This window comes from Anolis sagrei, chromosome 1 (assembly GCF_037176765.1).
Source record: "Anolis sagrei isolate rAnoSag1 chromosome 1, rAnoSag1.mat, whole genome shotgun sequence".
NCBI classification, from domain to species: Eukaryota; Metazoa; Chordata; class Lepidosauria; order Squamata; family Dactyloidae; genus Anolis; species Anolis sagrei.
Genome location: NC_090021.1, coordinates 259,495,373 through 259,567,461, shown reverse-complemented (window position 1 = coordinate 259,567,461; position 72,089 = coordinate 259,495,373).

Here is a 72,089-nt window from a genome sequence, read left to right as displayed (position 1 = left end):
TGAAGTTCAAGCCTCACATGGTAAGGTCAATGAAAGATGGACTCCCAAGGGCAATAAAGTGCAGAAGCAAGCAAAGATAACAAAAATGCTAAGCACAATCTATGTCGCGTCTCCATAGTTAAGAAAACTCTAGAAACAGGTCAGTAACAATGGAAAATTTACCCACAGCCTAAATATCTTTTCCCTGCATTAAACTATCAAGCTGATCCAGAAAAAGCATTTAACAATGTCGCTAACACACATTAACCCTGTGTATAACATTGGATAGGTATTAATGTTTGTCCATTATGCCAACAAGGAATCATCTGCCCAATGACAAAGGTACAATTCACTACACTTCCCCTGAACAAGAAGCAGCATTTCTAGATATCCTGTCAAAACAATGTCAACAGTTACAATATTTTAGCCCTGTACAAAAGTTAAGAGGGGTTTTTTTTCATAATAAGCAACAACTACCTCTATTGTATTTTTGTGCTACAAAAGTCTTTGCACAAAAATGTTTTGTGAAATTTTAATAAGTCCCAACATGGGAAATCATAGAAAAATCCACTCAAACTCCCACTCTTTGCTCTAGAAAACAAATGGTATCTTCTTTAAAAAGACAGTAGAATTTTTTAAGAATTTATTTATACAACATTTTCATTGGAAGCATAAATGATTGGATCTTAGTATTTAACTGTCATTCAGGTTTAGCAAGCTCCTGGATTAAATTAAATCAAAAAGATTTGCAAGATGTCAGAACTAAAATGGTACTATTCTAAAGTGAACTAAATCTTAAACCCTCCCTTCTGTCTATTCAAATTCTATTTCAGCCATTAAAGGCTGTAGCACCCCATGCCCTAGTGCAGTTTTAGTGGCTTTGCTATTAACTTAGCAGAAAAAGAGCATATTAAATAATGTATTAAATTCCTTAGTTGTAGCACCCATTTCTCTGATACGTTCCAGGCATCTTGCTTGTCAACACCTCTACAGAATCATAGCTTGTTTAGCTTGGAGAATAAAGACTGCAAGGGCTGAAGTAATTGCAAGGTCCATCTATTTCAACTCCATGGAGGCACACCATCAAAATACTCCCAAAAGATAGCCATCCAATCTCTGTTTAAAAATATCCAAAGAAGGAGAACCCACCATTTTCTGAGAGTGTCTGTTCATCTGTGGAACAACCTCTTAGTGTTAGGAAGTTCTTTGTAATTTTGGATGGAATCTCTTTTGCTTCAGTTTGAATCCATGTGGGGATTTTTTGTTCTAGTCTCCAGTGCAGCTAAAGTCCAACTTCCTCCATCCTCAACATGGCATCCCTTAAATATTTAGAAAAATGACTAGCATATTGCTTCCCAGCCTTCTCTTCTTTAAACTAAATATTTCCAGTTCCCCGAGTCATTCCGTATAGGACATGGTTTCTAGTTCCCACTTTTTCATATGCCATCTTCAAATAAAATAATCCCAAGTCAATGAAGTTTGCAACATTCTTCATCCACTAAAATGCATTATATTCAGCCTACTGAAATTTTGCATATTTCCTTAACTGGGGGACCTCTGTACAGTATATCATTTTGACATTAATTGCACACATAAAACAGCAGAATACATGGATTATTTCAAAAATCTTATATTCTCAAACAATAGAGGTTTCTCTTGTACAAAATATCTTGTATCTATTCCTCTTAAACCTGTCAGGTTCAAACCCATTTGATGCAGCAACTAGTGCTATAACATCAACCAGGAAACAAGGCCAACAATATCAGCATTATTGGCAATTCTCCTTTCTGTTTAAAAAATCTAGAACCTTCACCAGAAAAAAGAATTACAACTGAAGAAGTGTGAACTGTCTCTCTCTAACAAACATATATACATCTTCTAAGAGGCTACCTTTCAGCATGAAAATTTAGGCCACTTTTAGCAAATAACAAAGCAGTTATAACAAGACAATGATGTTCAATGAGAGCCATTATAGTTTGGCTTTCCAAGCCAAGGTTTCAATTTAGTCCTCATTCATGTCAAATGGCTTCTGAATGAGCCCAACATGAGTCATACTGTTTTTCAAATTATCAAATCAGGGTTTAAACCAAATATTTGATGAATATTTAGCATAGCTAAACCAATCTATAAAAAAATGTATCGTGTTATGTTACATTCAAAATACCTCAGATGGTTCAAAAGAAGTAAATTTTTGCCTGCTATCTTTGTGCTGACACTACATTTGCACACAACTACACTTTCAAGGCAACCACACATTCAGTTTCAAGTAAAAAGATCACACAAACATGAACAAACACGGATTTCTATAAGGCTTCTTTAGTGGACGAAGAGGAGAAAGGTTGCCCCTCAATTCACCCATGGGTAGAAGGGCCTTATGCCCATTCATCTTTTCACACCAGCAGAAACAGGCAGGGATCTTCTTAGAGATGGGTGCCAGTATAAGAACTTGATGCTACAATAGTGAACGTAATCTTTTCAACATTGGGCAAGAAATTGCAGTACCTCCTTGCACAGTGGGCTTCCTCATGTTGCTCAATAACTGCAAGAAGACATTGGGTTCAGTTTAACCCTTCCCCTACTGTGTCTATTTTATGGGGTGCACAAAAATAGGTCAGTATGTTGTCACTAGCAGGGCCATATTTTCACAGGTTCAAGGAACTCTTATATCCAGTTCCAAGCCTTGCCCTAGTGTATCACTAGGGACAGACAGACATCATTCAAAATGTCCTGTCAAGCTCTATGGGCCTCAAAATGTGCATGTCCATTAAAAAAATCATATGTCAGGAATATCTTTATTTTGAATTTTTTGCATTTCTTCCCAATTCCTGTAATTATGTTTGTTAATCTTATTTTTGTAGACCTTAAAAATGTCATAGGCCCTAGGCAGTGTGTCTAAAATGTCTAATGCAGTGGTTCTCAACCTTTCTAATGCCGTGACCCCTAAATGAAGTTCCTCATGTTGTGGTGACCCCCAACCATATTTTCGTTGCTATTTCATAACGGTAATTTTGCTACTCTTATGAATCGTAACGGAAACATGTGATATGCCGGATGCATTTTCATTGTTAGAAATTGAACATAATTAAAGCATAGTGATTGATTACAAAAACAATATGCTCGGGGAGTATGGATGACGGATGATGGGATTTGCAGTACCTTCAACCGATTCAGCACTGACTTCCACAGACCACTAAGACCCCCACAAATTATAGACCTGGAACAAACTTGGCACACAGAACCCCAATGATCAACAGAAAATACTGGAGGGGCTGGGAGGAATTGACAATGATTTACAGGAGATGTAGTTCACCTACAAATGGAGACCACTGTGAAAGACTGTGCATTTGGACCCAACTTGGCACAAATACTCAATATACCCAAAATTGAACACTGGTGGAATTTGAGGGAAACAGATTTTGACATTTAGGAGTTGCAGTTACTGGGATGTATAGTTCCCCTGCCATCAAAGAGCATTCTGAACTCCAACAACAATCGAATAGAACCAAACTTGGCATACATAACTCCCAAAATCAATAGAAAACACTGGAGAAGTTTGGGGAAAATATGTTCAGACATGTAGAAGTTACAGTTCCTCCTGTAATTAGTAAAGCTCCAACAAACATGGTATTGGACTTAACTTGGCACACAGAACCCCATGGCCAGCAAAAAATACTGAAGGTCTTTAGGGGAAATTTACCTTGATTTGAAGTTGTAGTTGACCTCCATCCAGAGAGCACTGTGAACCCAAACACAAATGGATCTGGACTGAGCTCGGCAGGGGGTGAGGGCTCGGTGGCAAAGGCTCCCCAGACTGCCAGGCCATGTGGAGCCTTCCTCCCGGTTCTGCAGGGGGTGAGTGCCAGGCCATGCGGGGAGCCATCCGCCCAGGGGACGAGGCTCCCCAATGGCAAGGCTGTGCGGGCAGGCCTCCGCCCGGCCCACACTCCCCTCCGAGTTCGGAGAGGCGCCTGGGCCGGGCGGAAACACTGCCCGCATGGCGAGGCCTTGCGGGCAGGCCTCTGCCCGGCCCAAGCACCCCTCCGAGTTCGGAGAGGCACCTGGGCCGGGCGGAAACACTGCCCGCATGGCGAGGCATACTTCTAATATAGGAGTACTTGAATGCCCTTGACTGAAATCTGGATGGATGCATACTAATGTGGTCACTTATCTTACCGGCCTCAATCTGTGGTCACTGATCTTGGTCAAGTGTTTTGTTCCAAGATTGGCCACAGATAGAAAGACATTCCTTGGTTTCAGTAGGACCTGGATAAGCATTTCCACTGCAGGAATTCACCTTCATCTGGATACAGATCAGTGTTTTTATGAGCTGCACAAGAAATAACATTGCTGGTTCCCAGAGAAAAAAGATTTAAATCTTCTGAAAAATAGTTTCAAATTACCTCAGACACAATGAAAGTAACATTTCATGTCCTCCTGGATGTTAAGAAAATATAAGCCTAATAAAAAGCCAAACACTGACTGTAAGAATTTAAAATTTTGCAAAGATGAAGAATAAACTTCTCTTTTGACTGTCAATGTAGCCCTGAAATCGTGTGTGTGTGTGTGTGTGTGTGTGCGTGTGCATGCGCACATGTGTGTGTGTGTGTGTGTGTGTAAAGCCACTTCACACCCAGCTGTTCTGCCTGAGGTGAATTGGCTTTCTTTTACATTCACTGCAGTAATTTGAATGCCACCCACTAGTCTGTACAAAGGCAAGGCATGGCCACATGTTGTTTCTCTCCATTGCTGCTTTCAGCCTGAAGATTGGAGGAGGGAACATACATACACAAAACTGACTGAAAAAGCAAATAACAAATATCTTCAGGCCCTGCTGACAGGCAATAGTAGGAATTTAAGGATTTGAAAGGTGTGGGTCTCAGTCCCATAGGATTTTTTTTGTCGTGTCAGGAGAGACTTGAGAAACTGCAAGTCACTTCTGGTGTGAGAGAATTGGCCGTCTGCAAGGACGTTGCCCAGGGGACGTCCGGATGATTTGATGTTTTTATCATCCTTGTGGGAGGCTTCTCTCATGTCCCCGCATGAGGAGCTGGAGCTGGTAGAGGGAGCTCATCCGCCTCTCTCCGGATTCGAACCTGTAACCTGTCAGTCTTCAGTACTGCCGGCACAGGGGTTTAACCCACTGTGCCACAGGGGGCTCCAGTCCCATAGGATGCAAATGCTAAGATGCATCTACTGATAAAAGTATAAGAAACACATTGGTTTTTGGCAACACAAAGCTAGCATCCCCTTATTATCCAGAAACAAGTGGTAATTTTTGGCTGTAAGACCTGCCCAAATTTGACTCTGATACCAGCTATGAACTGCCCATGCACATTGTACCTATATTGATTTTTTTTCATGGCTGGATAAAAGAAAACTGCATAGAACTTCTGCTTAAAGCTCCTTAATGGATAGAGATAATCTGAACCAACAAATGACTTGGTTGATGAGCCAGAATGGCTGATGGAGACTTGTTCAATGGCCAGAAAATATTTGACGACAAAGATGAGACCGGTTTTGGCTAAGAGATATCTTTCTTTCCTCCCCCTCCCCTCCCCAAAGACAAGATGAGAAAATTCTAGGTGGAAGATATACTGTATCAAGCACCATCTAGTCCAAGTCCCTGCGTATAGAAATACATAACTACATGACTCCTGAAAGATGCTGAGTGAAAGAACAGCCCAATATGCTCTTGGGCAGTCTATTCCTGTGTTGACTGACTTCCACTATGAGTGTATCTACACTTGAATTAATGCAGTTTGACACCACTTTAACTGCCATCCCTCAATGCTGTAGTTTTACAAGGTTTTTAATCTTCTCTGCTAAAGTGTGCTAGTGCCTTACCAAATTACAAAACCCTGGATTCCATAGCACTGAACAGTGGCAGTTAAAGTGGTATCAGACTGCATTAATTCTAATATATAGAGAGGGAGAGGGAATCTCTCTATATGTGCAAGAATAAAAAGTCACAACATTTTTAGTCTGAGTGAGCCTAGGAACAGTAGCTGGGAAGTCTAGAAGAGGCTGGGGTTTTGTTTTTTTTTTTTTTAAAAAAGTTTCTGATGTAGAGCTTTTGCTTCTATGGAATGGTTAACCCATATCTCTGAATATGTTCAGCCTGTATTTTGGTTTAAAAACAACAACCCAAAATGTAATAGAAACTCCAGTGCTACAGTATTTATGATATCATGTGTACAAGAAGCTAAAACCCCAATACATTTGGCCATGAATTTTCTTATTGTTTAGGAAGTTGGTGAGCAAATAACAATGGTTTTAGAAGCAGGATTGTTTCTCCTTAGACTGAACTGAGCCAGAACAGAGGACAAGCAACAATGCTCCTTAAGCAACTCAACCTTTATGCAAGCAACGAATGAAAGACAACGCACAACAACTTAAAACAAAGTAGCAACAGCAAATCAAGGCCACCCAAGAGCAAACCAACAATGTGATGAGGGCTTTAACAAGGATAAGCCTGATCACTGGAAATTTTCCAAACACAGCCGAGACTCTGAAGTATGAATGTGAGCAGGTGAAAGTTTGTGAAAAGGCACTGAAAATAGAGGCATCCTTGAAACATTTTACCAGCCATAAAATGGATGTCCTCTTACTAACAGCAGAGAAGAGTCTGATGCAGAAATGGGGACATCAAAAGGTTTGCAGAGAGAGGAGCCATAATGAAGAATAGGGAACATCAAAAGAATAGAAGGTCAAGTCTTTGCACATACCATAATATAAAATAGATGAAACTGTAGTACATAAAAATAGGCCCAGTTCAGATCCTATGGTTATTACAAAATGTTAGAATTTCTTTTCTTTTCTTTCTCTCTCATCCCCCACAAGAAACAGTAGCATTTCTTTCTTGTCTGTCTCTATTTGTTTACCTTGTCTAGAAACGGTTTACCCTTGTCTGTCTCTGTTTATTTACGTTTACCTAGAGATTGCTATTGTATGCACATAGCTTTCTTGGAGCCTACTTCAGGAAAAAGAAAAGACATGGTTAATTAATTAATTAATTCAATCAATTATATTGTTTTTGGCCAAGATTTTGTCTTTTTGAATGTAGTATATTTATCCAGTGCTTCCTCAGTCACTCACAACACCTCCCTACTCAAGTGATATGTGCGGGCATCTACCAACTTCTGGTTTCTAAACTGTATACACTATGTGTAGTATGATGTATAGTAGATTGCATACTATTGTCCATGCTTACCACCTTCTTTCCCTTTGCATGATGATACTAATTAAATGTAATTGTCTCTTCTTTTTACTCGGGAAAATAATACCTTTTCTCTGTAAACATAATGTCTCTGTGTGCCAACTTATGGTGAGCCCCTGATTTCCATAAGGTTTTCTTAGACAAGGAATACATATGGATGGTTTTGACAGTTACTTCCTCTGACATATCACTTACAGCATCAGGTATTCATTGGTAGTATCCTACTTCAAACTAGGGCTGGTCCTTTTTCTCTTCCAAGATCAGATGGGATCTGCTGCTTTTAGAGTTTTTAGGCCCTTTTAAACATGGTAAACAGTGTTTTTGTCTAGTTTCCTTCCTCTAAGTCTTCCATGACAATCATCCCATGAAACAATATAAATATTTTTAGGCACTGACTGGACTTAATTAAGAAATCAGCCAAAAATACCTCTCTTTCCTTTTTTTAACAAATATTGGAAGACAACATAATTTGTTTTACTTGATAGAAAGAGCTGGAGGTATTTTCAGCTAGATTTTTATGTAAATTGGGTCAGACAAAGGCATGAGAGCATATATCTATAAAATGCCCAAGACTGTGTGAGGATTAATATCAGATGTCTAAAAGTACAGTAAGAGTAAGATATCCAGGTCAGTAAGACAAATAAACAGCAAAAGGGCCTGAGAAGTGCAAGACCTATGCAGACAAGGATATTGTGGATTTTTTTTAAAGAGCCAAGTATAAAAGACTTTGCAGCTTATTCTTCTATTTCCTTATCTGGAAACTAAGTAATAAATGTGCTTTACCTCTATAAATACTCTTGTCCTATGATTGCACATGCATGATAAGTAAGCAAGGGTTGGGGTTTTGTTTTTTTGGTTTTTTTTGTTATTCACATGACTGACAGATGTTTTCCAAAAGCAAAATGTTATTAACCACAAGAAGTACCACATCTTTTCACATGATGGAATTGATCCCATTGTCTACAAGGATGATGCATGCTGTTTTGCTAGTCCACCATGAGCCATCTCCCCAGGGCTGCAAAAATCTGTCAGTCATCTTTTACCCCCAGCTCTTAGAAACCAATGACATCTTTGTCATGTTCCAATGCTGCTCTACTGACTTGTAAGACTTGAGCCCTCACTCCAATATAGAAATCATTTTTGTTTGTGTATATGTATTGTTTACAATATGAACGTATTTTATATGCTCTTTTCTGACACACATGTTTGGATATACCATCATCATCACGATCATCATCATTATTTCCTGTATTTTGTCCTCCTACTTCCCAGAATTCAGGTGAAAGTCAGCATACAAGTGAAGCCAAACACAATATAGATAAAAAGATATCCAATAGGTTATCATTTTTGCCACTAAGGTATTTTTTTAAAAAAGAACATATTATTGATTATGCACATTATTCAAATGCACACATGGTTTTGTGGAGGCTTCCTTTCATGCAATGCAATCTTCAGGAATGTATAGATTTATTTTGAAGAATAATTATGAAGCAAAATGGAAAGAGACTTTAAAAGACTTAGAAAATTGGAAATATCTAAATCTTTCATACATGGGAAGAATTGCCACAATAAAAATTAATGTTCTTCCAAAGGTGCTGTACGTATTCCAGACAATACCAATCCTAAAGAATATGCAGATTTTTAAACCATGGAGCAAAGATTTAAGAAAACGTATTTGGCATGGGAAGAAACCAAGAATAAAGTTTACAAATCTCACAGATAAAAAAAGGCGGCTTCTGCCAGCCAGATCTTCAATTATACCATGAGGCATAGTATACTTGTCTAAGTTGGATCAAAGAATGGTCGACCCTAAATAATATGGAAATTTTGACACTTGAGGGATTTGATTTAAGAATGGAATGGCATTTCTATCTTTGGTATGCAAAAAAAGAAAGTAGAAAAGAACTTTGGAAACCATTTCATTAGGTCAGCTTTTATATAAAAAAAATATAGGGGGAAAATACAAAAATAGACTATACACAAAGACTCCTCTAATTGATTTCTCTATTAGAAGCAGGATATAGAAGGGAAATGGGTCAAGATAAATGGCTGGTTGACAATGACATACTGAAAAAACAGAATGGATATATGTTAAAAACACAAGAAGAAATTAACCAAATGGACAAGAATATATCTTGGTTCTAATATAGACAAGTAAGAGATAAGAAAATGTGATAAAACATACAGATGCGGAGTTGTTTGTTTTGCTCCACAGTCACACAAGGTGGAGGATTCTTCTAGTAATGCCATTTAGCCAGGCTGTCTGCCAACTCCATTTCTGAGTCTGTTCAGGAATTTTCAAGTTGCCCATTCTTGGTTTGTGCCTGGAGGCAGACTCTGATGGGGGCCTTCCAGTTGGGATTTCCTGGTTTAGCTGCCCACACGAATACTCTTGCTTTTGCTGGGAAAACATTGAGGAGTGAAACTTTTCCTTGATTTGAGTCTACTGGGAGGAAGCTGATAGCTATTCAGAAAATTTCAAGAGAATCCATACAATGATGAGACTATAGCAGCTGGCCAAAACATTTCTACAGCCATGGCTAATGCTAAAAAATACCACTGGATAGAGCTGCTTGAGAATTTTGATATATCCAAGAGTAGCCGAAGGACCTGGTAATTGCTGAGACATCTGGATAGTGACCCTCTGGTCAACACTGAGCATGCAAATGTAACACCAGACCAGATAGCACACCAGCTAATTCAGAATGTGTAAATCAACTGCAGCAGAGTAAAGGTGAAAATCAACAGGACACCAGATCTTGAAACCTACCAGTTGTCATTTTCCCTAAACCTGAAAAAACTCAGAGAACCTATTAAGAGATATAAAACTGGTAAATCACATGGCCTAGATGACTTAATGATAGAGCAAATCAAACACTTGGGCCCCAAAGCTGAAAACTGGCATTTGAAATTTTACAATCCACCTAGGTGAGCATATGTGCCATTAGAGACCGGGTCCACAGCCCAGAAGGATGAAGAGAATCCCAGTGCTGCTCTCCAGTAGCATAGCTTTGCTCAATAAGAAGGGGAGCACTGAGAATAGTTCCCAGTGCATTGAGATGGCAGCTCCCCATTAGCCAGTTTCACTTGGAAACCACTACACCCCCCTCCCCCGGTAACTTCTATGTCCTGCTTGTGGAATTTCTCTTGAGAAATGTGATTGATAGTAGTGGCTCTCTCAAGCAAAATAGTCAATTGGCAAGGGAGAAGCTGAACAGCAACCAGTCCCACACTTATCCATGTAGTCTAGCAGAAAAAAAGACAACATAAATCTTTCTTGCAAAACAAAAAATAGTTGTACTTACCAAACTCCATTGCCAGGAGGAGGAGGAGGAGGAGGAGGAGGAGGAGGAGGAGGAGGAGGAGGAGGAGGAGGAAGAGGAGGAAGGAGAAAATAGAACTTATAGCTACAGTTGCAGGAAGAAAGTAGGTGTGGAAAAGCAAACAAACAGAAAGCTGGCAAACATGCAAACTTGCAATTAATATAAGCATATAGGCATACAGATGGCTAAATCTGTCATTTCCTAGATGACCAAAGTGGAACATAGGATGGGCATTTGGTGGCCTTTTTGTTAGTGTAGTGAGCCACCCTATCTGTAGTTGTCACTGTTATTTTTTTAAGCAGAGATTTTTCTGTGACTACCCATCAGCCTCTTGAGAACCTCTCTCCAGCACCTGAAGAATTATTATTGCACTATACATAAGTAAAAAACAAACAGAACTTGAAGTGCCCATCACCGTCACTTTTACACATTGGTAAAACTACTGCTCTGAAACCCCTTAATCAAGAGAAATGGACTCCCATCTGTATCAGAGAGAGCACATTGTTCAGATTAGATACTGTTTAATCACAGAGTGGCTTTCTTCATCTCTCCCTGGACAAAGATAATGATTCCAAAAGGAAGGAAAAGGACAATGGGTGTATAGACATGTTGTGAGGTGGAGTGCAAAAGTATTTATATGAGCTAATTGATATTTGCTTCCATTTTCCTTTGAAAGCTGAACATTTGATTAGTATTTGCTTAAATTCTTCTCCTTTATCAAATCCTTGGGCTTGTGGTCTCTCTATTCAGTATATTATAGCCTCCAAAATCAACTTTCTTATTTCAAGATAGATTAAAGGTTTGATCAGAAAGATTGATGGCATTTAATACTAAAAGGCAGATCCTGCATAATGGGAAGATAAGACCAGATCATATGTAAATGCCATTACTTTAGAGTAAATGGATCTGGCAGGGGTGGAAGAAGTGGGAACTGAAAATTAGATTAGAAAAACAGGAATTCTGTCTCCTCCCCATCACCTCCCTCCACCCCAATATATGTGTTGCATTAAAATGGGAGAATAGTTGAATTGGTTTATCTGTTTGTTTTGTTGTTGCAGCTGTTTGCTTTTGTTGTTTCTTGTTTTCCTGTATTATTTTCTTTTAATTTTGGATGACTCTTTCACTCATTCACGTCTCTTTTGTTGTACGCAGTGCTGGGAATCTACGCCACTGAATATATATATATATATATATATATATGAACATTCAATGTTCTTGGTAGAGAGCTGTTTCCACAGAAGGCTGACACTACAAGGATATTTCTTTTTCATTCATTATTAATGTGGATACAATCTCTTTGTGGAAGAAATAAATATACTCCTTGGCCAACTTCTGATCTCCATACACATTGTGTTTGTTACAACTTGCAAATCAAAACTTTGATGCTAGATATCTACCGTTATGATCAAGAGCAGGTACATAAGTTCAATCCTGATTTGTTCTCCTATATTGATTGCAACCATAAGACAAAGAACTGAATAAGGTTTATGATTAAGGTTTATGAAACTTTGCACACAGCATACTAGGGCATAGTGCAAGAGTCCTTTTACATAGCATAATTCTAACACTATATTCCATTTTAACAGCCACTGCAAAATCCTATGGAATCCTGTAATTTAGTGAGGCCATAGAGTTATCTGGCTGAGAATGACATAAGCTTCCCTAAGATGCAAATCCTAGGATACTATAGGATGGAACCATGGCAATTGAAGTGAAATCTAGTACTATAATCATCTCATTTACTATGGCTCATCTATACTACCATATAATACAGACTGAAACTGTATTGTATGGTCAGTATAGACTCATGGATTTAACTGCATTGAACTACATTATGAGGAAAAAGGAGGTGACTATTCAAACTGCGTTATATGCTAGTGTAGATAGATGGGGCTTTTCTCTCAATATTCTTCAACAAATAGATTGAAACTCTATACCAGAGAGAGGAGTCTCCACCAAACTATCTCCTAGGCTTAGCATTTCTCTCCTATCCAAAAAAACTAAGACACTGTTTTCCAGTCAACATATCTGACCCACACACATACATTTTCAGTGTTAGCCCCCCTCCCATAGTGGGATCCCTGTATATTATTTCAGAATAATACCAACTGCAAAATACCGGAACTTTCTTCCTCAAGAATGTGGCCCAAGAAACAACCCGAAGGCACATGACATTCCTTATTTATTTATTTATTTATTTATTCCTGAAATTGTGGAGCTACCAGTGGGCAATGGGTTAAAGCCTTGTGAAGACTGACAGGTCAGAGGTTTGAGCCAGGGAGAGCGTGGATGAGCTCCCTCTGTCAGCTCCAACTCCCCATGAGGAGACATATGAGAAGCCTCCCAAAAGGATGATAAGACATCAAAACATCCAGGCGTCAGCTGGGCACCGTCCTTGCAGACAACCACTACTCTCACATCAGAAGCGACTTGCAGTTTCTCAAGTCACTCCTGACACAAAAGAACTACAAAATGGTAACCATGACATAGTATCTATAGCAGTGGTTCTCAACCTTCTTAATGCCGTGACCCCTTAATACAGTCCCTCGTGTTGTGGTGACCCCCAACCATAAGATTGTTTTCATTGCTACTTCATAACAGTCATTTTACTACTGTTATAAATCATAATGTAAATATCAGATATGCAGGATGTATTTTCATTCACTGGACCAAACTGGGCACAAATACCCAATACACCCAAATGTGAATGTTAGTGGGGTTGGGGGAGGACTGATTTTGTAATTTGGGAGTTGTAGTTGCTGCGATTTATAGTTCACTTATAATCAAAGAGCATTCTGAACTCCACCAGCGATGGATTTGAACCAAACTTGGCTCCCATGACCAATGGAAAACACTGGAAGGGTTTGATGGGCATTGACCTTGAGTTTAGGAGTTATAGTTCACCTACATCCAGAGAGCACCGTGGACTCATGCGATGGTGGATCTGGACCAAACTTGGCACAAATACTCAATATGCCCAAATGTGAACACTGGTGGAGTCTGGGGAAAATAGATCTTGACATTTGGGAGTTGTAGTTGCTGGGATTTATAGTTCATTACAATCAAAGAACATTCTGAACTCCACCAATGATAGAATTAGCTCAAACTTGTCACAAGGAATCCCCATGACCATCAGAAAATACTGTGTTTTCTTATGGTCTTTGGTGACCCCTCTGATACCCCCTCGCGACCCCCTCAGGGGTCCCGACCCCCAGGTTGAGAAACACTGATCTATAGCTTTCTAAAGCTTCAGAGGATCTGAAAATTCGGCAGTTCACCCCCTCCTAGGCTCTTAAGCACATCCGCCCTTCTCAGTATGATTCTCTACATCTGTATACAGATATCTAGATTGAAGGCAAAGCAATCTGTAAACACATTTAGGTCACCAGGCTTGGGATACAGCTATCACAACGTATCTACCCAATTGCTCATTTTACAGTGGAAACAAATATTGCAAGTTGTTTATCTTCTTTTGTCATGTGGTCAGTAATTATTAGGGCTGGGCGGTTTCATTCGTTAATTTCGTAATTCATTAATAATTCGTTATTTTTCTTGATAACGAAGCGATAACAAACCATTCAGGAGTAACTAAAAAACGAAACGAATTTTTAAAGCTATTTCGTAATTGTTTTGTAATTGTTTCGTTATTATTTCCGTATGTCTGGTGCAAGTTTTATAGTTGTTTCCCTCCCCTCTCCCTGGTTGCAAACGGTCGGCATTTACCCCACTTCCGGGTCCCTGGCCTCTGCTTAAGTGGATCAAATTCTCCTCTCCTCCTGTCATCACCTCACCTCCTTCCTCACTCTGGCCTGCGTGCATTGGGCAAAGAGACACAGCAGTGCAGCACTCAGAGACCTGCCTGTTGCCTGCCTAACCTCTTTCCTTCTCCAGGTTAAAACTATTATATTTATTATTATTATTATTAAGAATGGATTGCCATCTTTCAGTAGTGCTTTGACTGTGCCTTACAAGCACGAAGGCAGAAAGTGGTTTGTTATTATTATTATTATTATTATTGAGAAGCATTGTCAAACCAGAATAGAGATCTCACCCCTCCTCTCTCTCTCTTTCCCCCCTCTTTCCTTCTCCAGGTTAAAACTATTATATTTATTATATTTATTATTATTATTATTATTGTTATTAAGAATGGATGGCCATCTTTCAGTAGTGCTTTGACTGTGCCTTACATGCAGGAAGGTAGAAAGTGGTTTGTTATTATTATTATTATTATTATTATTATTATTATTATTGAGAAGCGTGGTCAAACCAGAATAGAGATCTCACCCCTCCTCTCTTTCCCCCTCTTTCCTTCTCCGAGGTTAAAACTATTATATTTATTATATTTATTATTATTATTATTAAGAATGGATGGCCATCTTTCAGTAGTGCTTTGACTGTGCCTTACATGCAGGAAGGCAGAAAGTGGTTTGTTATAATTATAATTATAATTATTATTATTATTATTGGGAAGTGTTGTCAAACCAGAATAGAGATCTCACCCCTCCTCTCTTTCCCCCCTCTTTCCTTCTCCAGGTTAAAACTATTATATTTATTATATTTATTATTATTATTATAATAATTATTAAGAATGGATGACCATCTTTCAGTAGTGCTTTGACTGTGCCTTACATGCAGGAAGGCAGAAAGTGGTTTGTTATAATTATTATTAGTATTATTTTTATTATTGGGAAGCGTTGTCAAACCAGAATAGAGATCTCACCCCTATTATTTTCAGTTGCGCAACCGCTTCCGCCATTTTAATGAATTGATTCGTTAATATTAACGAAATTTCGTAAATATCGAACTTTTTAAAAGGAAAATTTTGTAATTATTTTAAATAACGAAACGCAAAAACCCCCAAAAAACGAATCGATTTTAGAAACAAATTTTTCCGTTGTTACCCAGGCCTAGTAATTATCTGTTTGTCCAATGCAAGTAGTTAACACTGATCAATGTCACCCACATTATATCAGAAATCTCTGTTTCTTTCAACACCAGTGCTCTGTTGTCTGCTGCAATCATATCCATGTTAGTTGATCAATTTGTATGAGAAATCTAATGTATACATACATTGACATTATAATTCATTATAATGCAAGACCATAACAGTTTGACACTACACTAACTTCCATAACTCAATTCTATGGAATACTGGGATTTTTAATTTTGTGAGATAATTACCCTTTTCTGTCAGAGGTCTCTAATTCCATAACTAATTATAAATTCCAGAATTTTATAGGATGGATCCATGTCAGTTGATGCAATGTCAAACTGTTATAATGCTGCAGTGTGGATGGTCTCAAAGGGATTCAAAAGCTGAAGAATAGAATCAGGTGACTAAGATGTTACTTGCCATTCCTACTAGTCTTTGAACAGAGCTCAGAAAGTTACTTTGGAAGTGGCATGCTGAAGTCACACGATCACTGAATATGCTAGGTTGATCCATGGCATTCTCCTGCCATTGTCAGTTATGTGGATTCAGAATTGCATTACATCAATTCTTCAAAATGGATTTCCATCTTCTGTCCCAAGAATAGGGCTCAAATGAGGAGAAGTTGTAGCAACAGAAAAAAGAGATGTTCATGTTTATATTACACACTGCATATTTTGGCTTGACAGCCAATCCCATTCCCAAAGGCTTGAAGTGAGGCTATGAGTAGAACTCTTATATGGACAAAATGTCCTAGAGTAATCAATAAATTCTTGGATGTATTGCAGAAAGATTCATTTGAAACAGTGTCTATAATGAATAATAGATTGAGCTGAATGAAACCCAACCGACCTATTTCTACTTCGACCAAAGAAGTATTTTTTTTAGTTTTGCCTGTTTTTCTTGTGGAGCACTATTGCAGAAACCTTTCATTTTGTATGCAAAGAGATCTCGTAGCACCTTTGACATTGAGAGAGAGAAAGAAATTTGTAGCATACGCTTAGTCTTCATAAACAGACGTACTTCACTCCAGTCATCTGATGAAGTAGACCAAGGGCCCTTCCACACCGCCCTATATCCCAGAATATCAAGGCGGGAAATCCCACAATGTCTGCTTTGAGCTGGGTTATCTGAGTCTACACTCAGATAATGTTGGCTTTTCTGCCTTGATATTCTGGGATATTGGGCTGTGTGGAAGGGCCCCCAGAATACATCTACACTGTAGAATTAATACAGTTTGACATCACTTTATCTTCCATGGCTTAATGCTATGGAATCATGGGAGATGCAGTTTTACAAAGATCTTTAGTTTTCTCTGCCAAAGAGTGCTGGAGCCTCATCAAACTAGAACTCCTGTGAATCCATATAATTGAACCATGGTAGTTGAAGTGGTGTCAAACTGCATTACTTCTCCAGTGTAGGTGCACCCCAGGTCAAAGCAAGCTTAAATTTCCTTGGAGTTAGCCCCAAAACCACTATAAAATCTTGCACATACCGCTATAAACACAGCTGTGCCTTTGAATACTACTTCCAAATAGTTGTTTTCTGAGTTACCATAATTTATTCTTATTTCCTTACCAAGCATTGCTGTGGCCCAATCTGGTTCAATGGGAAAGAAAGGATAGAGAAAGAGGTTTCAGATATATCTGTGATTTCACAGTGGTTGCAGGTAGGTAATATTTATGGTAGTTCCATTGTCTGTGCAGGCATGGAGATTATCTGTTTTGGCAACTCTGGAAAAGGGAACATATTACTGTCCATGTGATAAGTTATCCATGTCCTGATGTAAACCGTAGAATTCTAAAGATTGTCTCTGAGTGTAAACATAGATAGTTAGATGAATGGATGGATGGATAAAGAACACTTTCTTTGTCTTCACACCCTTTGGGGAGAATAACAGTGGCGTGGCTTCCTCGTTGGCCATGCCCCCATGATATTTTCCTGCTGGGAGAGGCCATAGGACCCTCCCAGGGAGTGACCCCAGTGCCTCCTCCTCCCTATTATTGAAAATCTGGCTAACACCTCCCAACAAAGGATTCCCCCAGGCAGGAAGAACCCAGGCTTTGTCTCATTAATTTGTCTCATAGGACCATCCCAGGCAGTATAATTGGTGTTTCTACACATTTAAGAAATGGCAACCCACAGTGCTCTTCACACGATGCAAGCTTCAACTGTGGGATTGAGGTGTTTTGCCTTTTCTAAAGTGCTGGTTCCCCAACTATTCCTAGGCTGGTTGGCAATTGATTTACTTTTAAAATGGTCATGTTAATCCCTGTTGCCCACTTGTAAATTAAACAATGACACTGTGTATGGCAGGAGCCGAAATGCCCATTTTCCCTATTTTAAACCTCTTCTTACCATAGCCAATGCAGAAGCTTGGGGAAAGATCAGGGTTAATTTACAACCACTTTCTATGATTATAAATAGTGTAATGGTAGGAAAATCATCCTTTTAATTTCCAAAGTTTAATTTTCATTGTGAAACTTAAGAGAAAATCAACAATCCCAAATGCTTTACTTATCCCATGGGATGAAGTCCCAAGAAAAGACAAAAGATGGATCATAATATTTTACTGCTTATTTCTCTTGTTATTAATTTATAAAATTGTCACATTTTATAATGGATATATATATATAAAGAGAGAGAGAGAGAGAGAGAGATTGAACTATAATTGCTTTTGTAGAACTCTTCACTTAAGCATAACTTGGGACAATTTTTTAAAATGTAATTCACTGTACTCATACAGAAATATATACATATATATATATATATATATATATATATATATATATAGGTAATTGCACTGCAATTACTCTTGTATTTCTGTCTCTTTCTTTCTTTTTGAATTAGCCAGAAATGCAGACAGTCCTCAAGTTGCAAACAAAATAGGTTCTGTAGGTCTTAAGTTGAATTTGTTTGTAAGTCAGAACAGGTACTTTTTAAAGTGTAACATCAACCAAAATATATCTTTTTAAGTTTTGAACAGCAAAGGAAAGGGTTAACACCCCTGTTGTATTTGTTTATCTCTCTGTGTCCCTGTTCAGAACATTTCACCTTACATTCTGTCCCTGTGATAATTGGATTTTGAAAAATGTGGCTTGTTGTGGAAACAAGGCTTGGTGATAAAGATTCAGTTGAGACACCTTTTCCCCATGATAGCTCTTTCAGAAATGAATTTCCATTCCAAGGGGTAGATTTTCTCTAACTTCTGGTTGTTTCACCCCCATTCCTAACTAGGAGTCATTTGTAAGTTGAATGTTTGTAACTCGGGGATTGCCTGTACAAGTCCAACACTATAGCTGTGCATTTTTTAAAAAAAATGAATGAAGCAGTTTATTCAATAAGGCATATATGCTTGGAAAATAGGTACTTGAGGGAAATGTTCATAAAATGCACATTGTGTTCAATGGAAAAATCATAGAATTGGGATCACAAGGGCCATCTAGTCCAATACTTGGCATGCAAGAATATATTCATTCATTTATTTAAAGCATTTATAGTCTGTCCTTCTCACCCTGAAGAGGATTCAGGGCAGAGCACAACATACAAATGGTAAACATTCAATGCCGAAACATAAATAGACTATAAACCTACATAAACATTAAAATCATTTATCTCAACATTAAAATCCACTGTTAAAACCGTCTCAATCATCTACGTCAAATTCGGTTGGCATAGTAAGGCTTCCTATTGCTGCCTTATTGCACTCTCTCAATGGATTGGTCCCACAGCCAAGTTTTTGCCATCCTTCTGAAGGACAAGTTTCCTTCATCTTCCACAATACAACCCTTCATATATATTTAAAAATGGTTCATGTCTCCTCTCAATATTCTCTTTCCCAAGCTAAATTTACCCAGTTCCTTAAGCCATTCTTTATAGGGCTTGGCTTCCAGAACATTGACCATTTTCATTATCTTCCTCTGAACATATCCCAGCTTACCATATCCTTTTTGAACGGTGGTGCCCAGAATTGGACACAAGGTGGATCTATAACTAGAGGAGAAAACTGGTAGGATTCTGAGAAATGCAGCAAACATTAATTTGGCTGGTTTTCACATATATTCATTCATGTTACCATCACAGAAAGATTTCCATTACACTGGTCCAAATGTGGAACTAATTAGAAATGCATGTATGTTCTTGGTGCTCATCTTGCTCTCATCATCATTTATTTTCTTACACAAAATTGCATTCCTGAAAAGCAGCACTTATTGTGTTTCTGGAAGCTTTCCATGCAAAACATGTTCCATAAGTAGAGGGGAATACTACATGTTTAATTAGGGCATTCAGTTTGCCATTTTGGATTACCATAAAGATATTGAATTTAAGGAATGTCAAACACTCTGAAATGATAGTTCTTAATAGTAGGGGGAGGGAAGATCAATTAACTTCAAAAAATCTTTTACATGCTTTTTATGCTACATATGACCTAGACCTGACATTCTCCAGAAATATCACTGGTCAGTACTAGTCATGCTAAATTTTCAAGAGTTTTTAAGGCATTCTTACATGCTCTGCCACTATTACAAAGTAGGATATGAATGAATATAACTTTGACACAAATTATGATAAAACTGGCCAATTTAACTAAAGGGTGCAAAGCAGCTTAAAGTAAAGATAGAAATCACTGTTAGGGTTAATGTGACTCCAGCTGACAGGATTTAAGGATAGTCCCTTGAGATTATGAGAGACACATGCCTATAGCGAGCCCTGCAGGGAATTCACATAACACTAAACAGCAAGTACAGAATTTTCAGTTGGCAGCTTTATCTGTGCAATTCTGTGCTGTGCTCATTTTTAGATTATAGTAAGAAAATTCTTGAGAAATCACATGGAAGTCAATGTGACTCTTAAGGAGTATGGCTGGCCTTATAGGCCCATGGGTTTGTACAGGCTAACAGAGGTAACAAACACAAATGAAGGAGGATATTTCTGAGCTGTATGTAATCTAAGATCACACTTCTATATATTTGAATGGATGAGGATCTGTATACTTCTGTTACTTTCCATGTTGGTATCAGCAGTTTCCAGAGTAGGACTGAATATGGGACAGGACTCCTGTTATTATAATTTTTAACAGATGCTGAATGAGGAAAAGGTGGACATAGGTTTTTGTCAAATGGAACTAAAGTACATCATTGCCTTCATCTCCCAAACCTAAATTTTTAGCAGCTCTAGCCTATTTAGTAATCAGTAAGGGGTGGGGAAAATGGGCATAGAGAAGTGTCTGACTTTTTTCTGTAGCTGGATGCACAGCAATGACATCACTTTCAGAGCTATGTTTCCAGTTACAGGAACAGAAGTTGATACTTCTCCATACACTCACACACATCACTGTCATTTAGTACTAGGAGTGATGAGGGATAGGAGTGGCTGTAGAACCTAAAAAGTAAGTATGGGGGAAAGTGAAGTGGAGAGGTAAGGAAGATGTGCAGCAGTTTCACCTGTTGGAACCCACATTCAACAAGGATAGAGACATGTTGGTGTAATACATTAGTGCAATGCTTCATTTGCTAATATCTGGTACTTTTTTGCATGGTGCTGTCATTTAGAGGGGAAGAATGAAAAAGCCTTTTCCAACACAGTATAGAGATGAAAAATATGACTGCTCCAGAGCAATCTATGAGAATCATAGAATCATAGAGTTGGGAGAGACCACAAAGGCTATCTAGTCAATTCCTTGTCCTGCAGAAATATTCCATCAAAGCACTCCCAATAGAAGGACATCCAACATCTGTTTAAAAATCTCCGAAGCAGTGAGTTCCATTGCTGAACAGCTCTTACTATCAGGAATGTCTTTGTAATGTTTAGATTGAATCTCTTTTCCAGCAGTTTGAATCCATTGGTCCATGTCCTTATCTCAAGAGCAGCAGAAAATGTTTGCCCCCTCATCAGTGGGGCAGCCTTTCAAATATGTAAACATAACTAACATGTCTCTTCTCAACCTTCTCTTCTGCAAGCTAAACATAACCAGCTCCCTTGGGTGTTTCTCACAGGGCTTGGCTTCCAAAGCTTTGATCATTTTTGTCGCACTTCTCTAGACATGTTTGAGTTTGTCAATATCCTTCTTAAATCATGGTGAGCAGAACAGAACACAGTATTTCATGTAAGATCTGACCAAAGAACAATAAAGTGGGAATATGATTTCCCTTGTTCTCAGCACTAAACCTCTATTGATGCAACCTAGAATCGCATAGGCTTTTTTATCTGCCACATCGCACTATTGGCTCTTGTTCAGCTTGTGGTATATTCAGACACCTTGGTCTCATTCACATGTGCTATTTTCAAGCCAGGTGTCACCTATCTTATTCCTGCACATTTCATTTTTTTTTCCAAAGTGAAGCATCATGCATTTCTCCTTCATTGTATTAGTTTTGATCCAGCTCTTTAATCTGTTATCTCTCCCAATTTGGTGCCATCTGCAATTTGATAAGTGTGCCTTCTGTTCAATTGTCCAAGTCATTGCTAAAGACGTTGAATAGCACTGGACCCAGAATAGACACCTGTTGCATTCCATTGGTCACTTCTCTCCAAGATAAGAAGGAGCACCCTTTGAGTTTAGTCAATCAATTAGTTCCCAATCAACCTAACAGTAGCATTCCCTATTTCCGGTTCGATTAGCTTCTTTGTGACAATGTCATCATGAGGAACCTCTTCAAAGGCCTAACAGAAATTGAGATATGCTATACCCACAGCATTCCGTTAATCTACCACGCATGTAACTTTATGAAAAAAGCGATAAGGTTCATCGAGCATGACTTGTTTTTGACAAACCTGTGAATTTGTGAGTCTTGTGAGCATGGCAAGATGTTTTAGTACTTATAGATTGATTATTTAATGATCTACTCTAGAATCTTTCCTGATATTATATCAGGCTGGCTGGACAGTAATTGTTTGGGTTCTCTTTTCCCCCTTTTCGAAGATATGAATTTTACCTCAATGACAAACTTGCTAGTGTGTTCTTGAAGCAAATGGATGGATGTCTTGGATACATGCCTATGCAGAACAGATGATTTTCCACAGCAGACTTTCCAGCATGTCTTTAACATTGACAGCCCCCTTAGAAGACAGACATTGAGAGACAGATTGCTCAGGAGCCAGAAGTTTTCTCTCCAGATGGAGATGGTTGTGCTCATTGCAGCTGCTTGTGTGCTGTGGGGCATTGTGTATGTATGTTTGTTTTTAAATATCTTCCTTATTTTAAAAAGTATTCAACTGTGCACAGAAATAGACCAATGAATATGTAAAAGCTCATTGGATTCATTTATTTGTATGTATCTATTTATCTCATCATTCCCATCCCAGCTTTCAGCCCAAATGGGCCCCAAGGCAATCATGACTATATGAAGGTATAAAACACATGACAACCATAGCATAACAAAATAACTATGAACACTAAGAGACAAGAGCCAAGATCAGACAGACAAGAGTGCTGAACATTCTAAAATTCTCCAATAGCTTTACAGAACAGTACAAAGAAAATGTGTTAGAAATCTGTATATCTCCAGCAGGGAACCGAGCAAAAGTGTGTTGTATTTAAAAATGGCTACAGCCCAGGGGACAGGTTGTGTTCTCAAGTTTCATAATTTCCACAGGGACATCTTACACCTGTCTTCTTGCAGCTTTATTCAGCAAATTAACAAGATACCCTCTAGCCCTCTGGGATATTGTTGTGGGACAGCCAGTCTTATTGGCAGTACAAACAGTTCAACCTGTCTGAAGTGAAATGGGAGTTGGGATATTGTCCCTTGATGATAGTGTTAAGTTACAATAATACAAAAGGAAGCCTATTCATGGAGGCAAAGTCAAAGGTAAGCCAAGTAGGCTAATGTGTATATATAATCACTCTACAATTTCATGACACATAAAAAGAGAGCCCGGCAGTGCATTTATGATTCATTCATGTTGCCACATTTTGCTGGTTGTCTCTGTCATTTTCATCAGAGATTTTTGAAGGCATTTTGATTCTAAGGGGAGCTCAAATTATACATAAATTTAAACTTGTTAAAATGTATTTTTAGGACCTGGTTGTTGCTGCAACACTACACTTTTCCTGTGTATGTTATTCTAGAACTGCAACACTACACTTTTCCAGTGTATGTTATTCTTGACTTTTAAACTAATTCCCATGAGAAATCCAAGTGATGAACTGGACTTGACATTATGTTCAAAACAATTTGAAGAGATGGCATTTTGACAGGGATGCTGGTCATTGTCTTAGCTGGTGCATCCCTTATCATTGGGCAGAGGGGAGAAGAGTTGTAGTATTGATTAATTCAGTCAGTTAATTAGATATTTATTCAGTCAGTTACATTTGATGAGCTGAGGATTGTATTCATGGTCTTCAACTTCCTGCTTAATCATCTTGTGGTTAAGTCAGAATGATAAAAAAGCAAGACAGACAAAAAAAAACCCCGTCATCATGCTGAAATATCAATGGTATAACTAGCTCAATTTGCTCCAGCAGCTTCCACAAATAAGGTGCCAGTGCTGCTGTTGGCTCTGCATGTGACTGAAGAGATTTTCTCGCAAATCCTGCAAAAACAAACTAGGAATGAACTTGCAGCACTGCCTAGTCAGTAAAGCTACTAACCAATTAAAAATTAGCAAAGTTAGCAGACCAAATGGGATCCCTGTTGAATATTTTAAAGAAGGCGGGTCTGAGTTAAGACAACAAGTCCACAAGCTTATTGAAAAAGTTTGGATGACTGAGAAGATCCCAGCAGACTTCAAGGATACCATTATCATCACTCTTTTTAAATGGAGAGAAAGAACAGACTGTGGAAACAATCAAGCTATCTTTTGTTTAACCTCCACCAGAAAAAAAAATGCAAAAATCTTTGCAAACCACCTTCTACCTATTTCAAAAGACATCTTCCCTGAATCCCAAAATGGCTTCCGGCCCTCTATAGACAGTGGATATGATTTTCACTGTATGATAGCTCCAAGAAAAATGCAGGGAACAAAATTAACCTTTGTACATAGCATTCATCAACGTTGTAAATTCCTTCAACACCATGAATTGGAATGCTCGCTAGACAATTTTCTTGAAAATCAGATGCTCTGATAAATTTGCTATGACTCCTCAACAATGACATGATGGCAACAGTCTTGGACAGCATTGGCTTCCATAGTGACCCATTTAAAGTGGAATCAGGTGTCAAACAGGAATGCATTATTGCCCCAACCTTATTTTCTATCTTCATTGTTATGATCTTATACCTTGTTAATGGGAAGCTTCCCACTGGTGTAGAAATCATATATCAGACAGATGCAAATTCTTCAACCTCAGAAGGCTGAAAACCAAAAGTAAGATCATAACAACTTCTGCTATGAAGCTCCAATATGCTGATGATAATGAAGGAAAACCTACAAGTAATTTAAAAAAAAAACCTTCCCAGAAGCATATGAAAATCTGAGCTTTCCACTTAATGTTAAAAAAACAAATGTGCTTTACCAGCAGACACAAACCAACCTGTCTGCAATGCCAGCAAGACAGCTTAATGATGCTAGAAAATGTTGACCATTTTGTCTACCTTGGCAGCCACCTCTCCACAAAAGTTGACATTGATGCTGAAATGCAACACCTTCTGAGCTCTTTGGGTGCAGCATTTTCTGAATGAGGCATACAGTGTTTGAGGATGCTTGTTTAGAAAGCTATTGTCCTTCAAACTCTAGTGTACATCTATGAAACATGGATCATCTACAAACACCAATCTTAAATTCTAGAAATATTCCATCAGCTTTGTCTTCAATTACTCCTGCAAACCTCTTGGGAAGACAGGTGAACAAATGTCAGTGTTCTTGAATAAGCAAAGGCCACCAGCACTGAAGTGATGATTCTCCACCATCAACTTCGCTAGACTGGCCACATTGTCCAAATGTCTGATCACAGTCTCCCAAAGCAGTTACTTTACTTTCAGTTCAAGAACAGAAAATGGAATATGTATTGTCGAAGGCTTTCATGGCTGGAATCACTGGGTTGGAATCACTGAGGATGCTTGCCATAGAGGCAGGCAAAACTTCAGGAGAGAATGCCTCTAGAACATGGTGATACAGCCCAAAAAAACCTACAACAACCCAGAAAATGGAATGTCAGCAGACAACAAAAGAGATTTAAAGATGGGCTTAAAGCAAACCTTTAAAAGGTGATATAAACACCAAGAACTAGGATCCCTGGCACTCGAGCATTGTGACTGGTGGTCAGCTGTTACCAACAATGCTATGAATTTTGAAGAGGCACAAATAGAGGGTAAAAGGAAGAAAAATTCCAAGAGGAAGGCGTGTTAAGCAAACCCTTGTTGTGTCCACCTTCCATCTGGAAATCTGTGTCCTCAATGTGAAAGATCATGTGGATTCCAAATAAGTCTCCACAGTCCTTTACTGAGCTACATCCAAGACTCTACCTCTGGAAGACAATCATACTCAGCCACTAGTAATAATCCTTGACTTACACCGGTCTTTCTACTCCAGTCTAAGAAAGACTAATTTTTCCCTAGGGAAGGTGTTCCTAGATGCAAGACCACTGACAAGCCTGATCTGCCTTATCAGGAAACTAACACTATGAATACAAAGCTCACATCCCCATAGAAAGGGGGGGGGGGATATTGTTTTCAGAATTGCCTCAATCACCTTGATCCAGCTGTTACCAAGGTCACTATTAACTTTCAGATACAAATAGCATTTAAATACATTTCATTTGATATATTTACACAAAAGGTTGCTCTTATCCACAATGACATGTTGTCAAATGATCATAAAATACCTTATTATGATAAATACAAACCTCTGAGTACTTAATGCCCCTTTGCTTGACCTCAATTAATCACATTATAGTGTACCAAAATCAGAAACTAGGAAAATACCCATGAGAAGTATGTGTTGGAAATTTATCCCACTGTGCCATGTGCCTTGAAAAGGAACCCAGTAGTGAGACTGTGTCGTCCTTTCCTTTCATTCCTTTCCTTTCATTCAACCTTCCTTCCTTCATAAAAGTTCCTTTTATGAAGACAGCAGGACCAGCACAAATTAAAAACAGTGTGAACTAGAAATGTTGCAAATGGTCAAAACCAGGAGAGAAATGATATGCATAGACCAGTGATTCTCAACCTGTGGGTCCCCAGGTGTTTTCGCCTCCAAGTCCCAGAAATCCCAGCCAGTTTACCAGCTGTTAGGATTTCTTGGAGTTGAAAGCCAAAACATTTGGAGACCCACAGGTTGAGAACCACTGGCATAGACAAACCAAAGGGAGAGCAGTTAGTGCAGCACTCTGGTGTGTTCTGCTGACCAAGAACAGTTCTGTCTTAACTATGTCATAAACCAGTTGTGGAAATAATTCAACCTCAAGATTATATGAAGCCCCCAAAACTATGTTTGTGGTTCCTTATCCATATGCACTTCTATTTACTTTTTTAAAAAAAATGAAATGTTGTTTCTGGAAGTTTTCAGAAGGAGAAATTTTCCTCTCAGTCTGGAGCACCAAATACCCCATGGCATACCTTGTTCTGACAAAACAACTCTGGATATTGTTGTTTTTAAAGCCCTGTTGTAGAACAAGCTAGAAAGGCTATTTTAAGGGGCATCCAAGTTTTATGCATGGAAAAGTGTTTCATTTTCAGGAAAATTGTTATCTGCACACACACAAACACATCCTTTTCTTTGCAGAAAAATTCCTTCACAACACTTTGGGACATTCCCATACAGAGAGAATGAAGACTTGTTCCGTCTCCCAGGAGACTGGGTTTATTGTCTTTTTGGGTTGCTTAAATTGGTTGCCCCTTGCCTTTCTCCTAGGCCTCTGCAGCCTCTGCAAAGGCCTAAAAAGTTAGCAGCCAGAGGCAGGAAAGCCAGTTTTCAGGCCCTCTGCAATACTTGGCCAAAGAGTAGCTCTTTGGGCCCGCCCCTGTTTCCAGGATAGAAGCAGCCATTTTGAAGGTCTCCCTGCCCCTTCAGTTTTTAGGAAGAATCCATGATGTGCTGTTGGCAGGCAGGTACCTCAGAAAATATCATTGCAAAAACAATTTAGTTATAGATAGAAAGTAATTTAGTATAATAGATTAATTGAGTTTAATTGAGACCGATAGATAGATAGATAGATAGATAGATAGATAGATAGATAGATAGAGTTATTGAGCTATAGGGAATAATTGAATACAGATAGAGTTTATTATGCTATAGAGAAATTATATATAGATCAATAGAAGAGCTATTGAGTATTTAGATAGATAGTATTGGGCATTTGCCTCCAAAGCTGATTTTGAGTTACAGATAGGAGAAAAACCTGCTTTTTCTTACCATAGGGGCTCAAGATTAGGGTAGAAGAATTCCACAATTCATTATACCTTTTGGAGGAAAGGTGCCTCGATATCTGTATATAAGAAAACTTGTCTCTATACTTTACTCATTGATTGTTGGTAACATTAATAAGCTGAGCCAAGTCTACAAGGACTTTGTTAATAAATACCCTGTTTAATGTTTAAATTGAAGTGGACTCGGTTATTCAAGAAAGCTCAATCTGCCTAAAGAAAGACCCCAGCAGTTTCGCCCAGACATAGATAGCAGCACGTCAAAGTTTTATTTTAAAGCGTCTGGGCGTAACGGCACAAGACTCATTTGAAGACTTGTTTTCTGTTATGTCAGAAGAAAACTATCATAATCATTCATGTTCAAATGTAAGGATCTAATGGCCATGGATTCACAGCCTTTGTTGAAATTACTGGACAAGAGAATCCTGGGTTTGCTCACCCCTGCCATAAATAGTCAATGCTACTTATAGTAGAAAAAAATGAAATTTAGTGTGCCAAAATACTGAGGAGATATGGTTCAGCCTCTTGGATTGCTTTTTTTAAAAAAAGCAATCCAATATCCTGTCTCACCAACATGGAAACCAAGCGCTGCTGTGGTGTTGTATAAGGCTAAGCTACATAAGAACATCAGTAGCTTTGGGAAAATGACACTCTCTCACCCACAGAGATGGGTAAACTGTATCTGGAAACAAACTTACTAAAAATACCCCATGATAGGCTATCATAAGTCAGAAACAACTTGAATTGTTTCCAGAAATAAAATGATAGCCAACAAAGCTCTTGTGGCAAAAAAAATCATACGTTCACTATAACCAATCACTAGCAAAAACAGTTTTGCTGCTGAATCCTGTCAGCATCTTGGTAACTAACTGCATCTAAAATAATGACAGCAATGTCTGCAATATAACAGCAACAGCAGCAAAAATCACAAATCTAATGCATTTTTATCTTTCTGGTTTCTAATAATGTAAGAAATAATTTGCAAATAAACTAGCTTTACTTTTGTGTTTCTAATAGTTGACGCTGAGTGATAAGTCTGGCTTTAAATTGCATATGCAGTACAAAAATACATGTTAAGATAGCAACAGCGCTTCTTTTAAAAAAACATAACCTTGAGATAGTGGCACAGATTGCATCATGTCACACATTAAAAATGGAAGATTACTAATTGTTGACCTTGATACACACACGCGCACATACACAGTTTTATACATGCTACATCTCTAGTTTATAGTCAGTAACACTGTTTTTAGTATCTGCCACCTCTTCTATGCCAAACTGAGAAAGCACTATTGTTAGAAGTAACAAACTGGATGTTCCCCCATTTTAATCTGCAATGAGGTAACAATTTTAGCAACACAATTTTAGATACACCGGGCTTCCAATCCTCCCTCCTTGAAACCTTGAAAGGGAATTGGTAATATGCCTCAAATTATATACTGGAAAAGTATATAATAAGTACATATTCCATAATATAGCCACTTCTAAAATAACTACAAAGTAATACATACAATTTTTAATCCTCAAAGCAGACTTCATGACATTAGTGAAACACTGATTGTGAATACATGTTACAAGTTCCCTTGGAGAATTACTGCTTCACGTCATCATTATATGAAGTCCAAATATGTTGAGCAATTATTTCTTCCTTCATAATGGCTTTTCTGAGCTCTCAGGAGCCACCTTTGTGATAGGGATATGTTTGTTCAGGAGCAGGCAACGATTGTCAATGACCTACAAAAGTTTATTCACTACTCACTCAATACCTTTTGTATAACATGCACAAAAGTTTGTAAAGTAAATGAGAAACCTTAGAAAATGTACTCCAAAGCATTATGTATCTGTTGAAAGGTAGAGAGATGTAACACCATGTTAGGCCTCAATGTATACAGAAGCATTCTGGCATTGCCCATATCAATGCAAAACTAGACCTTTTCTTAATTGTGTAGGTGCAATCAATGTACCCGAGTTATTTTGTCATGTAGGGTATTAAACCTAGTTGGCCAAATCATGTAGAATGAAGTGAATTGGGCTGACACACTAATTTGTGCCAGCTCCAAAACATATTGGTTTAGCTCAGTTTCATCCCAGTGTAGTACAACACTGTTCAAAATACTTCAGATAAATCCAGAGCTCCGGATTTCAAGGATGGGAATAGAAGGGTCTAGACAATGAGATATGAAAGAAGCAAAAGGTGGTACGATGAGAAATATAAGCTAGACACATTGAAAGCAATAACTTGCAATCGAGAAAAATCATGTGCAGTTCAGCAATCACCCTCACAAGTGCTCATAAAGAGAGATCCACTGAAGCTATATCATCAATTTTCAACAGTGTTTCATCATTGTGTTGTGAAAATATTACGAAGAAGGATGGGAAGTTGCTTCTTTCACTGAATCTTTTGTTTCTTTTTACCTTGATGAATGAACCTAGACTATTGCAAATCATTAAAGGCAGCACCAAGATCTACTCAGAACAGGAGCATAATAAAATTCAAAACAGACGAGACCTGTAGAACATGATGAAAGGGTGATGGCAATAATAGATCTCATTCCCACAAAAGCAAGGAGGTTTGAAAAAACCATCTGGGAGCAGAAAATATAGTACCACAAGAGGGAAGTTTTCCAAAGCCACAAGCTATAAGAAAGAGCATGGAGGCTGCAAGGGAATCTCAATACTTGGACTGCTGATAACAATTAAATCTTTTTTCCCACCATTTCTTTACTTTTTATGCTGTCTCATTCCCACCAGTAGGTTTGTTGGGAGAATACTGCAAAGACCCATCTTTTCAAATATAATTCTATCATTATCATTATCATGCATGCTGTAGGACACTACCAGGTTGAAAGCAGTTAAATGAACTGCCAAGACAAAGCAACACCTTTCAAAATTGGTTGGCTTCTTAATAACCATAATTGGGGTTCAATTAATGCATTGCTTATTTTCACCACCATATTTTCAAACTTTATGTAGATGTGCAGGAAAAGGCTATATTTATTTATTTATTTATGACATTTATATGCCATCCTTCTCACCCCGAAGGGGACCCAGAGCGGCTTAAAGTAATATACAAAACAATAAATAAAATAAATAGTATATCTTCTTGAACCCCTCTCTTTACTCTCGTCCCAGAGCAGCAGTTGGTGTTGGGGGGAGGGGCTCCCAACTGATGACACTGAAGACAAGATGGCACTGTCTTATAGCTATTACTTAAAGAAAAACCAAAGAGGGAGAAATGGCAATTTAGATTTTTGAATCTGGATTTGGATTTACAGCTTGGATCAAAGTGAATTGAGCTGAGACTGATAAAATAGAAATTGCTGAATCAGGCTTAGAAACAAATTGGGAGGCGGGGTGGCAGGTATAACTGCCAACTTATGGAAACCCTATGAATTCAGAAGTTTAGGGAAGCAAATTTAACTTCCTTCTTCAGAGAGGAAAAAGCAAATTCTTATCAAGTGAGGGGGGTGTTAATGCATTTATCCAATTTATTATTTCCATGACAGAAAAAATATGTCCATATTTTCCATTTCCTATCAAGGGAGCTTGGAAAGCAAAAAAGAAATGATTTTTAGAAATATCTTTAAAGCTAAGCTAAGAAACATTGGAAGTAAATTAGAAACATTGAAGGTAAATTTCAGGTGAAAATGGGCATGATAAAAAAACAAAGATGGCAAGGACCTAACAGAAGCTGAAGAGGTCGAGAGAAGGTGGCGAGCCTATACAGAAGATCTGTATAAAAAGGATAATATCAAAGGTAGTTTGATAGCATGGTGAGTGAATTAGAACCAGACATCCTGAGGAGTGAGTTTGAATGGGCCTTAGGAAGTATTGCTAACAACAAGGCAGCAGGAGATGATGGGATCTCAGCTTAACTGTTTAAAATCTTGAAAGATGATACTGTCAAGGTGATGCATGCCATATACCAGCAAATATGGAAAACACAAGAATGGCCATCAGACTGAAAAAAATCAACTTATATCACCATACCAAAAAAAAAAGGAAATGCTAAAGAATGCTCAAACTTTTGTACAAAAGCACTTATTTCACATTCCAGTAAGGTAATGCTCAAGATCCTGCAAGGAAGACTCCAACAATACATGGAGCTAGAGTTGCCAGGTATACAAGATGGGTTTAGAAAAGGCAGAGGAATGAGAGACCAAATTGCCAATATCTGCTGGATAATGGAGAAAGCCAGGGAGTTTCAGAAAAACATCTATTTCTGTTTTATTGACTATTATAAAGACTTTGACTCTGTGGATCATAATAAATTGTGGCAAGTTTTTGGTAGTATGGAGATACCAAATCACCTTGTCTTGTGATGTGCAGGGCTTGACAAATGCAAGGCTGGGGTTAAAATTGCTGGAAGAAACATTATAAACCTTAGATATGCACATGAAACCACTTTGATGGCTGAAAGCAAGGAGGATCTGAGGAGCCTTCTAATCAAGGTGAAAGAAGAAAGTGCAAAAGCTGAGTTGCAGTTAAACATTAAAAAAACCAAGATTATGGCAACCGGACTGATTGATAACTGGCAAATAGAGAGAGTAAACGTGGAGGCAATGACAGACTTTGCATTTCTAGGTGCAAAGATTAGTGCAGATGCAGACTGCAGCCAGAAAATCAGAAGACGTTTACTTCTTGGGAGGAGAGCAATGACGAATCTTGATAAAATAGTGAAGAGTAGAGACATCACACTGACAATAAAGATCCACATAAAGCAACAGTATTCCCGTAGTAACCTACGGATGTGAGAGCTGGACCATAAGGGAGACTGAGCGAAGACAGATAGATGCTTTTGAATTGTGGTGTCCACCCTACCTCGGCACCATCTTTCTTCAATCAGCCAGAGGAGTCAGCCACAGGATTTAAAGTGGAAGCACGTGCTTTACCTACTTTTTAAAACAATAGTGTAATGAGGTCACTGTGTTTGGGACTTCAACTCTAGAAGTCCCGGGGAGCTTGGTCAACTGCCAAGAATTCTGAGAGCTGAAGCCCAAAATACCTGAAGGCAGGCCCGTAGCCAGGATTTCGTTTGGGGGGGGGGGCTGAAATGTTTTCAGGGGGGGTTCGGGGGGGCTGAGTTTCGGGGAGGGGGCTGAGTCTGAGTGAAAGAGGGTCTACCCTAGCAAACCTTTTGTATCATTACCCCAATACCCCCATGCATATGGGATATATTGAGTATGGTGATCAGATCATGATATGAATAAACATAACAGTTTAAATAATGCACCAGTAAGGCCTTTTCGCGAACCACCATGAGAATTTCGGGGGGGGGGGCTGAAGCCCCCCGAGCCCCCCCCCCCCACCGGGCTACATGCCTGCCTGAAGGACCAAAGGTTAGGAACTACTAATCTTTATTTCGAACCTTAAAAGAACTATCCAAGGTTCTCAGTGTATTCCAGATGTATATTCAGCATTTTGAAAAATTTCCTTAAATTCAGATTAAATCCCCTGGGAAGTCTCACTACCTCAATGACATGGAACCTACGAGCTGCCATTGCTCACATTTACTTCTGAGTAACATTATGCTTGATTCACAGGGAAAGCTGGGAAAAATCTACATACCAATTCCAGGAAAAAGCACCAAAGTGGAATCTAAAGGAAAGAAATCATCACTTTTTAAATATTGTTTCTAAACCTGGAAAATATTCCATCTGCCAATCATAATAGCAAAATGAAGGCTTCTTCTTTCTACTATCAAGACTCTCTTTTGCCACTTCTTCCTCCTTGGGTTATTATTTTAAAAAGGTGTCATTCTTTTGTGCAGAGTGCAAAGCTGCCATGACTTATCTCATTCTCTCTGCTTCCTTGTCACATTTGCTATCTTCCTGTTATCAGGAAGATCAAACTGACAGCATATACTAGAAGAGCTGTGAAAGCTCCCCTACACACACACACACATCAATTGTTTACAATGATTAAGAAGAGTAAGCAACCACCTGGAAGCAAAACAGTATCCCAGCAGAAGTAGTTATGTGGTTATTGGAGCTGTATCTGTGGTAAAGATGCCACTGCTGTGATTTTGTCTTGGTAAGGTTGGCCCCCACAGATAGGTGACCTTATACATTTAAATTTGAGATTTTTCATTTTATACTTTTTAGATCAGTATTTTATTTCTCAAAAATAGAAGCCTTGGATGTGGAACCTCCGGTGATTGCCCTTGATACAGCCGTTTGAAGGTTATAGGAGATTTTTCTTCTCTTGACTCACCTGCTCTCATATCCAACCCTATATTTACAATTGCCATATTACTTATTAGAGCTGGGCCAAAAGTCATTTGTACCTTGTATGTTGGATCTATTTTGTAAGATTTGTACATACAATGTGATATTAAGAAATGTGGGTGATGCCCAAGCAAAAAACCTTAAGATTCAAAACACTGACCTATGACTTTTTAGAAGAGTTGTGTAAGTTTTGTAAGTGGCTCCAGGCCTTTGTTGCAGGCACCACTACTCCCCCAAAATGGCTGAGTTTGGTTCTCCCAAAGGGCACTGAGGCTCTTTCCCCAAAGGGGGCAGCAAGGGGGGCCTGGGTGGGTTTGAGGGAGGGATACCTGGCTGGATGGCAGAGGAAGGAAAACGCGCTTCCAGCACATGGCTTTCCCGGAGAGAGACAGGCAGAAACCATCACATTGAGGTTTAAGAAGGGCAGCCCTGGTATTCTGAAGCAAGTAGAATTCTGGGAAATGTAGTTTAGGGCAGGGCCTTTTGAATTCTCTGTCACAGGGGTTCTTGTCTTCCCAAACTACATTTCCCATAATTCTGCTTACCGCCTTTTGCCTTCTCCTCCCGTTTCCTGAAAGTTTTTATGCAGAAAAACTCGTGTTCATTCTCTAAAGGGATTTTGAGATAAAAGGAGATTTTTGGGAGTTGAATCAACCCTGTGAGGTAGGCTAAGTTGTGAGGCAGTAACTCCAAAGTTTACCTAGTAGAGTGCTTCTGCTGCTTCTTCTTTCAAAGGCTGGATGGGCATCTGTTTGGGGTGCTTTGACAGTGGTTTTCCTGCCTGGCAGAAGGGGGTTGGGCTAGATGGTTCCTGAGGTCTTTCAGTAAAATATTACTGTTGATTTTTATTATTATTATTTACTTTGCTTATATACCGCTGTTCTCAGCCCAAGGGCGACTCACAGCGGTGTACAAACAAAATTCAAAACACAGTATAAAAACAATTCTCAATCCATTATGCAAAAACATTATACAAAAAGCATTATACAAAACATTGTCATTACTACAAAAACCATTCAGCGTCGTCTCATCGTCCAAACCACAATCCAATATCATTTTCCGTTATTCCATTCCGTTATTCCATTTTCACAACTTTGATATGCCTGTCTTCTCTAAGCTTAATATTTAATACTTTTAACATCCAAATGAATAAGAGGGGAGACAGTAGGCAACCTTGTCTTGTTCCCTTTTGTGTTTCTATCCAATGTAACAGTTGAACATTTGTCCTTAGTTTTTCTTTTTGATTTGAATAAATTACAATTACCACATTTCTAAATTGTTGGTCCACCCCATATTGAATCAATGCTTTATCCATAAATTCCCAGCAATAATTTCTCAGCATCAAGAAATAACAATGTGAGCTTTTTATTGGGGTCTTGTTCAGTTACCTCTGTTATATTTAATATCATTCTTACATTCTGATTTAACTGTTTACTTGGGAGAAAGCCTACTTGATCTTCATCTGGTTAAAATTAGAGATAAAGATTTGCTTGCAAGAATGTCTGCAAATAATTTACAATCGCAATTTAATAGCAAAATTGGTCTATAGTTCTTCATCTGTTTGAAATCTCTAACCTGTTTTGGGATAAGTACTATATTTGCCTCCACCCAAAAGTCCAGAAGCTCACCTTTTTGCAACTCTATATTCATTACAGATCACAGAATTGGAGCCAATTTTTCTTTATATTCCTTATAGTACTTGTCTGAAAACCCATCTGAACCAGGAGCTTTATTTTCTTTAGCTTTATCAATCACCCAACCTAATTCCTTTCTAGAGGGTCATTCCCAGAAGGTGTTATTGGGGAAAACCTGCTCGACCCCACAACCATTGTCTTGTGGGGTCCCACAGGGTTCAGTACTATCCCCCATGTTGTTTAACATCTACATGAAGCCACTGGGGGAGATCATCCGGAGTTTTGGGGTGCGGTATCACCTGTATGCAGATGATGTCCAACTCTGTCTCTCCTTCCCACCTGCTACTAAGGAGGCTGTTCAGGTCCTGAACTGGTGCTTGACCGCTGTGACAATCTGGATGAGGGTGAACAAATTGAAATTGAATCCAGACAAGACAGAGTCACTCCTGGTCAGTCGAAAGGCTGAACAGGGCATAGGGGTAATAGCCTGTATTGGATGGGGTTACACCCCCCTCCACCCCCACGGAAGACACAGGTTTGCAGCTTGGGTGTGATCCTGGATTCATTGCTGACTAGGAACCCCAGGTTTTGGCAGTGACCAGAGGAACATTTGTACAGTTAAAACTTGTGTGCCAGCTGCACCCGTACCTTGGGAAGTCTGACTTGGCCATGGTAATCTACGCTCTGGTTACATCCTGAATAGACTACTGCAATGTGCTCTATGTGAGATTGCCTTTAAAGACTGTTCAGAAGTTTCAAATGGTCCAACAGGCAGCAGCCAGGTTATTAATGGGGGCTACAGGGCACAGTTCAAAGTGCTGGCTTTAACCTATAAAGCCCTAAATGGTTCCAGCCCAGCTTAACTGTCTGAATGTATCTCTCCTTATGAACAATCAAGGAACTTAAGATCATCTGGGGAGGCCCTGCTCTCAATCCCACCTGCATCGCAAGCACGATTGGTGGGGATGAGGGACAGGACCTTCTCAGTGGTGGCCCCCCGGCTATGGAACTCTCTCCCCAGGGATATTAGATTGTCCCCCTCCCTCGTGGCCTTCTGAAAAAAGGTAAAAACTTGGCTCTTTGAACAAGCTTTTGAGAATGCAGCAGAATAGATAACATGACACTTTATTTATTTTTATTTGTCGTGTCAGAGCAGCCAGTCCATTATATTACATTTCTAACAGAACAAAGCAAACAAGCAGAAAAATACACAACTTGTGAGTTTGGTAGCTGGTTAAATGTCCTTTGACCAATATCTGGCCACTTGGAGTGCTTCCGGTGTTGCTGCAAGAAACTATGTTGCTGCAAGAAACATGAAACTATGAATGATGAACATGGAATGGCCAGACAATGTTACTGGAAAAGTATTTGAACAGGATGACATTGGTGACTACATGTTTTAATGCATGACATCAAATTGTGCCAATCTATAACCCCCCTTGAGTCACAGTATGGTTGAGAAAGGCAGGCTATAAATGTCATAAATAAATAAATAATAAATAAATTGTAATTGCTCGAATTCTCAATTCATTTCTTCTGTTAGATTTATAAACTTCATTTCATCCAAATATTGATCTATCTTCTTTCAGTCAGTCTGGCCGTTTTGGTACACATTTTTATGTTTTGGTATACATTTTCTTAGAGTCAGTCTGGGCGTTTTGGTATATATTAACTAAAAAGTAACAAAAATTTCATAATATCATTATAGTTATGACACTGACCCTTTATGATATTTTAGAAACACTTTAGAAACAACTCCCCTCTCCTCAATTTATTAACGAGTATTGAAACATTTTTTTTCATTGATCACACAGGGCTATCACTTGGTTGGAAGGATTTTATCCAGAATTTTGCCAAGCCCAATTCTGTTCAAATTCCAAGTGTCCTTTTCCCCATTAAAATTGAAAACCTCTTCCCTTAGATCAGCAACTGATCAGAAATAAGAGATTTTGCTCCATGAAAAATCTTATCTCCAGTTACTGTATTTCCTTTTTCTTCCCAAAAGACGGGCAAAGAAAATGAGAAGGTATATGAATGAGTTTTTATAAAATTTTATAAAATGTATAAAATTGTATATAGAAACATTTTCCATTCACTTATGTCACATGGTGTGCATGTGATATAAGTGAATGGAAGATATTTCTATATAAATTTTTGCATGAATTTGTGTGTAAATTATGGTAGCTGATCATGCACCAGCAACGGAGTGCTCCATTCCATTTCAGATATTTCTACACAAATATGTGACTGAAATATGCTTCCCTGGAACTATTTTGTATGAAAAACTTTCACCAGCCCTGGTATAAGAGTCAAGAAACCCATAATTTGTGAACTCTTGGTTTATTTCCCAGATGGGCAGGAATGAATATGACCAATGAGACTTTCTGCGTACTCAGAGATATCTTTTACTATTTCAGGCCTGCATTGTGCTGAGCTATCATGAAAAATAAACTGTGTATAAGAACAAAATGTTATTAAGAGTGACATACACATAATGCTTTGAATCCAAATATAAGATTCACATGGATATTGAAAAAAAACCATGATCTGGCACAGGAAAAACATTATATTAGCGAATTGGTGCTTAGATTACAGGTCAAGATTCTGAGATCAAAATGCTCTTCGTTATGAATTCAGTCAAGACTCCATTCATATTATTTGCATTGTTTTCTTTCACGTTCAAAGAATCAGAACTTGAACAAAGATAGTGTTCCAGCCTTTTGAATCTAGGGCAGGCTACTGCCTTGGGATTCATTTATAAACTTCAGTCTAAATGTCAGAGGTCTACACTATCACTTTTTTGTGCCATGGAACACTCTAAAGTTATAGTAATGAAGTGAAGCTTTGACTTCATTTTGGCATAACTTTCCTTGGCCTCCCAATGTGTTATTAATAAAAAATATCTTTGAGTCATTTTTAAAATTGTCAATAATTTGTAACATAATATTCAAACACTTGTTTGAAAAAGATAGAGTAATATATGATGAAAACAACAAGTCCAATACCACAGTACAGGTAATACTTAAAATGTACAGTGGGCATGCTATATCTATGGACACTTGGTTTCAGAAACCACAGCAGAGATGAAAAAAACATGGATGAACATGATTCACATTCTTAAATGATGGTGTGAAATGTTCCCATTTCATCATTTCCACATTCACATTACTATAGTTTACTAACATAGGGCAGTACTATCCATGGACACTGGAAGTCATGACTCCAGATATGTGGACTCAGAGGACTCACTGTACTTTTCATTTTGATAGCCATCAACCAAGTATCTTTGTGAACTAAATGTTTGGTAAAATAACATTGCCAGTGAGCTTTTGTAAAGTAGGTATAGACCTCTGGCAGGTTCATAGGCAGAAAAAAATGGTAGGTGGGGTTAGAAACATTTTTAAGAGAATTGTAAAGTGGTCCATAACACAAAAGAATTTAAATATTATTCATTCTATATTTTATATAGACTTAGTTAAATAAAATCTCTATTTTAGTTACAAAGTTTCAAGTCTTTAAAAAAACCTGAAAATTTATAGCTACACAACGTCTGTTGGAAACACTTGAAAATGTGTCAATACATTTTGACAGATATCAGGATTCATCAATAAACTTCAGTGGACTTCAAGAGCGCAAGTCCAGTCATTCTTTCTTGCTCCAGCGTGCTTCTTATGTATGTTTTCAAATGGTTAAATGTTGAAAAAGACCTTTCATTTGTAGTTGTTGACACCATCAATGTTTAGAGAGTGTGACTCACCCATGCAATAACTTATTATTCTAAAAAAAAAAAGGGGGGGGGGAACCTTCCTTAGTTTAGCCACCCAAACCTCCAGCTCTTATGTTCCACTGGGAAATCCTTGCCAATAAATGCCAAGGGCAGAAACTGCCCAAACTGTGAATTTCTGGGGCAAAGGTATAGCATAGGAATACTACCATCCTCTGGAAAAAGGAAAGAAGCAATGAGGGAAAGGCCTAATGCCCCATTCAGAATCTGCTTCCTACCTCAAGCTGAAGCAAAGAGCACACCTGGGGTGGGGGGAAGCAGCCTTAAAGGGTGAATTTTAAAAATTTTCCTTCCCATAGACTTAGCATGAGAATTTGGTTAATCAGTTAAAATTCATGAGTAAACCAGGGTTTATTTAACCTGAAAAAATTGGGGAAGGGGGTTGAACCCCTAACCCATGCCCACCCACCCCTACCGCTTGGCTACAGGCCTGTCCTCTGACATTGAGTTTTATAAATGAATCCTAAGACAGTTGCCTTCAGATTCAGAAGTCTTCTGTTTGAGCACATCCTGTATTTGAAAGGCTGTCCCCTCCAAGTCTAATCTAAAGAGCTAAAGGGCAAGTTGGGGCCTTGAGAGTGACCTCAACATTTGGGATATCAACAGTGACAAGAAGCTGAACAGATCCTCCGATTACCTGATCAAAGGTCTTCCCATGCATTTCTATTTCAGTTACAGAAGGAATTTCTAAATGTACAATTATATATATTTCATGCAAAATTTATGCAGATGTTTATCCTTTTTGTCCTCTGGTTTCTTCCTATGCTTTCAATGATTTGTAGGAGAGCAAGATGTAAAACAAGCTTCCTTGGATAGAAGGTTCCTTTTGCATCCCAGGCAAACATGTTTCAGATGTTGGGGCTTGGACATGACTCAGTTCACAGACATTGTCATATGTCATTTAGATGTCTTCTAAAATCTGACTGTAATAGAAATGGGAAAAAATCTACTTTGGCTGAAACTGATTAACATTCAGTTTTAAAAAATGAAACGCAGCCATTTTCCACCCACCCCGCATTACCCATGCTCCTAGATAGCACAACTTACAAAAGAAAGTCTCAAAAATGCTTAGCATGACTGTTTGTGAGAAAATGTCCTTCACACTCTCTATAAAGACTTGAGATAGAATCAGATATTATCTGTCCACTCAATCTTGTCAGCAGTGTTTAGTATCCCTGTTAGTGCTGGCTTTTTGTCCTTGTAGTGTTTGTCTTTCCTTTCCCATCCTCAAATGAATATCTTTGAGTTTCCTTCATTTTCTTATCTCTGTATTCAGCACTGACCTTCTGCTACAGTCTATACTAAAATTAATATTGTAAATAATATGAGACTACGGATAAACAGGAGGGTCAGGCCTTACAGCAAGTTTACTCCTTTCCCTTCACAACAGTCATGGTTTCTCAAGATATTTTGCTGGCTAAGACAAAAGATAAGCAGTTGCCTTCTCCTTATGTAGAAACAGTAACTGGACTAGCAGAAAAAAAATTAGTCCTCCTTGGATAACAATATATTATTCAGTATCGCATCTCCAGGCAGCAGGCTATTTTAGAAAGTAGTGTATTTTTCTGGAAAAAAGGAAACAATTTTTACTGAAAGAATAGTTTGTCTCTCTCTACACCTCTCCTTATGATTTTTGGATCATTTCAGGGGGTGAATATTGAAAATATTTGAAAAATGGTTGAAGTTTTTTTCAAGTGTTGAGAAACCATAACGAGAAGTTTGGGACTTATTCTGTTTTGCATAGAAAACAATGGGGGTTTGTGTTGAAAGTAATATTTCAATGCAAAAATATTAAGTAATTTGAGGAAAATATCATTTTTGGCACACAATTTGCACTTGGTTTATTTGCATAATAACAGAATACATAAACATAAAAAACAGTCACAAATTGCAAGTCCCCTTTGAAAACTGCTTGGCTTTTGAAGACTTTCTCACAATGCGGGAAATGGAGAAATTACTTGTTACTACTTTTGAGAAGAAACCTAGCAAAAAAATACATGTCTAGCATGTTTCGTATTAAGATGGCATTTGCCATAGTGATTTCCAAAATCCCAATTTTTTTCAGAGGCACAAGTTCTTTTTTGCATTTCATTTTTGCTCCGTTGCTACTACTACAAGGGCCATAGCATGAGATGCCTGACGAATGTGAAGGCTTCATTGCCAGAGGGAGAAGCCTTTGCCAAGCAAGCACTCCATATGACACCCTCCTACATCTTAACAGACCGTACAGGAACTCTATTAATGTTCCTACTCTTGAGAGAGAGAATAGAAAAAGTACTAAAACAAGATCTGAGCACTGAAATAAACATCAATTATTATGTCCATGTACCGAAGCTCAGGAATTAGAGGAGCCAGACAACATCATCTAATGTGATTGGAAGTTAAAAGTGACAGTCACAAAACTGCACTTTCCCCCTATGCCTCTGCCCTATTCACTACCATAGTATTTTCCATACGGAGAAAAAGTATTGATTTCAAGGTCATGCTATCTAGGTCTCTGACTGCTTTTGAATCTGAAGTGAAAAGCTTTCAGAGAGTTGAAATCTGGATTTCATTCAATTCAGAAGAGTGAAAGGGGTGCATCTACATTATAGAATTAATGTACTTGCCCACTACTTCAGCTGCTATGGTGCAATGCTATAGAATCCCATGATTTGTAACTTGGTGAGGTACCAACATGGTTTAACAGGGAATGATAAAGACTTTGTAAAACTACAAATCCCAGAATTTAATAGCTTTGATCTGTGGCAGTGAAAATGGTATCAAACTGCATGAAGTTAACAATGTAGATGGAGCCTACACTGCTTTATGTGCTTTTGAATTGTTTTCAGATTCAAGGCACATTCCTTCTGAAAAGACATGAATTGGGAGACAAACTAAGAAATATATCATCTTTTCTTCTTCCGAAATAGCACATCCCTGCAGGAGTCTATTTCAAATTAAGTTTTGCAGTGGGAGTTATCTCAAATGTGATGGCTGAACCAATAGGTAGAGAGAGAGACCAATAATCAAGGCACCAGATTTTGGGTTGTATGGAAGGTGAACAAGTTGTTAGTTTTTCATTTTTGGTACCATAAAGGGAAAAGCTTTTGTGATGTTTTGCACCCATGATGTCTCTTCTTCTGACTTGCTTTGCCTCAGGCAGAAACGTGTCTTGAACTAGTTCAAAAGGCACACAATTGCAACTTTAAGGATTTTAAGGAAAAAATTAAAAAGTGATGATGACAACATTTGTTATGATGTTGAAAACACTAACAAATAGTAGCATGCCTATTTAAAAGGTGGAATTTTCCTCTCTTACAATTGATGTGCAAAGTTTCATGTTGAAACCAATGCTTTCAGAAAAGAAGCTGTAAGGGTTTTTCCTCCCTACATCCTCTTATCACTGCTTCTTGTAAAATGGCAACCTTTCACACACAATTTTTTAAACTAAAAATACTGATGGTGGGTTTTTTTGGCACTTTACTATTTTCTTGAACGTTGTTCTTTCTTGTCTGCAAAAGTGCATCTCACTTTATTTTAGTTATTACATCTTTTTGTCCTGAGTATTATTGCTTCTCTTTTGAAACAACAGGCCTCTAAAGAATTTTGAAATTTCATTTTGTATCTTATAGGCTTCCTATGATTCCTAGTTCCTTAGAGAATTACAAAATGAAAATATTCTGTATATCACCATAGTTCCAGGAAAAGTCCAATACATATTTGAGAAACTTATGGGAAATATTGCCTCTTGTGTAATAATAATTATTCTAGCATTGAAAGGGATAGTGGACAGAAGAGGTCTAAGCTATTTGAAGAAATTCTCACAGGTCACAACAAAATAAGACCGAGAAACTTCGTGAAGCAACAGGAGAAAACAAAAAACAAAGGGCAGCATCTGTTATTGGTTGGTGTTGGTGTTTTTGTCATTGTATTCTAAAGTTGTTACATCTGGCATTCTTATTAAAATAAGCCCTCAAAACTCAGGAAAAAGCAGTTAAATTTATTACAAGTAATACATTTGCAGGGGGGAAAAACTCAACGGAGATTTGAGCAGGTTTAGCTTGTCACTCTACTACAGAAAAACTAGTGGTATTTTCAAGGTGGTACTGATTCAGCAAATGTTTTCTGAAAGTTAAAAAAATTATGCTAGTTAGACTGCAAAATGCAAAATGCCAAAGAGAGATGACCAGCTAGAGAACATTAGGGGTGTGCAAAACTTTGGAGGTTGTTTCACAATTCCGGAGATTTTATGATTTCGTAATTAAGGATTATGAATCAAACAGGCCTCCCTCCGAAGCAATATGAATTGAAGCAGCCCTTGTAATGAATTATTTAATTATAATATGAGTTTTTGTAAATGTTAGGAAGTTAATATTATGGCAAGCAGGCCAGTTTAAACTGTGGGTGCTTGTTGGCTGTGTTGCCATAGCAACGTAGTTTGCAATAGAAATGTATCTATCCAGAGCAGAGCCGAAGGAGGTGGAGCTAACTGTCAGCTGGAGTGGAGCAGGCATTTTACAAATTCAGTCTTTGGCCGGTGAGCCAAAGAGGAGGTTGGTTCTAGCTGGATTGCTTATTTAGAGTGTCAATTGAACCTGTCTGAATTAGTAAATAGCTGTTGAGCTAAGGGGAAAGGAACCCCAGTAAGACTTTGTAACTTCAGTGGGATAGCTGAATGGAATAAAAGGCATGCCAGTGCCTTGAATGTCAATTAGGAGACTGAAAAAGGAATAGTATTCTGAAGTAAAATAAGTTCAAACCAGGTGGTGAAAGGATAAGCCATTCTGAGAGTTATTCTGGAAACTGTTTCAAGTGTTTGTGATAACAAAAGTCAATTGTAACATCATCTAAGAGATACTGAGTAACTAATAAGCTTTAGATGCCTGAGAATCCTTGAATAAACATTTCCTTGTTCAGTTTATTATAATAAAGACATGTCCAGTTATTGAAGAGAAGATATAAGTCAGAGGAAGACAGCCGAAAGTTTAGAAGAAAGGATTCAATTTATGGTATTGGTTCACACATGGTAAAGTGCCTCAGGCAAAACATTTTAAAAATCAAGCCTTGCTCAGGCAAGCTTCATATTAGCATTACAAGCCTCACTCTCAAACATACATATATATTTAATTAAATTGCTCAGCCACTGTTAAGCTACCCACACTACCATTTTACTCATCCACATATATTTACTAGTGGCAGAGCTAGGATAGAAAAGAAGATTCTTCCTGCCAAACAAACTGCCTTTGCCTCCACAGTCCCCCTCTGAAACTTTTGGAAAATTGTGTTTAAGGACAGGTCAAGGTCTTTAGGCACTGCATCCAGTGTGCTGATCACCACTGAGACCACCTTTACTGGCTTGTACCAGTCTTTGCAGTTTGATCTTTAAATCCTCGTATTGTGTCAGCTTTTCCAGTTGTTTCCGAATGGCATTCAACAGGGGTGCCCGGGTATTTTTGTACCCTGTTTCGGGAAAAGAGATCCCCTTCTTCAGGAGTTGAAGTAATCAGCAACTCTAGACTCTTATCTATAACAAGATATAACATAACATAACATAGAGTAACAAGTATTCTCCAGCAAAATTACAGAAGTAAAAATAATCCATACAACAAACATGTATACTCACATCATGCCAGATAGCATTTACAACAAATGACTCTGCTAGTAGTACATTCACACTGCGAGTACTTCTGTAGGTTCATCCACAGGTTTATAAAGGGTAATTTGAAACTTAAAGGAAACAGCTAAAATTAAGTGACTCATTAAGGGCACCCCTGTTGAATGCCATTCGGACTTCTCCTACAGAGACTTATTTTGAGAAGCAGTGCTCCATTTTCACTGGACTTAATTTGGATTTATTCCATGAAGATTTTTGAGAGTGGTGCTCCATCTTCAATATAGCCTCATGACTCTATGCTTACTTTGTGTATGATTTACCTCATTGTATGTATCCCTGAAGCCTATATACAGTGGTACCCTTGTTTAGACCTGGAACTGTTACATTTGAGAGCGGTTGCTCCTTTTGATTTTGTTTTGGGCCACTGAATTGAGCTATATACTCGGGATTTTGTTAATTAGCATACTATATGCTCTTTTGACATTATATTTTGACATTCTACATAGACTGTTTTGTGTTTGTACTGATACCCTACAAGTACTCTGGGATATTGTATAGCTGTACTACCATATTAATATGGATGACTGGCTCGGTACTTTGAGTTTTGAAAAAGAAGACATTATGTCTCTCACTAAAAATAGGTCAGTCATTGACCATGTACCGGTAGCTGAGTCTTCCCAGACCAGCAATTTATTCAATGATTTAGAAAAATTGAAAAAAAGAAATATTCGCTTGGATCTTCATGCCTCCACGTTAGCTGACTATATAAGACATAACATGATCCCTAGAGGACTAAGGATATATAAACCACCTGGCATGTTTAAAGAAGACAAGGATTTCTTACAACAATGGGTTAAGATTCTAAATAAATGCTCTTTGGATTTGATGGCCCTACTAATTATGAAATCCAATGCCACTATTAAGGAAGGAGAAACTAAAATTACTAATCTTATGGAAAACATTATGAAAGACACAACTTCTCCTACCATGCTTGAGACTCTTGACAAAAAATGTAGTGATTTATATAACCAGGTGAAGGAATTTAAAATCAAAAAATTTGATAGAGACCGCAATGATTATCTGTCCAATCGAGTCTACCCATGGCTATTGGACAAAGAGCAAGCCCCCTCTAGGAGAAGAGTCAGTTTTCATCCTCAGTCTGCAGATTCCTCCACAGAGGAAGACCCAGGGAGGACAACTGAAAGCTCTGAAGCCTCTGACACACCTTCTTTAAGACGATCTAACAGACAAAGAAATATGAACCGATCATCTTCCAGGTCTTCCTCCACTACTACTTTTTTTCGACGGGGCCAAAATCGAAGACGCCTGACTTGATTGTCAATCTATCCGATTACAAGTTATCAGATTTAGAAAGGTCAGTAGTAAATAAAGGTCTATCATTTGTTCCCACCCCAAAATTTAATGCATTCCGAGCACGCATAGATTTATTTAAATTGTTTAGAACCATCCGCCTAAGAGAGGTTTTCACAAACAGCATACCCAATTCCACCATAGATCCCTTCAAACCTAAAAGCAAGTTTTGCCCCTCCACAGACAGCATACATATCAAGTGCTTTGAAAAAGTAGTAGAGAGGGACTTCAATAAATTAATTACCCACAGACAACCATTCCATTCTAATTTGTCTGACATTGAAAGAACCACCTTGAACAAACTGAGTAACCTTAAAGAGGTAGTCTGGAAACCAGCAGACAAAGGGGGAGCTATAGTGCTACTCAACAAAAAAGATTACATTAAGGAAATCAACTGCCAGTTATCTAATAGTAAATTTTACAAACCTGTTGCTACAGACCCCACTAAACACATACAGTCCCTTATTAGGGTTGTGTGCCAAGAGGGATTATCCCTGGGATTTATCTCTTCTTCTACATTTAAATATCTTCAGAAAGAATTCCCTAGAATACCAATCTTTTATACTTTACCAAAGATTCATAAAGGTGTTATTCCCCCCCCCCCCAGGCCGACCCATTATTTCAGGTTCTTCTTCAGTGTTGGAACCAGTCGCTAAGTATCTGGACTCTTTCTGCCAACCCTTTGTCCCTCTCTGTGATTCCTATATCAAAGACACTAAGCACTTCATTAATATTATAGAAAACCTCAAAGTAGAGGAGGATAGTGTTTTAGTAACTATTGATGTCACCTCACTTTACACCAACATTCCATTAGATGAGGCCCGTACCACCATAGAGAATGTCCTCCATAACAGAACCAAGTTACATCCACCCACACATTTCCTTATGGACCTGTTGGATATAGTTTTAGAGAAAAATTATTTCCGTTTTCAAAATCAATTTTACTTTCAGGTCTTTGGTGTGGCAATGGGCAGTCCATTGGCCCCCTCAATTGCCAATTTATTTATGGCAAATTTAGAGAACACTGTATTATTAAATCCATCTTCAAATATGTATCACACCAATATTATATATTATGGACGATTTATTGATGACATATTCATGGTATTTAAATCAACCGAGGCCGCAGTAGGTTTCTCTAATTGGATCAACACCATACATACGTCTATTAAGTTCACCAGCCATTTCAACCTGGCACATATTAATTTTCTGGATGTCACAGTCTATAAAGATCACAATAAACTTTTAGTCAAGAACTTTAGAAAACCCACAGATAAAAATTCTTATCTTCATTACAACAGCTTCCGCCATTTTAGTTTAAAAACCAATCTTCCATTTTCACAGCTCCTCAGACTTAAACGGAACTCAAGCACCAAGGAACAGTTTATTCAGGAAAGTGTCACTTTAAGCCATGAGTTCAGAAATAGAGGCTACCCCAAACATGTAATAAGGAAAGCATTAACCAAAGCTGATAAAATAGATAGGACTACCTTACTGAAAGAATGCCCCAAACCCATAAAAAATCAAATTATTTGGACACAAGAACTATCGCACTATTCCAAACAGATTACCAGAATCATCAAAAAACACTGGCATCTTCTTCAAGATATTCCAGGTTGCCAAAAACCACCCATTTTTGGTAATAGGCGTACTAAAAACATAAGAGACTTGTTAATTCATACAGATTTAACTACTACTACTACTACACCTAAAAGCACTTTGAGAGGCCATTACCCCTGTGGACGCTGTAAATGCTGTCCGCAATCATGGAAAACTAAGGAGGTACACAACTATAGGAACAAAGTGGGCACCACACTCAAACATTTTTCCAATTGTAATAGCAGTAACCTTATCTACCTTCTAACATGTGACTGTGGTTTGTGGTATATTGGAAAAACAACCAGACCTTTGAGAATTAGAATGTCTGAACATAAATCCAGAATAAAATGTTTATCTACTGAGTCCCTCCTATATTCACACTTTACACAATACAAACATTCACCCAACTCCTTTAAATTTTGTGCTCTGGAATGCATCATTCCAAAACCCCACATGGACTTAGAAAAACTACTATCCCAAAGGGAAATGTATTGGACCTTTAAGTTGAAAACCTTTTCCCCTCAGGGACTTAATGAGTCACTTAATTTTAGCTGTTTCCTTTAAGTTTCAAATTACCCTTTATAAACCTGTGGATGAACCTACAGAAGTACTCGCAGTGTGAATGTACTACTAGCAGAGTCATTTGTTGTAAATGCTATCTGGCATGATGTGAGTATACATGTTTGTTGTATGGATTATTTTTACTTCTGTAATTTTGCTGGAGAATACTTGTTACTCTATGTTATGTTATGTTATATCTTGTTATAGATAAGAGTCTAGAGTTGCTGATTACTTCAACTCCTGAAGAAGGGGATCTCTTTCCCCGAAACAGAGTACAAAAATACCCGGGCACCCCTGTTGAATACCATTTGGACTTTTCCTACAGAGACTTATTTTGAGAAGCAGTGCTCCATTTTCACTGGACTTAATTTGGATTTATTCCATGAAGATTTTTGAGAGTGGTGCTCCATCTTCAATATAGCCTCATGACTCTATGCTTACTTTGTGTATGATTTACCTCATTGTATGTATCCCTGAAGCCTATATACAGTGGTACCCTTGTTTAGACCTGGAACTGTTACATTTGAGAGCGGTTGCTCCTTTTGATTTTGTTTTGGGCCACTGAATTGAGCTATATACTCGGGATTTTGTTAATTAGCATACTATATGCTCTTTTGACATTATATTTTGACATTCTACATAGACTGTTTTGTGTTTGTACTGATACCCTACAAGTACTCTGGGATATTGTATAGCTTTGCTTATAGTCTGTCTGCACAATCTTCTTGCAGAAGCTGAGGATGTGATCTCTCATTTTGTTATTATTATAATATTTTGTTATTGTTCCCAACATAGAAAGATTAAATTACTATTGTGTTGTTGTTGTTGTTGTTGTTGTTATTGTTATTATTGTTATTATTAGACTCATAGAGTTGAAAGACAGTCCAAGGGCCATCCATTCCATCCCTCTTCTGCCCCAAAAGAAGACCCCATTAAATCCTTCTGGACAAATGGCCATCTAGACTCTGCTTATAGAATCATAGTATGCTGTGAGTTTAAAGGGACCCTAAAGGCCATCCAGTCCAACTCTACTCAAAATACAGGGGACTCCATCCAAGTTCTCCCATGAGATGATCATCCAACCTCTGCTTAAAAATCAGTCCTTAGTCATATGTGCTTAAATTGGAAAAAAAATCCTTAAAATCAGTATATGAATTAATATTTCTGAAACCTTGCAGTATTGATCCCCTGTTTATGTTGTGTCATTGTGCAAAAATTCAAGGGGATCCTTGCATCTCAACCGTCATTATTTTGTCACTTCAACATCAGTCTGAGATGGAGAGCTATTAAAGACCACCTTTTCTGTTACATGCACAACACTTGCTAAATCATCCTTATTTGTTCTCTGAAGTTAAAGATCTAAAAATGTGTCAGTGTCAATCAAAGTCAGTCAACAAGGTTTCAGCTCCTTTTCAGATCTTCATTTTCAGGAAGATCTAAAAAAGAGCTGAAACCATATTGTCTGAAAATGATTGAGACTGACAGATGATCAGATCTTTCAAGTCTGAGGTGCAGAGGTAGAGTATATGTTCCCTGCTTTTTCTACTTGATACAGCAACAAAAGCAGAAACAGGTGCCTTGGTTATTGCAGTAAGGAGACACAATTTGTTTGAAGAATCATAGAATCATAAAGTTGGAAAGGATCTCAAGCATTATCTAGTCCAACTCTCTGACAATAAAACATCTCTCAGAGTTGGCCTTCCATTCTCTACTAAAAAAAACCCTCCATATTGACAGTGGAATAGACCAAAACAGACTGTTCAGTCATCAAACAGCAATTAACATTAAGAAATTCTTCCCAATGTTTAATCCAAATCTCCTTTCTTGTGCTTTGAATCCATTGGTTTCAGCTCTTTGGAGTAGCACAAAGCAAGCTTGTTACATATTACCTAACAGCCTTTTAGATATTTAAAAATGGCTATCTTGTCATCTCTCAAGTAACAAGTCATTCTCAACACTTGTTACTTCCATGCTGTGCTCCTGGCAAGTGTGTTATTATTGCCTACTATTGGTTCTGCTTTCCTTGCCAGGCAACTCCCACTCCTCTCCCGTCACATAACATTTCTGTTTGCAACGGCTGCTGTGGGTCCTTTCTTCCACTCATTCCTGCCCTGAACCCAGCAGAGCAGCACACGTGCCTGGCATGATGCTTGTAAGCTAATTTTCATGAACAGCTGCTTGAATGCCACAGGGCATAGGGTCAGGCATAACTAGATAAATTATGTGGCTTTGTAAATCATTTTTGTTGCCTCTTCCATTTTTAGCTTACTAAATAATCTAACATTTCTTTTTCTCCAACTTCCCATTTTTTTTCCATTTTTATAGTATCATAGGCACTTGTGGCTATGCATTAGCAGAAACTGCAAAAAAAAAAATCCTGTTTTATACCAGTCTCTTCCACCTACAGGATCCTCTGCATGATATCACCATCCTGTTGGAAGATTCCCTACATGGGATGAAGTGCTATTGGGGAAATGAAATGAGGCTCTTAGAAATAGAGTTAGTCTAGAACCCACTGTGAAGTGGTAGATTATTTGAAGACTGATCCATTATAATCTGCTAGGGCAATGTTAGTTCAACAATTTTACACTGTTGAAAAGGAAGATTTGTCTCAAGAACAATCGACAACATGTGTTAATTTGTAAGTGTGAATTGCATTCAATAAGTTATGGGAAGATACACTAAATTCATAAATAAGGAGAAACCCTTTTACTGATATTGTTGTGTGTCTTCAAGGCTTACACAAGAGTAAACCCAGCCTTACATTATATATCTGTTTTTGGAAATTAGCATTGTTTTCCTTCTACTGCAATATTCAAAGCACTCACCACCCCATCCAGATTCCAATGGATATCAGTAAAAGATGCCCTTAGTATGTATCTGGCTTTAGGCATATAGCTAGTAGTGGAATGAAGGGGCTGTCATAGTGCATTGGTGAGTCCTGGGAGAGGATGGAGTGAAGTCTAGGAAATTTTTTTGCTGTGCTCAACCATGTAGGAATTCAACCATCATGTGGAGTCCAGTTGGTGCACTATGCTGGAGTAGGATAAAAAGGAGAGGAAAGCATATCAAGCAAACCCTTGTTGTGACTGCCTTCCCTCTGGAAATCTATTTCCTCATTGTGAAAGACTACATGGATCCAGAATACTGTATTTACTCTAATCTAGCACTCACCTTTTTTGGATAAATTGCCTTGCCAAAATCAGGGTGTGCATTAGATTCATGTCAATTTGTATGTTTGTGGTTGATAGATTTCCAAGACAGCTTTAATTTCCAGAGGGCACTGTGACAAATCTGGACCAAACTTGTCACACATAGACAACATGACCGACAGAAAATAATGGAGGGGTTGGAGGGACTTGTTGGAGTTTTAAAATACACTGGCATATTTAGAAGGTAAAATGCTAGGTTAATCAGTGAGTCACAGCGAATAAATGTAAAGTGCTGAGTGACAGTGACTAGGCACATGGTTGATGAAAGCATGAATGCAGGATTGCATCATATATGTGTATAAGCAGTCTGCTATCACAATGATACTTGATGGATGATGAATGGCTGGTGACTGGATGTCAAAGAATCTCAGAGGAGAGCTCTGTATATTTGCTGTCTGTATTAATGCAATGGAAGATAAAAACGTCCTGGAGGAAAGAAAAGGCTGCTGTGTCTGCTGTCTTCTGATCCTGCAAGTATCTCCAACACAAGACACTTGGCACACATACCCCCACCCCACCCTAACCCTAACCCATGACCAACAGAGCATACTGCAGGGGTTGGGGGAGATTGATCCTAGAATTGGGGACTAATAGTTCACCACATCCAGAGCCCCTCTTATGGCAGATATAGACCACACTTGGCACACAGAACCCCTATAACCTACAGAAAATACTGGAGTGTTTTGATGGGCCTGAGCCACCATGCCCGGAGTAGTACTTTGCTTTGCATCAATAGAGTACTCTGAACCTCAACAGCAATGGACCTGGAGCAAACTTGGCACACAGAACCCCCGTGACCCACTGAACATACTGGAGGGGTCTGGGGAGACTGACCCACCAGGGTGGGAGTTGTAGTTCATCCTGCACCAAGAAAGCACTCTGAACCTCATCAATGATAAATCTGGACCAAAGTTGGCACACAGACGCCACATGACCAACAGAAAATACTGGAGGGGCTTAGGGAGAATTGACGTTGATATTTTAGGAGCTATGGTTCACTTAAATCCAGAGAGCACTTTGAACCCAAGCAACCATGGATCCTGACCATACTTGGCACACATACCTGACATGCCCAACTTTGAATACCGGTGGGGTTTGGAGGAAAACTGACATTGAATTTGGGGAATTATAACTCACCAGCAATCAAAGAACACTGTGAACTCAACCAACAAGTGATCTGGGCCAAACTTGGCACACATACCCAACATGGCCAACAGAAAATACTGGTGGGATTTGGGGGGATTGTTCCACAATCTTGGGAATTGTCATTCACCTACAATCAAAGACCACTGTGAATCCAAATACTGATGGATCTGGACCAACCTTGACACACAGACACAACGTTACCGACTTAGAATACTGGCAAGGTTTAGAGGGAATAGACCTTAAATTTTGGGAGTTATAGTTTATCCACCTCCACAGAACACTGAGAATCAAACCGGTGAGGAATCTGGATCAAACGTGACATGCATAGCCATCATGGTCAATTTTAAATAAAAATGAAAAGCAAACAATATTTATAAATAGCATTACAAAAGACCTAACCCAGACGTTGCTGGGTACTCAAGCTAGTATCAAATAAAAAAGAAATACAGTAATCTTCCACATTTGTGGTTTTGACTTTTGCCAATTTGATTTTTCACAAAATTTGATTTAAAATGTTCTCTATAAAAATCTCTAGTGCTTTCAGTGAGACTTTATGGTTAACTTCCTCCAGTTGTGCTAGAGCAGTGGTTCTCAACTTGTGGATCCCCAGAAGTTTTTACCTTCAACTCCCAGAATTCCTAACAGCTGGTAAACTGTTCAGGATTTCTGGGATTTGTAAACCAAAACACCTGGGGACCCACAGATTGAGAACCACTGTTCTAGAGGATCTAGAGATTTCTAGAAAAAGCATCTTGGAATCTTTAGGTTCTCCAATGTGATTTTATGTTCATCTTCCAGAATCATGCCAGAAAACCTAGAAATTCCAAGATAGGTATTTTCTCAAATAAAAATGCAATTTATATATTTCTATTTTTAATTTTTATTGTAGCCCTATGCCCTTAAATGCAGCAAATGTGAAGGGCTGAGTGTACAGTTAAAACACAGAGCATTTTAAAACACAATTTAAAATGTATCCAACCAGAAAATATGCAACCTTTTCTCTATCAGCCATCTAGCTTGCCAAGGGTATAAATAAGTGGCTCTCAACCTTGTTTATTTATTCATTTATTTACAACATTTATATCCCATCCTCCCCTCCCCCCGCCCGAAAGGTACTCAGAGTGGCTTACAAGTTATATTTTTTATTAAATTACAAGTTACAGCCTTCCTAATGCTGGGACCCCTTAATACAGCTCCTCATGTTGTGGTGACCCCCAACCATGAAATTATTTCTATTGCTACTTCATAACTGTATTTTTGCTATTGTTATGAATCATAATGTAAATATCTGATATTCAGGATGTCTTTTCATTCACTGGATCAAATTTGGCACAAATACCCGATATGTCGAAATTTGAATACTGGTGGGGGGGGGGGGGGATTGATTTTGTCATTTGGGAGTTGTAGTTGCTGGGATTTATAGTTAACCTACAATCAAAGAGCAATCTGAACCCAACCCACAATGGATCTGCACCAAACTTGGCACACTACCAACTTGGCCAACATTTAATACTGGTGGAGTTAGGGGAGTGTTATTGAATTTTGGGTGTTGCAATTCACCAACACGCAGAGTACTCTGTACCATACTGGTGATGGAACTAGTAAACTTGTCACACATACCCAACATGCCAAACTTCTCTCTCTCACTTGTGCATGCACACCACACTGCCATGCGTTGAGCACACCTACTCTCCCTTCTCCACTTGGAGTCTCAAAAACAACCCTTCCCTTAGTTGAGAGGCTGGCCTATCACAGTAGGAGGAGGGCTTTTGGTGGGAGGATTCACCGTCTGTTTCCAAAAAGGAAGAGAAGGGCAGGTGGAGAGATCTTCAGCTTTCTCAACCAAAGACCATCATAAATATGTGTTTTCTCATGGTCTTTGGTAACCCCCCCCCCCAAGGTCCCAACCACCAGGTTGAGAAACACTGGTCTAAATAAAACTGGCTTCTCCTGGTCATTTGAGGGATAACATGGAAGAGAAAGCCTAGTTTCTCTTTGCAAGAAATTCCAAAGTCTGTGCAGAGTCAGGGACTCATTTTGCATTCTGATGAAAAGCAGATGGAATCACAGGAGATAAATATGAATATTCAGAGAAGCTCCAAAGGAAATCAAAGAGCCCCATATAAAATAACCCTAAAGCAATGGTTTTGGTCCAAATTATTTTACTATCTGGACTTTGGAAGCTAAGGTAAACAGGGAATGGCGGAGGTATTATGTGTGAATAAGATGCAAGTGATCACAGAGCTCCCTTGTGAAGCAATTCAAAGGGGAGAAAGAATACAGTTGACATTGTTAAAGCAGTGAAAGAGTACATTCACACCTTCCAAAAAAAACCTTTCAAGTAGTTTTTCAGCTCTACTGAAGGTGGGTAGCTGTTAATATTTTAAAAGAAGCCTGGGCTACTGTTACTGTGTCTGCTCATAACTCATATTTTTTTTATCCACAGTTAGAGGAACTGCAGAACAAACAGGCATATTTTAAAATATGTATAGAACAGTAAATACTGAACACTAGGCCTCTATCCATGCTATAGATTTCTCCTCCTTTCCACGGTTTAACATATTACCAGAAGCTAGGCTTCTAATTATGCTCTGTACCTCAATGTTTACACTAAGGTTGGTAATTAACAGCCAGGGGGAGAAAAGCAGGAGCAAATTTCTGCCACAGATTCACAGATTTCAAGGTTCACTGCTAGCAAAACAATTTTAATTTTCACATTACAACATTACAACTATTCCCCACAAAAGTTATTTTTGAGAGAGTATGCCCATTAGAAACATAATTCCTCACCCTGGTCAGTCCACAGATATATAAACCCCTTTTTTTCCCAGCTCCAGCAGACCTCTGAGGAAGCCTGCCATAGATGCAGGCGAAACGTCAGGAGAAATGCCTCTAGAACATGGCCATATAGCCCGAAAAAACCCACAAGAACTGAGTGATTCCGGCCATGAAAGCCTTCGACAATACATAATTCCTGTGCTATGGGATGGAAGCATAAACATATCTGAAGGCAACTTTCCAGGCCTCTGAGCAGCAGTTTTCAAATTAATCTGAGTTTTTGGACAAAAATCCCACTGGGCTTGCCCAGAGCAGCATTTTTTTCACGGAAACATAAAACAAGCATAGTATACCCAACTGCTGAATGGATATTTAAATCAACAGGATAATCTATTTAATGGTTGGCATGCACATTCCAAAGTCTGTGCCTTGAGAGAGCTGCACTTGCAATATTTCTCCTAATTTCAGCCAAATATTATGTCATGATTTCCACACATGCATTCCACTTCTCACATCTGGAACAATGCATAACAAACCTATTCTGTCTTCTATGGGAGCTTTTCACATATTTGACAACAGCTGTCTCCTATCTCCTGAACTTGCTCCAGGCTAAACATTAACAACTCTCATAGCCATTTGATTCTAGTTCTGTAATCATCAAAGTTGCCTTCCTTAAAATGTTTTGCTTCATTTATGTCCTCCTTAAAATTTGTACGGAATTGAATGCATTCGTGCAAAAGCAAGCTGGCCAGCACAAAACAGATGAAAAGCATTATCGTATATACCTGTGTATGAATCGATCTCCTGCATAAATTGAGGGCAGGGTTTGGATATTGATAAGAACTGTGGATGGATTGAGAGTCATTCCACAGGGAAGGGAAGGCATCAATGTCAACTCAGGGTCAGCAGCCTCTAGCCACCACCATTTTCCCATATGGGCATTCAAAAATGCCAAAAATACTTTTTGCCCTTCTATTCACCACCTCTCTCTACTCTTTCAGTGCTCCTTTGGGCTGATCCCTAAAAGTTGCTGCCACCACTATTTTCTAACCCAGACATTCAAACATGGCAGAAAGCCTTTTTTGTTTTTCGCCACTCAACTCAGTGAAAATGCTATTTCCTTTTTTATATATAAGAGTTAAGGTGTATTACTTACAGTGATCCCTGGGCAAGTCCACCCACTTTTTAAGGTAGATATTTACTAAAATGTTTAAATTTATACATGAGTTATACTACCTAGTACAATCTGTATGCTATGCTTTGGTTAATGCCAATTCTAAGATTTTATGTAGCAATTTCCTTGCTGCATCACATTGTTGTCTCATGTTCAGCTTATGATCCACTCAAAATATATCAGCATTACACAATTGTATGAAATCTCACTTTCTGAGAAGAATGATGGAAGGTTAAATGAAGGTGTATTGTCAGAGACTTTCATTGCCAGAATCACAGGATTGTTGTAGGTTTTTGGGCTATATAGCCATGTTCTAGAAACATTCTCTCTTGATGTTTTGCCTGCATCTGTGGCAAGCATCCACCGAGGATGCTTGCCACAGATGCATGTGAAACTTCAGGAGATAATGCTTCTAGAACATGGCCATACAGTCCAAAAAACCTACAACAACTCAGTTAAATGAAGGTGTTTTGGGAACTGTGGTTCAGAAGGGGACACTAAAGATATCTATCAGAGAATTCTAATCATCTCACTGAACTACAAGCCCCAGAATTCCTTAAAATTTAGCATTTAGCATTCCAATGCAGTGATATTGTTCATGAAAAACATGTATTATTGGGGTGTTGTGTTTTTTGGGCTGTATAGCCATGTTCTAGCAGCATTATTTGTATTATTGTCATCAAGTCCCCCATACCTCTTTTTAAGTTCACCTTTGTATTGAATCTAAAACCATTATCCAAAATCAACCAAAGAACCAATAGATAATATAGAATGCTGTTTCAATGTCGAACTGTTCATCGATCCAGCATGTTGAACTTTCCAGGGACCATTTCAAGGCATTTATTATTATCTTCTAAAATGCACTGAGGGGTGACTTTTCTGTCACCCCTTGTTATAATTTCCATTTTTATGGCCAAATGAATTGATCTATGTTTTGTAACACGTTGAGAAGAGCTGGTGAAGCAAATTTATGTACTCTTCCTTTTTCTCTATGTTCATGTGTGCTTAACAAGGGCTTCTGGAGATAATTGCTACATTTGGATCAGCTAGGGTATAATTCTATCTTTTCCCAGTTTATGTTTTATTGCATTGTTTATAATAGACACATTGCTGCAACTTGACACTAAAGTCTGTGTTTCTCCAGTTTTTCTTCACCATTCACCCAATGCTATTGCTCCAGCAAGCCTCACTCCAGGTGATAAGCAACGAGTGCAAGCCATACTGCACGCACCGGTCATTGTGATGAGGAAAATGGGGTGGATGGGTGAGTTAGTGGGGAGTGAGTGCTATCCTGTGTTCTTGGACTCTGAATGGCCATGCAGTTGTGGCAATAGTTGTGGCAGCCTCAGAACTAGACTGATTGTTTACATGAACCTGAAGTTGTGGTTTGCTCCCATGATTTTGGTGAACATGATTAATATGGTCTTGGGTCATGTTTGCCTGGATCAGCTCTGTTCGGCATTTATCCACCATGGAGCTAATTCACTCACCCTTCGTAATAACTGGTCAGTGTAAATGTGTCCTTAGACAGGTGGACATCTGCTAAGAATTAAGGAACATGGTGGTTTTGAGCACATCTGGAATTTGTGACCAAAACTAAAATGAAACTTGCAAGTCCATTCATAGAAATCTCTACTTGTTTCTTACCTGATGCAATAGAAGGAGGGACTTTTTAACTATTGGAATGTTAAACAGCAGTTCAGAATCAAAAATTCTTGCAAGTCTAGAGCAGACCAACCAGACACCTACCAACAGATCCAGATTTAACTTCTGCCTATTCATGTCACCCAGGCCTCTTTCATAAAGCTATATATAAGCCACATTGAACTGGATTATATGGAAATGTGAACTCTGATAATCCAGTTCAAAGCAGATATTGTGGATATTCTGGGTTATATGACTGTGTGAAAGGGGCCCATGTCCTAGTGTTACATAAAGAACAACACTCAGAAAACTGGGAATGCCAGACACGAAATAATCAGGGTCAGCCAATATCTTCCAACAAAGGATTTCCCCAGGCAGGACACAGCCAGACTTTGAAGCTGCAAGGCCATTAAATGCCAATGAAGGTGGCCAATTACAACATTCACACATGCCTCAAACAGGCAAGAGTTCTTTCTCCCACCCTGGACATTCCACAGATATAAACCTCACTTGCCTACTTTCCAACAGACCTTACAACCTCTGAGGATGCCTGCCATAGATGTGGGTGAAAAATCAGGGAAGAATGCTTCTGGAACATGGCCATACAGCCTTGAAAACTCACAGCAACACAGCCTCTTTAGGATCTGTGGCTTGAGAAATCATTTAAGAACTTGGCCTTGGGACTGTTCTAGATGGTTTGCTCTCTCTTATAGTTCTGAAAATGGGAGGGGGTATCCTAGGTTTGCTTTCCAGGAAGCAACCTGCCAGAGTGAGCAACTCGTAGTGAGCAGCCCAATGCAGGGTGGGGAAGTGGTCATGGGTTGACACTTGGACTCAAGGAGCCCCCGGTGGTGCAGAGGGTTAAACCCCTGTGCTGGAAGGACTGAAGACCGACAGGTCGCAGGTTCGTATCCGGGGAGAGGCGAATGAGCTCCCTCTATCAGCTCCAGCTCCTCATGCGGGGACATGAGAGAAGCCTCCCACAAGGATGATAAAAACATCAAATCATCCAGGCGTTCCCTGGGCAACGTCCTTGCAGACGGCCAATTCTCTCACACTAGGAGTCACTCCTGACACGACCAAAAAAAACTTGGACTTAGCTGGTCATATGTTGCCTCCCTTCTCTTTTGCTCATTCCCAATTCAGTTAAATAGGTTCTACATCAAATTAAAGTGGCTCTTGTTTAACCCAGTTCTCTAGCACATTAATTTATAGTTGGCCATGAAAGATGTCCCCAAAACCTTGAGCGACAATTGTGACAGCTCTCTTCTATTCCCATTGCTTGGTCCCATTGAGATTTGGACCAAAACTCCAAAACTTTGCCCGGGGGTAAAGAACAAAATGCCCTCGGGTAAAGAACAAAATGTCCAGAAGTCAGCTGGACTGAAAGCTGAATCCTTCTTAAGATGATGCTCTTTACCACAACTGAGGCAACAGGTCAGATTTGAGGACCCAGAACAGTTTGCATGAAATAAACACGTAGTAGCAATATAATAGGTGACACTGTATTGTAACTATTGGCAGTATTTCAATGGCAGTGCCCCAATCCCTTGGCTTCCTATGTTGCAGGAAAGAGGTCTAAATGGAGGAATTGAACTATAGATATAGGGTCCCTTGTTGATTCAGAACCTTGCACAAACAAGACAGTTGACTTAGGGGAAAAAACATGATCCATTCAGAAATGATGAGAATTTTAAAAAGAGATAGCTGCTGAACAGGACATTGGTAGATGGCTGGTTGGCTAATATGACACAGAGATTTCCTCCATTCAGAAAATAATAATGAAATCCCATGATAGAATGAGCACCACTAAGCAGAGCATGCTTTATACTCTAATTATACAGAGCTGGCCTAAAACATTTATAGTAAAATAAGATGAATTGTTTCATATGCATTGACTGTGAAGACTGAATAGCCCAAGGGCATCTTTTTCCTTTCCAGTTTACCTTTCAAATAATATAGTAAGAGATGGTAGATGATGGCAGATTTTTTTTTATAATGACCTGGAAATGGAAATCAGGGGAGAAAGAAAATGAAAAGTAGGATAGTACACCGGAGTGAATTTTCCATTTATGGAATTATGAAAAACAGTAAATGGGATCAGTTCCTGAGATATAGGGCAGTGTGGAAAGAGTTAACAAAGCCTCTGATAAAAAAAGAGCTCCTTTTTATAAAGTTTTGTGTGTATCTGCCCAGTCTAGATTTCCTACTTGTCCTTTTTCTAACTGGAAGTCTTCTTAGCAGCATCAGCACTCACTGCAATCATTGTTATTATTGTAATGCTTATTTATATTTCACCTTCCCCTTATCTTGGTCTCACATTGTCTCACAACAATTAAAATAAATGTGGTTAAAATTCACAGGATATAAAAGTTTTAAAAACATAACATATCACAAAGTTGAAATCTGTTAGAAACAAAAACCATTTAACAGACAATAAAATAATTTTATCCCAGACATGCCAGAATAAAAGAAAATGCTTGAGGGAGAAGGGAGCCTCAGAGCTTGGGGACAGCTACAGAGAAGGCCCTCTCCTATGTTTCTATCAGAGGTATTTGTGGGGGTGTTTGGGAATAAAGAAGGATCTCCATAGGTCTCAAAATATGGACAGTTTTGTATAGGAAAATGTGGTCTTTCAAATATCCTGGACAAGAATCATATAGGATGATGATAGTAGACTAGAGAAGAAAAGACTTTCCGGAACAGACTTATAGCAGTGTCTACAGCAGACAATATACTAAACTGCTGTGTTTCTAAAAAAAAATCATGAGTTGCTCTTTTTTGTGTGGTATAGAAACTGATCTTTATTCTTTCTGTGTTACTTATGTCTCTGGCACTGAATTTTATGTTAAAGATGTGATGAGCAACTGGGGCATGCCTGTATAATGCATAGTTTTTGAGAGGGCACAATGTACAACATTGCCTCAGGCAGCTAAATGTTTTGGTTCATCCCTGAAATACACTAATTATTACAAAGTGCATCCAATCCAGAGAGGGGGTAGGAAGCTTGAATGGAAAACGAACTGCTTAAAATCCATGCTGTCTGTATTCATGTTTAAGCTTGTACATTTTTGAAATTGCCGCACTTGCATCCTTTCCGGCTGGATTGATTAAAACCTCTGTCACAAGTCTTCATCTGGTGAGAGTGTTTTCTGACTTGGAACTTCAGACTTTTAGTATATGGCTCACCAGGCATATGGTGTGGAGAAAACCAGGTTGAAACGGATTAGCCCCACACTAAAGGAAGTTAGGGAATGCTCCAGAATTTCTGTGAAAGTCTAGAATAAATCTGTATTTCAGGCAGAGTGTGAACAGCAAACTCCAGTACAAAACAGTCTGTTGTTCTCTTTTTTTAAAAAAAAATGTTGAATATGTATATAGGATATCACAATTCACAATCACACCACTGAAAAGTCAGAAGAAATAAACAACCATTTTCCATTAAATTGTCATTTGTTTTGATATATCCTATTCTCAGCCTTTCCATTTCCATACATATCTACTACTTACATCAATCAGTTTTACCCCCTTCCCTTCCTCTCTCACCCCCAACCTTTGGGAACAGTTGTATCTCTATTTCCAATATTATTTTAATTGATTGATTGTGAAAGATAGTCTGTTAGATAACAGACAACAAACAGTCTGTTGTCCTTGTGAGCTGGTGACATCATCCCATTTTCCCAGTATTAGTGAGTACAGGAAAAGGGTGACAGGCTCAGCTGGTGTCCTCTAGGAGAGCCTACAATGGCCAGGAGCTCTGCCAGAGCTCTGTGATAATCTAGCAGTAGCAGCAAGGAATGGAAGGTGACCCTGCAGACACTGCATTGCAGCAGGTAGGGTATGAGGCATATAAACACCTCTGAGGCTTGGTATAGACAAGTTCTGAATTGTAGCACTTTTCCAGAGTCTCAACTAGAGGTTTTCTGCATCAGCTTTTATTGTAAAATATCTGGGAACTAATGGGGGCAAAATAAGAGAATATTCACCAAAATAAGAATTCTGCCTCCCATGAAATTTTCCTCCAGTTTTCAAAGTTCTACCATTGGAGAAAATGAAAATTTGAAGTCATTCATGTCTAGAAAATCTTATATTTCCTGTATTTACATTCCCTTGGTATCCCCCCCCCCACACACACACACACCCTTTCTTCATATGATTAAACTGTTATCTCCAAATGTTCAATTGATATTTTAAATTAATGAAAAGCTAAAAATTGGGAGACTGATAGAAGCTTTCATTTAAGATACAGCTTTCATTTCTCCTAAGTTCCTTCCCCAACCTTAGACAGATTTCATTCAAAAATGAACATCAGGATGTGTGCAAACATTTAAAATGTTTTTAAACTCATATCTTTCAACACAGATGCTCTATTTTTAAAACTGAGCTACTGTTTCACCTCAAAATGGACTATTCTGCTCTAAGGAAAGAGAGTGCTACAGTACCCAGTTTTGGGTTATTCACTCTCTTTCCTTAATCACTGACTAAACATCTGGATTTCTTAAATAGGAGATGAAGGTGAAATTTGAGTTTTACTCCCAAAGCTAGTAGAAGAGGCTGGAGCCTGTTTAGATATTTTGAGTCTCAGTGTTTAAAGCTCTTGCCCTTTGGAAACTGCTTTGGGTTATTCTTGAACAAAGAAATGTGGCACAGGAGTGTGAAAAATAAAACACATAAACACTTAAGAGGTTAGTATTGTTTTCTGGGGTTTTTTTATAAAGCAAAGCATGTACAAAACGGCGGTGTGAATAGTCGTTGTCATGACAACTTCCAACATTATATATTTACAAAGAAAGTTCTGAGTTTTCTTTCTTCCTACAAAATAATAACTAAATCTAGATGTTTTTTTAAAAAAACTTGGGTAACTTCTCTTTCTTTTCCCCCACAGCTTCTGTATTAATAATTCTGTTATAGGAAGTATGTCACTGAACTACTCATACAAACTGGCTGCTTTAGGCTTTTGCAAGATAGAGCTCACATTCAGTGGCAACAGGATCATGAGGCATTTCCACAAGCAAAATAATAATAATAATAATAATAATAATAATAATAATAATAATAATAATAAACTTGCCCTGTCAAGTTTATATGATGGGTAATAAAGAACTGATGTAAAATTTTCCAAACCTTCAGTATCTAATGAGTTTATTTAAATCACTTTGAAGATATGCAATGAACAAGTTTTGTGGCAGAGCTTAAGGCAAGAAAGTTATACATCAGTTTGATCAATTTGGTATCTTTGCACTTATTTTCTAAAAGCCTGAATCAAACAATAATTTTGGTTGATTAACATAGGCATCTGCCTTCTATGGTCTGCCTAGCTAAGTATTGTCTACCTACTAGTACTAAAGAGAGAAGCCACTGACAAAGTTTCAGACTGAATTTCCAAAGTCAGTACACATGTTTTCTGCCATAACACATGTTTTCTGCCATGTGTTATGGCCACCAATATTCCTAATTAAAGATTATAGGAAGCAGCTACCTTTATGCCTGTTGGAGCAGTTATGCCATGGGGCTGCACCAAATGAAAAAGAAGCAGCCTAAAGGTTAATATGTGCTAATAAGATGCTAATTAGAGCAATTATCAGGGTCACCAGGATGCAAAGCTTATTAGCTACATTGCAGGCAGGCCTAGAGCCCTGGTGGCTGGGTGAAAGAACGGAGTTAAAGTGGTTCATGGGATGAATCAAACGGTGGGATTTTCCTCCCCCTTTGGCCTGGGCTTCTTTTGTATGTCTGTGCTTATATAAATCATGATATATCATTTCTGTTCAACCTTTTCTTCGTTTTTCAAACTGAAATGAATTTTGCTCTGCCAAATCTTCATTTTGTGAGCACAGCTTTTAAGCCACTGATGTAAACAAGGCAACTGAACTCATGAAGACGGTATAAATGAACAAAGGAAAGGTAGAAGGACTATGAGAACGGAATCTGATTTTTACTGAGGCGTTGATGACTATGTTGTGTTGTCTTGTATTGTCTGTCGTGTATGTTGTGTTTTAACTAATTGTTATTGTTATATAAATTGCATTGTAAACCGCATTGAGTCGCCGAATTAGGCTGAAAAATGCGGTATAAAAATAAAGCAAATAAATAAACAACAACACCAAAGCAGGTCATCAGACTATGTAGTCTACAATGTTGCCTACAATATTGCACTGTGGGAGTTCAAACCAAACTTTTTCCAGAAATATGTAAAATTGCTACAGGTTGGCAATGCATACATTCTCTCCTTCTAATTGCACCTAGAAAAATACACACATGTGTCTTATACATGTGTGTATTTTAATTATTTTATTCTTCTCTTCTCTCTTGCTCACTCACATTGTTAGTAAGATATTTTTGTTTTAGGAATTCCCATCCATTTGACTGGAAGTGTACTGATCTTTCCTTTGCATCCAAGTGGTTTCACCTCGCATGAAGGCAGTTTGGGTATCATTGATCTGTCTCAAGGAGAACTGGTAATTAAAAACATATTGCTAAAACAAACGCTTGAGCTGAAATTAAATGGAATTGAGAGAAAACATTTGCATCTCATGCTGCATATATTGTTATACTATTAATTTGTCTGCTGTGCAAATGTTTATTAAAAAGGATTCAAGTTCAGCTGCCTTAATCCAGCAATCTGTTGTGGATATAACAGGATATAGGGACAATGAAGAAAGTTGACAGGAACTGATTCAATGGATACCATGGACTAACAGAAAGATAAATACAAGTTGAGCATTCCTTATTCAGAATTATGGAATCTGAAATACTCCAAAATCCAAGACTGTTGACATGGGTGGCTGAAATACTGAAACTTTGCTTTGTATAAAAATGCATTCATGCTATGAGTATATGGTGTATATGAAACATAAATGAATGCTGCGTTTAGACTTGGGTCTCATCTCCTAGATCTCCATCTCAATTATATACATGTAAATAAAATTTAATAAAGGTCAATTCTGATGTTAATATCGGTTTTTAACAAAAATAATAATAGTAATATTCCAAAATCCAAAGCACTTTTTATCCCATGCATTTCAGATAAGGCAGGGGTTCTCAAACTTTATCAGCCATGGAGCCCTTTTTGAAGCAAAAGTTTCTCATGGGGCCCCAAAAAATGTTTATATATTGTGTATTATATTATTTTATATTATATCATATTATATTATATTATATTTAATGTATATATATATCAGGCATGGGCTGGGCCAGTGGCAGATGGATGGAGAATGTTTTTGTGAACTAATTCACAGAGTGCAAAAAAAAAAAAGGAAGGAAAGAAAGAAAGACAGAAAGAACAATACAGTATTTAAAATGAAGAACAATTTTAACTATCAGTCTAACTCCCTTCTGCCATGCAGGGAAACCACAATCAAAGCACCCCCAACAAATGGCAATTCAGCCTTTGTTGCAATAGTAGTAGTAGTAGCAGAAACCCCAGAAGCCATGTGTTCCAAGCCTCTTCTGCCATGCAAGGAAAACACAATCAAAGTACCCCCTGAGCACTGGGAGTGAAATAGGGTTTTGGAAGCAAAGTATTTGGGGGGGGGGGTGTCATCCTATAAATGAATCCAGGAGGAATTCAAGGCTGAACTCTACCTGGAAGCCAAAGTGACTAAACAGAGGCTATCACACTTTGGACATATGAAATTATGTGACTGATTTAAAAATGCTAAATGTATTGGATGGCAATGAGAAAAGAGGATGGGAGCTGGGCACTGATGCTTACCCCATGAGATAAGGAAGGTGTGATCCCCACACTGCCTGGGGGATTCACCAGGATATATAGCTAATCCCCCCACTATTGCCCAAAATTTTGACCTCAGTGTGATGAAGTTCTAGGACTCAGAGCAATGGGTTCAAATTACAGGAGATTCGTCCTGAACATTAGGAAGGGCTTTCTGACCATAATAGTTGTTCAACAGTGGAATCACTACCTCAGACTGTAATGGAAGCTCCTTCTTTGGTGACTTTTAAAAAGAAGTAGATGGCCATATGTCAAGGGTGCTTTGATTGTGCTTTTCCTGCATGAAAAGGAGGTTGGACTGGATAGCCCACACAGTCTCTTCCAACTGCCTAATCTGCCTAATCTGTCCCAATACATGCATGCGCATACCCACCCACTTGTCTTGTCTGGTCACATGTGTATTCCAAGCATTTGCTGTTGGAATTAGAACTACATGGTTTTGAGAGGATAGAAAAAGCATTTGCACAAAATAAAAAATAAATAGAAGAACCCTCAGGCATTTTATGGAAAAAATCTCTAGACCCTCCAATGCAACACTATAATAGGCAATTCAATGGTGTTCAGCTGTATCTGCAATTTCAGATACTGGAACATATCACACACAAATATACAATTCTTACTATGCATTCCTTGAAAGATGCATAAGCAGAAATGTATAACAGTTATAAAGTTGCAACTGCTATAAGTGATGCATTCATATAAACAAAAGATCAATTTATTTTAAATAATTGTTTTCCCAAAGTTTTTATATAGAAAGTAAAGTTGATGGGTGTTTTGGGGAGTTTAGCTCTTTTCCAAATAGAATCTCCTATGAAAAACTGAAGCAGCAAAGTACAAAGTTCTGTAAATGAAAGATTTCTGTTTGAAAGAAACCTGTGTTTGAAGATTTTGTTTTATTAAATGTTCAGTGACTTTGCATTCTTGTTTTGTCTCTTTATGTATTCAGAAAAACCTAACTAGAAGGGAAACAAGTGAGAAATAGAACCTGTGATCAGAAGAGAGGCGAAATTGTACAGTCATCATCAAGCCAAAACTACTGTTTTCCTAACCCTGGAATGGTTAATCTTTGGACTACAACTCCCATAATTCCCCAAGTAGCATGACTGTTTGTGAGCTTTCATCCCACAAAGCAACTGACTGTGAGCAAGGATTTGCTGCAAAGGGGTGGCACATTTTGACAAGCATCTAATTCAGAATATAGTGCTTCTTGCAGTTATTCAGCTGTGTGGGTTAAAGATACAAAGATGGAATGGAGGTGGCATTTTAATGGCAAAATCTATGGCCAACTAGACCTACACATACAACAGTTTTGTTTCATATATTCAGATGAATGTACGTAGGTTGGCAGATGGAGCTGAGGTGGTGCCATTCCTGCCTACACTCATTTGTTCTACATAGTCAAACAACTGATAAGGACTTGGGCATTTAATAGTCATTAGTATTTGTTTTGCTTTAGAAGAACTGCAGAAGTTACAACCCCCCCCCCTAAAGAATATGTGGGCAGGAATGAAAAATAGCTGTGCTTAATTATGAAGTGTCATTGTAAGAAAGGAGATCACTGAAACAGTACAACAGATTGTAAAATGAGAACAGCCTACATATTACAGAAGAGCAGTCTGTCAATTGTAGTTGAGCCAACTGGATAAAGATGGAATATAAGAAACATGTGTACAGTCTTGCACCCAGGATACATAAGCAGCCTTATTCCAGATGGTCACCAAGGACCACATAATTTAGGGGGGGATTTGGAGAGAGGGTAGGTTCCTTCTTTGCTTCTCTGGGCCCATGGGGCCTGAAGAAGTGAATTGGGCCGTGGAGACTGGATGGCCTCTGAGGTCTTCAACTGAAATACTGTTTACTGATCATTTTAAATATTGTATTGTTCTCTTTTTCCTTTCCTTTTCCTTTTTTTTTTTTGCACTACAAATGAAATATGTACAGTATACATAGGAATTTGTTCATGCTTTTTTCAATTAGTTAACACAAACACTATCTATCTGCCACTGGCTCGGCCCGTCTGTCACATTTTAAAACACAATGCATCAAAAGGTTTGCCCAAACCTGATACACAAACACACACACACATTATATATAATATAATCTAATATAAACAATATAATAAACATTTATTGGGGCTCCACGAGAAACTTTTGCTTCAAAAAAGGCTCAGAAGCTGAAAAAACAATGCATCAAAAAGTTTGCCCATGCCTGATACATACACACACACACACACTTCTTGGACAACAAGAAACTTTTGCTTCAAAAAAGGCTCTGGCACTGAAAAAGCTTGAGAACCCCTGATCTAGTGTAACTCTGGTTCACAGCAGTCCTAGATCTAGCACATGCATGCTAAAACCAGGGCTGGTGTCCAGATGAGGTGACACTGCATCTGCATCTTGCTGGAATATCACCTTGTCCTCTTGTCACTGCCACCACTCCCCACGACAGCTCTGGGTGAGCCTAGCTAATTGATGTCTTAACAGGGCATCTGCACAACCAGACAGAAGAAGGGGATTTGCTGGTCATGGAGTTTTGTGGCAGACAGGGAGTAATAGCAGCAGTGACACAGAGAAGAACCAGCACCTTCTCCTGCACTAATCATGGTAGGGAAAGGGTGCTGATGGATGATGGTGTCCATCTGGACAGGGGATCAATTGTAAACAGACCCAATTCTGTTGTGAAGCCTTGAGATACTCCAGAGTTTCCAGCAAACTCAAGAATATCCCTTTTGTGCTAATAATAATAATCATCATCATCATCATCAACATCATCATCATAATCTTTTATTTATACCACACCACCATCTCCCATAGGGACTCGGGGTGTCTTACAAATAACACACAATGGTGCCACACAACATATAAAATACAGTGTATCAACATGAAAACCAATAACACACTTAAAACCAGACATGTAAAATTAGCAGGAACAATACATCAGTAAAATATGGCAATAGCCATTGATTAAAAGATCCATGCAATCAATTTAGTCTTCCCTGGCTAAAGATAGTAGTCTGGCTGTTATCTTAAACGTTATGAAAGAACCAAGTTTTTAGCTCTTTATGAAAGTGCTGTAAAGTGCTAAAGCACGGCAAATACAGATTAAGGCAATAAAACCTGAGATACTCAGTGAAAGTCACAGAGGGTAGTTTCAGACATACATTAAATCCAAATTGGAGTAGGTTTAAGAAATCTGCTCTGATGGGGGTTTAAGTCCACACAGCCAGGGGAAAAAAAACAGGTTTTGCCCATTGTAAGTCCACATGCCATCACAAAGATTGTTGGAATGGCAGCTTACCATCTAACCCCCCCCCCCAAATCCTTAAAAAGAAAACGAAAACATATTGGGTGCCATTAGACCTCTCTTCAGGCCTGATGGAACATAGCAATGATGCGCAAGGAAAGTGTGTGGGAGCAACCTCGCATCTTTGGGCTCCAGTAGCCCAAAAGCTGTAAGGTGGGTCTGGGGACTGGCCAGCAGGCTGTCCCCACAGAGCTCAGTCCATTAAACCCATGCCTTTCACAAAGGTGCCAGTCTAATGGGCTATCAAGTTAATTTGGGATAGAGTAGGGTTTTCCTGCTTTGACTCAAATTATTCCTCTTTTACTGGAGGATTCATTGGATCCTGAGTGTTGTGGAAACAGACAGCAATGGATTTGCTGTCTCTGATCTCCACAACTCTGGGTTTCTGGCCTGTGTAGACAAGCCCTTAGACCAGTGGTTCTCAACCTTTGTACCCCAGGTATTTTGGCCTACAACTCCCAGAAATCTAAGCCAGTTTACCAGCTGTTGAAGGCCAAAGCATCTGGGGACCCACAGGTTGAGAATTCAAAGACTGAAGGTTTTGACCATATGAGCCTTCTCTGTCAACATGCAAATAAGTTGACAGCTAGTGCTTCTCTGATATCAGTATTCTGAATACCTCCTCTTTCTCCTCTTTCTCCTCCTCTCTTCATTACTGAGAACTTATTTTTATATCCCAGTACCCACAACAAGCAAAATTTATTGTACTGTATCCAAACTATTTGTGATGATTTTTTAATCAAAATGTATTTCATTTTCATTTATTGTCCCTTTTATTTTGTTGAATAATCAGCTGCAAGAAACTATATTTTTGATTTCTTATGATGTGCCTTGAGTTCAGTAAGAATCAGGGCAAGGATAATTGCTATTTCTCCAAATGAAAAAAAATGTTTTCTGCATTTAACTTGTACGTATGTATAGTCTTTATACGTTCTCTCCAATACTTTGTTTGTCACCCTCTCCCTCAAGGAAATTCTTACGATTAATATATATTTCAAACCCTTCTATCCTTTTTGTGACAACCTGTTTAAATATTCACAATTCCATGCCATGCCATTACAATTGCAAATCAAGTAAAAAGGAGGTACTGAATTTATTTTGCAAAAACTGTTTCCAGTCTTCTTCAGATTCTGTGTAAGTACACATTCCCTGGCTAGGCCAAATAGCCCAGTGAATTTATTGAGATTTGACATATTCCATAATTTAATGGACCATTCTCTGAGTCTAGGAATGTGATTTGTTTTCCTCTCAACTTTGCATAAACAATTCTAGCTGCCACAATCACATCAAAAAGCCATTGGTGCCAGGTGTCCTTTTTTAATTTCATCCTCTTGCAAAGTAATTCAGTGCCGCTGAAGTGAGGAGAGGCCTTTCTAGCTGAACTTGGGCAAAGTTCCCAAGGGAACATCAACACAGGAAATGTAAGAGCTCTAAATGTGAGCAATTTTCAATGCTTCACTCTCTGAAGTGCTAGAAATTTGTGGACTGAGGGGAAATTTCATTAGAAAAAAGAATTATTTGGGAAGGGCCATATTCTCATTCCTAATCCCTTTATCTAAAACTCTGGCATATCTATGCAAGCCCTTTTATTAAGCAAATCTAAAGGCTGCTATAGTGTTTGTTTAGCATTTCCTGGAAACTTCCGAGAAAGAAGTGAGTTTTAGTATATAACACTAAAGCCTAAAAGTAGGTTCACTGTTAAAGGGGCAATGTCAACAAGTCTAATGTCAAGAAAACCAATGCCCTCTCTGCAGGAGATGATGCAGATCAAGAATAGGGCTCCATAGTCACCTACGGACCCACCCTGGAGGATTATCCTACTCGGGCAACAAGGGATCGCCTAAGTAAGTAAGTGAATAAGTGTCAAGAAAAATGAGCAATTCTGAATGGGAATACTTCAAAAATGAGTGCTACCATTGAGAAAATCTTCATACAAACCCTCATTCATCAGATGTCAGACAAACTGTTAAACTGCACTGAGGCCTGAGTACTATGGTTAGTCTCAAGCAGAGCAATGTATTGAATTAATGAGATTTCCATTCATTTTTGTTTACAAAATTACTGTTGGTTGAATGGGTTTATCCTGGAGAAGTATTAGAATTAACAATGGGATTTATATCTGTGGCTACTTTTCTAGGATGGATGTTTGCATCTTCAACTAACTTTAAATAAACTTTGCATAACAGCATCACACTATTTGTGGTAACTTTGTGGTCTGCTTGTATACATGCACAGTTTTTAATATACATAACACTGGGAATATTGGCCCATTCAGTTTCCAGTCCCATGTCAATGTTTAAAGGCATGGGTGTGATATCACATTACGGTATTATAGTCATTGACAGAAACATGAGCACAAACAGATGGGTCCTTGGTACCTTCCATTAGCTGCATGTTCCAACTCTCAATTTGGGATCAAAGTGCAAGTGAAAAAGAGAGCTCTGGTGATCCATTTTTGCTCACAGATATATGTAGGAAGGAGAGATGTATCTTAAGAATAACAGACTCTTAACAGACTTGGACATTTAGCCTGTATTTACCTTCCAATAACCAATCATAAAAGGAGAACACTAAA